Source organism: Plecotus auritus (assembly GCF_963455305.1).
Source record: "Plecotus auritus genome assembly, chromosome: 10".
Taxonomy (NCBI): domain Eukaryota; kingdom Metazoa; phylum Chordata; class Mammalia; order Chiroptera; family Vespertilionidae; genus Plecotus; species Plecotus auritus.
The window spans coordinates 31,560,998-31,621,945 of NC_137785.1; the positions used below are offsets into that span (position 1 = coordinate 31,560,998).

The 60,948-nt window shown below is 48.4% G+C and overlaps 4 protein-coding genes across 5 annotated transcripts; 1 reads left to right on the top strand and 3 right to left on the bottom strand.

The window, feature by feature from the left end:
* The first annotated feature begins 29,484 nt into the window (after positions 1 to 29,484).
* Positions 29,485 to 37,893, top strand: SDHAF1 (succinate dehydrogenase complex assembly factor 1). The gene has a single exon (XM_080643886.1). The coding sequence runs from the start codon at positions 30,788 to 30,790 to the stop codon at positions 31,190 to 31,192; it is 405 nt and encodes a 134-aa protein (XP_080500012.1). The 5' UTR covers positions 29,485 to 30,787; the 3' UTR covers positions 31,193 to 37,893.
* A 205-nt stretch (positions 37,894 to 38,098) lies between these two features.
* SYNE4 (spectrin repeat containing nuclear envelope family member 4) lies at positions 38,099 to 42,822 on the bottom strand. Of its 2 annotated transcripts, none has more exons than XM_080643884.1 (9): positions 42,716 to 42,822; positions 41,718 to 41,852; positions 41,377 to 41,527; positions 40,684 to 40,827; positions 40,292 to 40,486; positions 39,969 to 40,217; positions 39,130 to 39,207; positions 38,404 to 38,462; positions 38,099 to 38,311 (listed from the first exon to the last, which is right to left on the bottom strand). In XM_080643884.1, exons 1-9 carry the CDS (start codon positions 42,775 to 42,777, stop codon positions 38,137 to 38,139), a joined length of 1,248 nt encoding a protein of 415 aa, XP_080500010.1. In that variant the 5' UTR covers positions 42,778 to 42,822; the 3' UTR covers positions 38,099 to 38,136. The 2 variants fall into 2 exon arrangements, with proteins under 2 accessions (XP_080500010.1, XP_080500009.1); XM_080643883.1 differs by having other exon boundaries at positions 38,106 to 38,311; positions 38,415 to 38,462.
* Positions 42,491 to 47,631, bottom strand: ALKBH6 (alkB homolog 6; the record flags this gene model as incomplete). The annotated part of the gene is given in 8 exon segments (XM_080643885.1): positions 42,491 to 42,901; positions 43,999 to 44,077; positions 44,287 to 44,438; positions 44,806 to 44,866; positions 46,347 to 46,415; positions 46,716 to 46,791; positions 47,574 to 47,616; positions 47,619 to 47,631. Coding segments are annotated over 7 exon segments (477 nt in total). The 3' UTR covers positions 42,491 to 42,901; positions 43,999 to 44,014.
* Positions 47,632 to 48,036: 405 nt separating this feature from the next.
* CLIP3 (CAP-Gly domain containing linker protein 3) lies at positions 48,037 to 60,170 on the bottom strand. Its single transcript, XM_080645573.1, has 14 exons — positions 60,024 to 60,170; positions 59,508 to 59,714; positions 56,259 to 56,398; positions 56,078 to 56,171; positions 55,725 to 55,886; positions 55,214 to 55,332; positions 54,079 to 54,315; positions 51,771 to 51,906; positions 51,487 to 51,615; positions 50,742 to 50,885; positions 50,553 to 50,676; positions 50,298 to 50,362; positions 49,890 to 49,962; positions 48,037 to 49,574 (listed from the first exon to the last, which is right to left on the bottom strand). The coding sequence occupies exons 2-14, from the start codon at positions 59,671 to 59,673 to the stop codon at positions 49,520 to 49,522; spliced, it is 1,644 nt and encodes a 547-aa protein (XP_080501699.1). The 5' UTR covers positions 59,674 to 59,714; positions 60,024 to 60,170; the 3' UTR covers positions 48,037 to 49,519.
* Between the last annotated feature and the right edge of the window lie 778 nt (positions 60,171 to 60,948).

Below are 60,948 nucleotides of genomic sequence, written 5' to 3' on the forward strand. Positions count from 1 at the left end.
CTGCCACAACCGGGTGGAGGTGGGCCCCCGCCTCTGCCTCACCTCAGGCGGGCTCTATTATAGCACTTTCGGCGCCCTTCGATGGCACCACCTTCCACCTCCCGGGTACCTGCACCTATTCAATGGTGGGCAGGAGCATGTGGCCCCTGGAGATGGTGCTGGAGAAAAACCCATAGTTGCCGGAGCTCCACCATGAGCTGCTCTGCTCATGGACATTGCTTTGGCCTTGACTGGGAGAACTCTGGATATACAGGGCTGGGCAAAAGTAGGCTTATAATTGTGAGTCCGTGAAACAGTTTATTCTTCTATTATTATTTTTTAATTACTTATACTAGAGGCCTGATGCACGAAATTCATGCAAGGGACTTGGCCCTCACAGCCACGGCAGCTTGCCTTGGCCCTCACAGCCCTGGCTTCATCTAGAAGGTCGTCCAGAAGGTTGTTCAGCTGTCCGGTCTAATTAGCATATTATGCTTTTATTATTATAGATTGCAACTATAAACCTATTTTGCCCATCCCTGTATTCTAGTGAGCCCCCCGTTCCCCCTCCTCATTTCAGCTGTCTTTGAGTCTCTTCTAGATGGCGGGACCTCTGTGTATCGCCCCCATGCCTTCCCTCTCCAATACCTTCATTTCCACCCCTATCTTCCTCCTCCCTTCTCTTCTCTTCACCAAATCATCTGTCTCCTTCCTCTTCAACTCTCAATTCTTCTCCCAACAGCTGGGGCTGCATGTCCCTGCTCCATATTGCCCGGGCTCTCTGTCTCTCCTACTCTCTTCACCACCCAGCATGCCCACTCACCTGTCTCTCCCACCCCTCCCGCCCCCCCAATCTTCATCTCTGTGTCTTTTTCCCCTCCACCTGGAGAAGAAAAAGCTGCGCACCCTCCCATGCACCACAGCTATCATCCCAGGGGGGGTCGTGGGACTAGAGCCACTGCCAGGCTATAAGGACAGTAGGCGTGTCTGCGTGTCTGTGTGCTCACAGTGCATAGAGACTGAGGCTGCTTTTATTTTGTAATTTTTATTATTTTATTTATTAAATGTATTGGTGTGACACTAGTCAACATGAACATATAGATTTCAGGTGTGGGTTTCTATATTACAAGATCTGTATATTGCACTGTGTGCTCACCATCCCAAGTCAAATCTTCTGTCACCATATACTAGGATCCCTTTCTTCCCCCACCCCTTCCCTCTGACAACCACCACATTGCTGATTGTGTTCATGAGTTTCAGATCCCACATATGAGTGAAATCGTGTAGTTCTTAGCTTTTATCTGACTTATGCCACTTAGCATAATGTTCTCAAGGTCCATCCATGTTGTTGCAAATGGTGCTGTTTCATCCTTTCTTATGGCTGAGTAGTATTCCATTGTGTATACGTACCACATTTTCTTCATCCAGTCCTCTATCATGGGACACTTTGGTTGTTCCCATGTCTTGGCCACCATGCATAATGCTGCAATGAACTAGGGGTGCATATATCTTTGTGAATACAAGACTTGAGTTTTATGGGTATATACCGAGGAGAGGGATTGCTGGCTCATATAGTAGCTCTATTCTTAATTTTTTTTTGAGGAAGCGCCAGACTGCTTCCCATAGTGGCACCCATGCCTTCCCTCTCCAATACCTTCATTTCCACTCCAGCAGTGAATGAGGTTCCCCCTTTCCCACAGCCTCTTCAACACTTGTTATTGTTTGTCTTGTTGATAATGGCCACTCTAACAGGTGTAAGGTGATATCTCATTGTAGTTTTGATTTGCATTTTCCTAATTGCTAGTGATGTTGAACATCTTTTCATATACCTATTCATATGTCTTCTTGGGAGAGGTGTATTTTCAGGTCCTCTGTGAGGCTGCTTTTAAATCCCTTGTCCAAGGGCATCCGGAGCCCAAGCAGGGTGAGGCCAGGGGCTGGAAACCCTGTTCTAGTCTTGTTATTCCCATGGGTATTAGTTGAGGACCTACTATGTGCCAGGCTCACACTGGAGATACAGCACCGAACAGGGCAGAGACCTGCATACATTCTTGTTGGGAAAACATATTTAATTTTATCTCTTCCTTAAAAATTACAGAGTAGTCATTTTATATCAGACAGTGGTTCTAGAATTGTCCCTGAACCAGTGGCATCAGCACGACCCAGGACTTGTTTACAATGCAAACTCTTGCCCTGCCCCAGACTTACTGAATCATAAACTCTGGAGTGGAACCTAGCAACCTATGTTTTAAAAAGCTTTCCAGGAGATTCCGATGCAAGGCTAAGTCTGAGAACCTCTCTTTTACCTGCTTTAGGTCAGCTCACCCACCTTCAAACTGCTCTAGGAGATAAGGACAATTGTTGTCTGCCTTCTACAGTTGAGGAAACTGAGGCACAAAGAAGCTAAGGCCTTTCCACCTGGCTCCAGAATCCTTGCTCTGACCTCCTATGCTATAGTATCTCTCCAATAATGTAAAAATAGTTCCAGCAATAACATAAAAAGAGCAGCTGACCTATCTATACTAATAATCTATACTAATAAAAGGTAAACATGCTAATTAGGACGTCTTCCGGACGTCCATCCGGACAAAGACACAGCAGCTGCGAGGGCCTAGGACCGGCTGTGCGGGAGAGGTGCCACTGTGGGAGAGGCAGGCAGCGCCGTGGACGGGTCCAGCGCCACTGGTCCAGCGCTGCAACCCCTTTTGCAGAGGCGAGAAGGCGGCGCCCCGCGCGCGAGAAGGCAGCGCCACGCCCCCTTCCAGAGAGGCGGCACAGGACAGACTGAGGCGCAGCCGGTCCCAGTGCTGCCCCTTCTGCAAAGGCAGCCACAGAGGTAGCAGCGCAGGCCCGGTCCAGGCGCCACGCCTCCGCAGAGGCTGGACGGGGTGCAACCTGCTGTGCCTCAACCTCCCACAGCCCCTCCCCCAGCCGGCCTGGCCCCAGATCGACCTCCACGCACCAGTGGCAGCAGCAGCGGGGTGATGGGGCCAGTGCCTTCCCCTGATCAGCCCGGTTCCCTCCCTCAGAGGAGGACATCCCCTGAGGGTTTTTGGACACCCGCCCCCCCCCCAGTGAAGGAGTTTTTTGTGCACTGGGCCTCTAGTATTGAATACTTGCTCAGAATTAAGCCTTGCGCTACCTCAATTCTCCCGACAGCCCCATGATGCAGGTACATTTTATGGATGAGGGAAACCAAAGCATCGATGGTAAGGAATTTGCCCAATGTCACATATCTAGAAAATAATTTGGCATCTGAACATTTGTTCACTTATTTAACAAATTATCATAAATTCTGAATCTCAATGTCCGTATGTCTCCTCAATGCTCTTCATGGACCCTTGGCCCCACCCTGACATATCATTTTTGTCTTGGTGTCCATCTCTTTCTGATCTCTTTTGCCTCTGGATTTAAATGCCCGTGGCAGGAATCTATTTGACTTGCTCTTTACTTAAAGATTGATGACCTCTGCCTGCCATGGTCATTTATCCAGCCCTACAATCAGCTGTGGCAGAGGTGAGGTCATAGGGACACAATGCAGCCACTATACCAGGCAGGACTCTTAATGGCAGTGTCAGAATCCCAATCCCAAGTGGGGGGAGAAAGAAAAAGGGATTTGGAGTACATATCATTGCAAAGACTAAGGGTATTTCTATTTTGGGGCTTAGCTAGATTAAGAAATTTCAAATACAGTTATAGAAGAAATCTCTTTTCTTCTGTCTTGTTCTCTCTTCTCTGTCTTGGTCTTGCCTTCCTTCTTCTCTATGTGTTAACTTTATTGTCAAGAAGAGTCTCCCCTTGTAGAAGCAAGGCTTCAGCAACTTCAAGCTGACAATTCTACCAGCCCTCCTAAAAATGTAACACCCGTTCTCACTGGCCCCAGAAAAAGTCCCAGGTTCACCACCCATTTGCTTTAACTGACCAATTTTGGGGGCCCAGAGGAGAGAAGAAAAATCTGCTTAGCCAGCCAGGGATTCTATACCCATCCCTGAAGTCTAGATGTAGAATCATGTCAGTCCACATGTTGAAAGTAAGGATAATGGTTGCCAAAAAGGAGGTGGAGGTATTATTTTAGAACAGTAGTAAGGGCAAAAAAGACATCCATGCTGGAGTCCACTGACTCAAGCATGATAGGAGGTGGGATCACTTGGTTCAAGAGATAATCCCCCTTCAGCAAGTGCTGGGGAAGAGGGGGTAGGACCCCAAGAAAGACAAAGAACAGGGCAGTCATGTTAATAGTACCTAGGGCTTGTGAAAATAGGTAGTACATTGCATTGTGTGCAGATATCCTCAATCATTTCTGGGTATTATTGCTGTTACGATTAATCCAAGGGAGAGGTCTTTGGGAAAGATGCAATCTGGGGGTGTGCTTGCATGGATAGCCAGTCCCTAGCTTACCTGATGCTAACAAACTGCCTCTTCCAGCCATGCAGTGCCCTCCACACAGCCACTGTAGCCTGTGAACCCCTGCCCTGTGGCCTGTCAGGGTGTTCAAGAGGTGGTATAGCTCCCAACTCAGAAGCCACTGGTCTGTACTGTCACTGGAGATTTCCACTTACACACATTTGGAGGATCCCTCTATGAATTCTCTGTGTGATGATGGATTCTTCCTGGCTTGGGGTGACTTCGTTCCTGTGGACCATCATTCTTGCTTCTGCAATGGCCAGTACTTCCCTGTGTTTCCTTGTTAAGAGTTTCACTTGGATCCTTCCACTTTGCTTCTGATCTCCATGTACTTGTATGGGTCTTATCTCAAAACCTCTAGCTGCACCTTCCCTTCAATACCACCTCTCCTTTTACCCTCCCTCCCTTCTTCCACTGCCTGGCTAGAATATCTTCATCAAGAATTGCTCCTTCTCTTATAACTGGGTGAGGGTGTGACCTGTGTCCCTTTCAGCTGTCCTATGAAGGAAGACTGTGGCATCACAGATGAATCCTAGATTGGTGATTGCAAGATGACTAGGGCTGTGGTCGGAGGGGTCAGGGATTGGGGCATACCCTAACCCTAACCCTGACCCTCCCTGGGTTCTGGAATAAGGGGACTGATGACTTAGACTCCTGTGACTTATGGGTCTCTGACCATCTCTCTGCCCTCCAGGTACCTTGGCCCCTTCCCTGAGCCCTGTGGCCCCACTGCTAGTTTCCCTACCTTTGCTCCAGAGCCCCAGTCCCCAGCAAATTCCCACTTTGCCCCATGTGGCTCTGCATGCCCAGCCACATGTGCCAACCCCGCAGATTCAGAGCACTGTAGTAGTCACCCTTATGCTCCTACCTGCCAGTGCCTGCTGGGCTACCTGTTTGCTGCTTTTGGGCTGTGTATCCTGTGCCCACTGTTCCTGCTTCCTATTCTAAGACCATACTTTCTAGACAGACAAGTGAACTCAGCACAGCCACTACCTAACCCTTGGAGCCTTGGTGAGGAAAGTACCCAGGTGCTGGCCTGACAAGTGCTGTGGTTGCTGCCAGGCCTTCACAGGTGTCTGGCACCACTACCTGTTAGCCCAATCCTCAGCAACCCCTGTCCTGGAGAAGCCACTGGTCTGTACTGTCACTGGAGATTTCCACTTACACACATTTGGAGGAGCCCTCTATGAATTCTCTGGCTCCTGTCCATTGCCTGGCAAGTCTCTGTGGCACAGCCCATGCCAACTTTGAGCCCTTTAGTCTGGATTTTATCCCCTTCTGTGGCCAAATGGCTGTGCTGAGGCCCTGATCCTTTCAGCCTGTGATCTGTAGCTGGACATGAGTTCAAAAGATCTCAATCACTGCCAGATGAGGCTCCACAGGCTCCACCCACCACCCTTCACTGTCCTCACTACCCTCAGGTCACCCATAGTGATCCCTCTTTTTCTGCTGATACATCCTTTAACTCTCCCATTGGTTATCAAAGATGTCTACTCCAACTTCCAGTGGCCCTATTCATCTCCTACCAATGGCTACTGACCTCCCCCTCCTCATTGACTTGCTTCTTGACTCCTTCTCACTAGCTCTCCACTTGTCATCATTCACCACCCTTGAGACTTCTATTACCCTCTTATTAACCACCCAGAGTCTTCAATGACTCCTAATTGATTCCCTTTTAACTCACAGGCTCATCCCTGACTTTCCCACTGACCCTCCCTCTTACCCCCATTGAGCATCCCATTAACCCATTGCCCCTCCCTAAATGATCCTACTATATTAAATTGACTTTGCTATTACCCTCACTTACTATCCTGTTGACCTCACCCCACTCCCCTACCCCATTGATCTGCACTGAGCTGTCCATTGGCCTTCCCAGGGATCCAATGACTGGCCCATTAATGCCCACATTTACACCCCTGTGGATCTTACCATTGTGCAAGCTCCCACACCATCTGATTTGACCATTGAGCTTCCCATTGATAGTCACTCCTCTGTTAAATTCTCAGACCTTTTATTATCCCAACTGAGCCTCTCTTTGACTAATTTTCTCTCTCACCGAGTCTTCCAGTGTTCCATTATTCATTGACTCACCTCTGACCCCACCCCCATTTACTCTCTAACTGAGCCTCCCCATTACCACCCAAAACCACCTACTAAGCCTACTTTTGGTCCTCAATGACCCATAAATTTGTTCATCCACTTCCTCCATTTGCCCTCTTCTTGATCCTCCCATTAATCCTCATGTGACCCCTCTCCACTGACGCCCTAATTATTCTTTTTACCTTCATTGAGCTCCCACTGACCCCTCTTTAACTCTGATCATCCACTCTACTATTGATCCCCCATTAAATCTTTTACTGACCCTCCATTTAGCCTCCAACTGACCTATTGAACCCTCTTGTGACCCCTAATGACTACCCACATTAACCAACCATTAATATTCTCCTTGATCCCTCTCTGATGCTTCCAAGAATGTTTGCTAACCACTGCTACCACCTTCTTCCCCCGCTGTTCTCCCCACCCACATGCACTCCCTGTAGGTGGACAGAATTCTGGGATCACTCCCCTTCTTTCAGGACTACTGCCTCCATATTTACTGCCAGAACTTCCAACTCTATCTACACACACTTCAGTTTCTTGCTGTCTTAAAATTGGGACAGCCTGGCACATGTGATGCTGTGAAGGCTCTAACTGTGTGAACTCTGTGGCCCAGGAGACCCAAGAGACTGCCCTGTGCCCTTGCCGGACACCTGGAAGATGGCAGAGATGCCAGGCTGTGGCCAGTCTGTGGGCCCTCTATCCTGGTCCATGCCCAGTGGCAGCACACTCTTTCATTGCACAGAGGACATGTAGTTCCAGCTTCTGGAGGGAACTGAGGCTCCCCTGAGGCCATGTTGAACCCGCTTCTGTTCCTAAATGACTGGCTGGAGGATGTGTGCTGCCACTGTGGCACCTGCCACATGGCTGCCCAGCCCTGGCCACGTACACTGTCACCTGTCAGGCTCTGGGCATGTGCCTGTGGCCCTGGATGATACCTGACTTCTGTCACGAGTGTGTGGGAATTGGCAAAGACAGAACTCCAACTTGGGCCATTAGGGGACAGAGGCGAGAGTTCAGTCCTGGGTGGATGAGGACAAGCAAAGAAAGATGGGACTTGCAGAAGAGTTAGGACTAGGGTTGAAAAGCGGTCAGACCTGGAGGGGAAGCAGATGCATTTACTGTGCCTGTCTCTCTATCTTTTTAAGACTACTTTTATTAAAGCTGGGAACGGTGAAACAAGGAAGGGCCTAGGAGAGAAGAAGACTGCTTTGGCTCTCCAGAACACTTATGGGAAAGAAGTGAGCCTGAGCCGGGCTACTGGTAGCTCACTGGAAAGTCAGAGAAAAGGGGGAGACAGGTTCAGGGGGTTAGCCAAGATGAACTGCCACTGCCCATTGCTCCCCTGGTTGCAAGTCTCTGGGGACCCTTACAGTTTAGGAGATGCACCCTGTGGGGGAAGAAGAGGGGTAAGGAAAGGTGGGGTGTGCTCCTGGGAGGGAGAGCGCTCTGTGCCTGTCTTTTCCTCACTGTCTCTCTGTCTTGTGCCTCTCTCTTTGAGCCTCATTATTTCTTCCTGGAGGTCCTATTCTATCTGTTCCTCCTTCTCTCTTCCCTGATACCCCTGTGTTGCACTCAAAATGCTCCATCTCTGCTTTCGGGTCCGTTACCCCGTCTCTCCCGTCTTTCACTATCTTCCCCCGCCCCCAACTCCCCCTAGCACTGCAGTGCCAGGCACTCACACTACAAGCTGGTGCTGCCCAGTCACTTGCACGCGTGACAGCTGCTGCTGTGAGAGCCATGTGTGCCGCATGAGCTTCGTGCTGAGCAGCGCCTTCTGCGTGCCTGCAGTCATCTATGACTGCTTTGGCGCAGGCCACTAGACGTGGTCAGGTACCCAAGCCCAGCCAGGCTGCGCACGCTGTGGCCGCTCCAGCCTAGGTGACATGGGCACGGTGGTCCAGCGGGTGGGGTGCGTGTGAGGCCTCCACGGAGGCATGTGCCACTGCCTGCTCCACGGCGGCCTGCTCACGCTGCCCCTGCCTGTGCCCTTCAACCCTGTGCCCACGTGGCCTGCGCCTCACACCTGGTGACCTGGCAGGCTGCTCAGTCTGCACCTCAACCTCTCCCGGCAGCGTCTGCAGCAAGACCGTGCCTTAGGAAAAGGCTGCACCACACTGAGCCAAAGGCAGCAAAAGGCCTATGATGGCAGCAAAAATGGATTTAGGAAAGTAAACTAGGAAGGGCACAGAAGAAACAACAGGAGAGCCTCGGCTGGGCTTCTCTGGCTCACTGAGAAGTCAGAGAAAAGGGGGCCTTGGAGACAGGTTCAGGGGATTAGCCCAGGATGAGCTGCCACTGCCCATTGCTCCCGTGGTTGCAAGGCTCATGGGGTCCCTCAGAGATTAGGGGATACATGCCTGTGGGGGAAGGGACGATGGGAATGGCACAGGTGTGCTCCCTGGAGGGAGAGTGCACACTGGGTCCTTTGTCCCGCTAATGTAAAAAAAAAAACCACATTCAAACCTGTAAAGAATTTTTGTGAGTTTATTTGAGCCAAACTGTCAACAATTGCTGGGAAGCAGAATCTCAACATATTGGGATAATGCTCCAGAGAAGGGCAGTTTTTCACTTTGTTTTATACATTACAATCAATGGAGGAGATGTAAGTGGGTTACATGAAATCCATTGGTGATAGATTAGGGAAGTGGGAGAAAGCAAAGCAGAGAAACCTCTGGGATTGGGTAAAAAGTAAAATGATAGCAGCTGGTGTGGCTCAATGGTTGAGTGTAGAGCTTTGAACTAGGAGGTCACAGTTCGATTCCCGGTCAAGGCACATGCCCGGGTTGTGTCTTGAGGAGTCCAGAAGAAGGGAAGTTACACATTACCCTGACATTTCACAGGTATGTTATCTTAGATGCAAAAAGAAATAGGCTCAGTAAAGATCGAAATTAATCTTTATCAAGGAAGATACTGGCCTAGGACATGACTATCCACTATAAACTGCTTTTTAATTAAAGGTTTTTAATTTCAGACCATCCTTTGTGGTTATTTTAGGTCTCTTGAGTTTGCAAGGCCGCCACACAGGCCTTCCCTGACTTAGTCAGGTTAGCATGTGGCCCTTTTTAGGTCCACAGTCCTGAGCATATTTATCTCTTTCTTCCCGGTGGAAATCTTAGGGGAGGTCAGGGGAGGTTCTCAATAGAATATGTATCAGCTTTCCAGGTATGCTCTTTTAGGATCGTAGTCTCCACTGATTGGTTGGTGCCAGGGCAGGGTGTCAGTCAATGTAGCTGGTCCTGAGGTAGCCATGGCGCCACCTGTCTGGTTTTTCTGCTTTGCTTGGTCTGGAGCTGAAATACAACTGAGACCGAGATGTTATCCTTAAGGATGAAAAGGTCAGGGAGTCTACACTGCCTGACCAGCAATATGAAAGATCAGGGGTCCAAACCGCATGACCAGTGATATGCTAGGGGAGGCCAGGTTACCCTGAGGGCGAGGTTCTTGTTTTCCCAGTTTTGTCCCTTGCTAGGCATTCGGAGCTTTCTACCCTGGTGAGTTTCTGTACTGGGCCCATCGTCCTTGCTCTGCTCATGTCTAACAATAAGCCCTGGAGAACTGAATGGTGAGCAAGTCCTGGAGGAACTCACATTCTTCTGGGTAAAGAGATGGGTAAAACAGGTGGCTATGAGAACAATAAAGAAAAATGAATCAGGAAAGAGAGACAAAGAGTACAGAGAAGATTTAGAATTTTAAATAAGGTGATGAGGAAGACCCTACTGAGAAAGCAATTTTTTAAAAATTTCTTTATTGATTAAGGTGTTACATATGTATCCTTATTCCCCCATTACCCCTCCCCCCACTCATGCCATCACCCCCCTGTTGTCTGTGTCCATTGGTTAGGCTTACCTGCATGCATACAAGTCCTTTGGTTGATCGAGAAAGCAATATTTGACTCAAGATCTGAAGGAGGTAAACGAGGAAGGAGCAAGGCAGAAAGAACACCAAGTGCAAAGGTAGGGGACTGGGAAAGTGCCTAGTGTGTTGGAGGAACAGCAAGAGAGGCCAGTATAGCTTGTGCTGAGTAAGACGTTGAGAAGGAGGAGATGATGAAATCAGAGAAGAGACAGGGGCCAGACCACTAGAGACTTATAGAGTGAGCAGAAGTAAAGAACTGGCAGAGTATTAGCAGGAAAAGCAAAAGTGTGGTGAAATTCAGCATCCAGAAGTAGAGGGAGCTTCAAAAAGGTGTGTGGTCCATGCTCATGAGGAAGATAATGCCAGAGAAGGGGGCCTATGATTTATTTAGTGCTTATTCTGTGCTGCGTACTGTTCTGAGTATTTTGCATCATTTTGTTACAGGGCAGTGAAAAGCTAGGAAAATTCCAGGGCAAGAGGAATAGGAAAACTGAGACACGAAAATTAAAACAAGGCCAAGCAGTGCAGGCAATCTGCAGCCAGCTTGTGAATAGCAAGCCATTATTTACCCAAACCAAGGACACTTGAGAGCAAACGGTTAAAAACCTCCCAAATGAAAGAATGCAGGAAAGGAGGGGGAAAGAGGAAAGGAAAAAGGACACTTTTACTCCCTAAGCAGAAAAGCCAGCAGTCTCAAGGTTTGGCAAGATAAAATCGCCAGGTGCTTCTCATGAATTGTGGGAAGGCCACAACAAAGTAAAAAGGGACTTTGAGAATTAACCTGTACCAAAATAGTCAGCAGAGGAATTCTGAAACCTAGACAGGAGGGTATATAATGCCTCAGACCCCCACCAACTCACTCTTCAGATTGGCTGAGAGCCCTTCTGCACTTCAAAAGCCAGATGTATAGATTTGCTTGTCTTGTTTCTTTAATAAATTTGCATGTTTTACTTTCTTAATAAATTATTTTCTTAATAAATCAGCTTTATCACAATGCAATCAGGGTCTCTCATTTAAATTCATTTATATGAGAAGACAAGGACTGGAATGGGGACATCCCTCTCCCTCTGACTCAGGGGGCTGTCTGGTAACACCTCTCTGGTGTCTGTGAGAGGTGCCTGTTACAATTTCATTTAATCCTTACAGCAGTTGTATCAGTCAGCTAATGCTGCATGACAAACAACCTCAAAAATCTCTGTGACTTGCCCAAGCAACTTTTTCATTCACATGTCTGTGAGTTGACTGACATTTGGCTGATCTCTGCTTGGGTCATAAAGCATTTACCATATACTCAGCATTGCTCTAAGCTCTTTTTGTTAATTCATTTAACTCTCCCAACAACCATGTGAAGTAGATAATCTTATATTCCCACTTTACAAATTGAGAAACTGAAGTTTAGAGAGACTAAGTCCCTCACCCAAGTTTCAGATCTTGTTTGTGGCACAACTGGGAGGGATATCCAGGTTGCTGGGAGGCATGGGAGCAGGCTCAGCCTTCTCAGCACTTTCCTCCTCCACAGGTGGATGGTGAGTGCTGCCAGCTGCTCTGGGCACTACTAGGCCTGGACCTAGATTACATTAGCGACCATCATGTGGTGGAGCTCACAGCCTATGGGTTGCACCTCATATATGATTGGGGCAGCCAGGTACACCTAATTGTGCCTTCCATCTCCCACAGTTGGCTAGTGGAGCTGTATGGGGCCTTTGGTGGTGATGTTGACTCCTTTGACCTGCATCTGGACACCAGATCCTAGCCCAAGGGCTCAGGCATTACCCCCTGCTACTGTCCTAGCCAGGCCTTGGCTTTAGGATCAGCTGCCCCATGCAGCTTGCCCAGATCTTCAAGACTCCCAAACTGTGTGGACTCTTACAGACAACAGATGGGCCCTTTGGCAGTTGCCTGGGCCATAGCAGCCCCAAACTTTTTCTTAGGATTTGCCTACAGGATATATGTCGTACCCATGGCCAGCACTTTTGCCTCTGTGATTCCCTCACAGCCTATACTAGTATTGTAGCCTGCCAGGAGGCTGGGATTCCCCATGATGCCTCAGAGTGGCCCAAGCTTTGCCATGAATGCTATGGCTGGGTCTGAGATGCATTCAAGCAGGTTGTGGGCTGACAAGAAGAGCCTCATCTCCTGATGGAGGTCAGAAAAGTCCTAACATGAATGGAATTGGCTGAGGAGAGTGTATGGGAAGAGAACCCAAGGGAAAGAAAACTATAATTGCAAAGATGTGGAGGTTGGAAAATATCAATGGGAAGCTACCCTGACTGGGGCAGGAGGCAAAAGGATTATGTGAACCCTGAGAAGAAGAAGAAAATAAAGGACATCTACTGAGAAGAGTTCCTGGTGGCTAACTGGGAAAAATAAATAAATAAATAAATAAATAAATAAATAAATAAAAAATAAAAAGCAGAGCCTAGCAGCCATTTCTGCACAAGAGCTTCTCACACAATGTGCACTTCACAGAGAAGCTTCTGCACATTAAACCTCCCACCTGCCTGCCTACACTGTGTTTCTGCTGGCTGAGACAGCCCTTATAAAGGCTTCCTGGAGTCCTATTCCAACCAATAGGGATGAAGCTTTCTCTAGCCAATCAGAGCTACAGCTCTGACCTATCAGAGTGGCTCTATTCTGACCAATTAGGGGCACCAATCACACTGTAAGGATTTCAGTGTCCTCATTTGCATGATAACAGACCAATCTGGAGGCCAGGGGCGGGAACTTCTGTCTATATAAGCCAGCTCCCCCTTGGCTCATAGAGTGCATTTTCCACAGCATACCCTGTTCTCAGTCTGGAGCAGAAACACCTAAGAGAGCTCTGGAGTGGACAGTCTCAGCTCCCAGGCAGCCTCACCATCCAGCTGTTACACAGCAGTGCTGTTTTCACAGCAGTACTGTATTATGGTTGAGCCGTTTGCACTGAACAAAGTTTACTTCTTCACTGCACCCCAAATTGAAGATTCCTATTGGCATTGAATTGGTGCCAACGACCATTGGTTGAGAATTAGAAAGGGAAGTTTAAGTCCTAAGTGCTCATCATTGCTATCTGCCTGCCACTTGACTTGTCCACCCCAAAAGCCACTACAGCATCTGTGCACAGACCTGTGATGGGGACTGTGTCCTGCCTGCCAGCCCTGCTCACTGTTCCACTGTAACCAGACAATCAAGGTGTCTGGGCTGCCTGTCACTACTTGAGCCAATTAAGCAGAGACAGGGTTGAATTATATATGAGCATTTATTCCAATAATGCTGGCAGTATGGGAGAGCAGCAGGTCATCAACAAAAATCTGCTCTGCCTCTCCCTATAAGCCAGCTGCTTATATTGGGTAGAAGGACAAAGATTACATGGAAAAGTAGGAATTACAGGCATGGGAAAGTAAGTACGGGACAATCATTACAGGTTACAAGCAGGTTGTGGGCTGACAAGAAGAGCCTTGTCATGTGGGCTGGGGGGATGGTCGCAGACAGAGGGTGCCTCTGGGCACCCTGGGACCAGATTACAGGCAAATGGGGGCTGAGAGGTGTAAAGAGCAGGTGCCTCCAACACTATATTGTTTCAGCAATGAAATTGTAAATCTTTCCATAATGATAGGCAGTTCTTGGGACAGGAGGATGGACTGCATTCCATTGTTAGCTCTCTGGCATACAACTCCCAGCCAGGTTAGAATGTACTTTCTCTAATCAGAACAGAACCAACATGGTTAACAGAGCATGATTAATATTTCTTATAATTGTATCTGGCCCCCAATATTCTATTTCTGCCCCTAACATTCGCCACTGCTATTTCTATCATCTCATGTCTATGAGATTAGTTTTAGATGAAAAGTCTCATCTTGCTGGACTGCATTTGCTTCTGTCTTGAAAGCAGTTCCCAGGGATGGAACACAGTGAATGCAAGATCTTGGGAGATGGTTTCCCTAATTTGTTGAATGTTGTTTTCTATCAATAGAGAATTGTCAGAAAGATTAAAACAGCACCTTCCTTTAAATTCCTCACAACCGTGGTTATGCCACAACAACAAATAATCTATTGCTGCCTGATTGATTCTCTAGAACTGCCTCCCTGACCTGGCTCAGCTCTTGATTTATCTCCTGTGTAGCCCTGGAAGTGGCATTCAGGGCTTTTACCATGCCACAAGCCAGCCAGGTCACTTCTACATTAAGGGAGCCTCCCATTACCAGCATAACAAAAATGGTTAAAGCAATATAGTCAGCAGGGCTCCATAGGTGGAGATCATCATTGTAGTCCAGTGCCAGGGCCGTGAGAAGGTCTCCTTTGGTTTGGACCCTGTGATGTTTCTGGGGTATAAAGATGGTCAGTCATCCTAAGGAACAAGGCCCCCTGGTACTGCTGGCAGGGATATATGAATAAACAGCTACCCCACATATCAGAAACCACCCAGCCAGCAGCTTAGTATGTCCATTATGATAAGGGAGGGTGAATTTATCAGAACAGTTTATATTGTAGCTATTAGATACTTAAAGACAATAACTAGAACACCTGGTACAAGTCAGACATTCACCACAGGAAGCTACTGCAGCAACCTTTAGAAAAAGCATTCCTGCATCCTTTTCCCAAATAGTGGGTCTCAACATATAAAGGTCCCTATATATGACATTCTTTCCAAAATGAATGGAATAATTCTATATATTAGCAATAGGTGACCCAACTCCTACTAGGCATGGGTTTCTCCAATGCCAGCTTCAAAGCAGTTGGAGTGGTGAGAATCATGTCTCAGGGTCCCATCCATTTCTCTTCTGATTGGCCCATCATTCTTGCTCTGCTCATATCTGTCTAATTGCCTATCACACCCCCACCCCCCACCTCAAGGATCTTGGCTCTGAATTCTTTCAGAGAAAACTGTACTTCATGCTGAGGAGGGATGAAGTATTTTTTTTTCAGAGCTAAGAGATCCTTGCTCTCTATCAGATGAATGAAGAGGCCTAGGCACAAAAGGAGGTGGCAATGGTGTCTAGAGGTGGTATTCTTTGAGTATGAGTAGGGCTTGTAACCTAGAGGAGACAAACTGTGTTATAAATTTTTGTATTATTGGGGTAAAAGCTAGAGATAAATTCAGGATCCAATTTATTTCATAGGCAAAAAAATAAAGCTTTGAGTCTAATATTTAAAGCTGTGTTATAGAGCTACTGAAACACAATTTCCCCCCCTAAAATCACCCTCATTTTTATTAAGGAGTCAAATTAAGACCAATGTATTTACTGTATTATATCTAGTTTCAATTCGGCCTGATCACTTGCATGAAGAATAGTAATTGAGGAGAGAAAACCAAGATGGCGGCATAGGTAAACACCTAAACTGCTGCCTTGCACAACCATTTCAAAACTACAACTAAAAGACAGAACGGACACCATCCAGAACCACAGGAAAGCTGGCTGAGTGGAAATTCTACAACTAGAAGGAAATAGAAAAGCTCACATAGAATTGGAGGTACGGCAAAGGGTCTTTGTGCGCGCAGAGAGGAAGGGCGGCTGAGAGCCTGGCTGACTTTCTCTGGCGGAAGGGGGAAAGAAGCCCCCGACCGCACTGAACCCCAGTTCCGGGCGAGCCCCTGGGGACCCACACTCTTACGGGGGGAGTCTGGACTCTCGGGTGGTGACTCGGGAGCCGGGGAAGGCGGAGGACTGAAAGCGCGCGCGCGCCAGTGCGCACAAAGGCTGCGGAGGTTGCCACAGGCTTTCCCTAGTGGAAGGGAGTCAGAGGCTCCTGAATGCACTGAGCCCCAGTTCTGACTGCAGTGAACCCCAGCTCCAGGCGAGCCCCTGGGGACCCACGCTCTTGTGGGGGGAGTCTGGACTCTCGGGCGGTGACTCGGGAGCTGGGGAAGGCGGAGGACTGAAAGCGCACACGCGCCAGTGCGCACAAAGGCTGTGGAGGTTGCCACAGGCTTTCCCTAGTGGAAGGGAGTCAGAGGCTCCTGAATGCACTGAGCCCCAGTTCTGACTGCAGTGAACCCCAGTTCCAGGCGAGCCCCTGGGGACCCACGCTCTTGTGGGGGGAGTCTGGACTCTCGGGCGGAGACTCGGGAGCCGGGGAAGGCAGAGGTCTGAAGTGCGCAAGGGCCAGGCTGACGGGAAGCCAAGACTGAGACTCCACCCCATCCAAGCTGAGCACAGAGGCTATTGCAATTTGGCAAGTCTAATCCTATAAGGCTGTCTCCAGCACCGAACTTCTCCCAGCGTAGACACAGCTGATCCTTACAGCCAACTGGCCTGGAGGTCAATTCTTCCCAGTGATACCAACAACAATCAAGACTTAATTACAACAAGGCTGTACACACAGTCCACAAAGGGGTGCACCAAGAGTGTCCACCTCAGGTTAACTGGGGAGGCAGACCCACTGGGCCATATTGGAAACCTAGCACACAAATCTACCTTACCAACTCAGGGAAGCAGTGAAAATGCGGCCTCAAAGAATCAGATCACAAACGAAAGAAATGGAGGAAAACAAACGACTGGATATAGAATTCAAAACCACGGTTATAAGGCTTTTTAAGAATATCCTAGAAAAGGCCGATAAATATAACGAGACCCTCGAAGATATGAAAAAGGACCAACTAGAAATTAAACATACACTGACTGAAATAAAAAATATTATACAGAGACCCAAAAACAGACAAGAGGAACACAAAAATCAAGTCAAAGAATTGAATTACAAAGAAGCAAAAAACACTCAACCGGAAAAGCAAAAAGCAAAAAAAAAAAAATAAAAAAAGTTGAAGATAATGTAAGAAGACTCTGGGACAACTTCAAGCGTACCAACATCAGAATTATGGGGGTGCCAGAAGAAGAGAGAGAGCAAGATACTGAAAACCTATTTGAAGAAATAATGACCGAAAACTTCCCCCACCTGGTGAAAGAAATAGACTTACAAGTCCAGGAAGCCCACAGAACCCCAAACAAAAGGAATCCAAAGAGGACCACACCAAGACACATCATAATTAAAATGCCAAGAGCAAAAGACAAAGAGAGAATATTAAAAGCAGCAAGAGAAAAACAGTTAGTTACCTACAAGGGAGCACCCATACGACTGTCAGCTGACTTTTCAACAGAAACTATGCAGGCCAGATGGGAGTGGCAAGAAATTTTCAATGTGATGAATAGCAAGAACCTACAACCAAGATTACTCTACCCAGCAAAGCTATCATTCAGAATTGAAGGGCAGATAAAGAGTTTCACAGACAAGAAAAAGCTAAAGGAGTTCATCACCACCAAACCAGTATTATATGAAATGCTGAAAGGTATTCTTAAAGAAGAGGAAGAAGAAAAAAGTAAAGATAAAAATTATGAACAACAAATACATATCTATCAACAAGTGAACCTAAAAATCAAGTGAATTAAAAACCTGAGGGACAGAATAATCTGGTGAATATAATAGAATCAGGGGCATAGAAAGGGAGTGGACTGATAATTCTCAGGGGGAAAGGGGTATGGGGGGTTCATGAAGAGAATGGACAAAAATCATACACCTATGGATGAGGACAGTGGGGGGGAGGTAAGTGCAGAAGGTGGGGTGGGAAATGGGTGGAGGGGAGCTATGGGGGGGAAAAGGAGAAATAATTGTAATAATCTGAATAAAGATTTATTTTAAAAAAAATAAATCAAAAAAAAAAGAATAGTAATTGATCATATAGGCCTTTTATTTTATTTTTTTTCCAATCTGCTTTGCTGGAATTTCACGATTGAGATATATATATATATATATATATATATATATATATATATATATATATATAAAATTGATTTTTTACAGAGAGGAAGGGAGAGGGATAGAGAGCCAGAAACATCCATGAGAGAGAAACATCAATCAGCTGCCTCCTGCACACCCCCAACTGGGGATGTGCCCGCAACCAAGGCACATGCCCCTGACCGGAACCGAACCTGGGACCCTTCAGTCCGCAGGCCAACGCTCTATCCACTGAGCCAAACCAGTTAGGGCACGATTGAGTTTTAATTGCCCTCAAGACAAAGAAGCTGAGCCACCTAGCTGCCCTCAGATTTGCCTGCAATACCTGTAGACTTGGGTGAATTCCTCACAATCTTGAGGTTTCCAAAATGTCCTGAGGTTCCTTCCTTTCCATCTCTCAGGAAAGCAACCTTCAATCCTTACCTGGAAAGACTGCCATGAACCACTGACCAAACAAGGTACCTGGCTATTTCTCCAAGGCACTCTTATTGGCTTCAAAGTCGGTCTTCATTCCTTAAAGCTTTCTGGTGACATCCAGAGTCCAAGCATGTCTCTTTCAGACATGACATTCCAGTCAAAGTCTTGGTTAATAAAGCTACAATTGGAAACTGGTCTTATTGAATTCATGCAAAGAAATGTGTTGCCATGACTCACTTATTAAGAATTGCCAAATTCTCAAAGGATAAGATAGGGAGAAAAATAGATACTTTACCAAAGTGCTTTAAGAAAAGAAACAAGTTTCCTTATGTCTGAAAAACAAAAAGATTAAAAATCAGTAATACTTTAAAAAAAAGTTACAAAAACTCTATGATTATTTTCGTCCAGTTTGAAGGGGATAATCTGAAAATGTCAGAGTCCTTTCTATGGATCCCTCAGAAGGTGTAACATTTTTCCAAATGTATTATCGTAAAATAGTGACTGTTTCTACATGACAAGAAGAAATTTAAAATGACACAGTTATGAATTTGACTATAATGCAAATGACATGGAATCTTGTCCTTTCTGCAAAACACAATGTTCCAGAATAACAATTAGAGTTATAAATGAAAATATATCAGAATCTATTTTAATAAATACATATATAAATAGAATATAGTTATTATTTCTTTACTTGACAAAGCTTCCCATATACCTTAGTATAAAATTTTCCTTCATAAGGAGAAAAAACAAATCCTTGAGGCATTCTGTGCTTATGACCTAAAGCAAATTCTAGGTCAAGAAAAAGTTTCTTAAAATTCAAACCCTTGGAAGGCTGTCAAACTTATTTTACTAAAAGATCATATATCATTATTATTATGATGCATTCAAAGTGACAAAGGGGTATTAAACACAAACATAGGATAGCAAAACTTCAGTTCCCATGATTAAGAAGATGGCCTTTTTAAGTAATCAAGTACCTGGTTAATATAACACTAGAGGCCTAGTGCACGAATTCGTGCACAGGTGGGGTTTGGCAGGCCCACCCCAATCAGGGCCGATTGGGGCTGGGATGGCCGGGGGAGGGGCCGAGGGAGGTTGGCTGGCTGGCCCCACCCCCAATCGGGCCAGTTGGCTGGCTGCAGTGCGCATCATAGCTGAAAGGTATGGAGTGGGCCAGGGTTGCACACCTATGACATGATGCCATAATGTATCAAAAAAGATTTTATTCCAGGCACCTGGGTGCAGGTGGGCTGAGATCAAGAAAGGCATCAGCAAAGAGAGCAGGGAGAAATAGGTTTTTATTAATTTTTGCTGGCTGCAAGCCGCTCTGCTGACGTAAGGGTCTGGTCTGTCCTTGGTTCCTCCCATGCCAGGTGTCTTCTGGTTATCTGAGCTGTGCTGTGCTCAAGGCTACAAGCTTTTTGCAAGATATCTGCTGAGCACAATAAGTTTTCCTCTGCCCCATTTTATTCTCTTTAACCCTTTCAATAGCGATCGGTCATTCTGGTTGTTCTGGTCATTCCGGTCACTTGGCTTTTATATATATAGATAATATATACACATTTCAATAATTTATAGAACTTTTGCTTCCTGGACAAAAACAGAAAAGACTTTTTTCACTTTTTTAACAGACTAGAAAAGACTAAACAAAGTCTGCATTAGCTTACTTAAGGTTCATTTATCTAACTGAATTTATTATTCACATTACCTATAATTTCCTTTTAAAATTTCTTTTCACAACCCTTATAAAACTTTCACAAACCTTCTTTCCCATTCAGAAATAACCAGCTTTAGAAGTCACTTTCTTTTTCCTTCAAAATGCATATCCATGCCTCATGCCTTCTATTACCTAAACTATACAATTTCTTTCCAATTGGTTAGAATTCTTAACTCTTAGAAATCTTAATTTTTAGGTGATCACTAAAAAGCAAGCAGTTAGCATTCCTTAGATTGGCAAATACATTCACACTTTTAAGAGACATATTTCTAAAAGTATAAAACATTCACTAACAGTTTCAAGTGTATTTTCTAGCTTTTTGTAATAAAAAATCAAAAGTAGGCAAACTCAGATTAATTATTTCAGTATCCATTTATTTCAAAATACCAGTTATTTAATAATTTCTACTATTTAAACCAGCAGGACTCCAAAGTTTGAAGTTACCAAAGATTTTACTTTTTTTCTTTTTTCTTAACAAAGTGGGAGTGGCCCCTGTCCAAGGGCACTTGTGCAGCTCAGACCCTTTTAGGAGAAAAATTTGGGGGGGGTTATAAGGTTTACTTACCATAATTTTCTTTCTGAGTAGACTATAACAACATAAAATCTTGCATATAAGGAGAGATTTCATCATATTTCAAACAGAAACAAAAACAACCCCTAAAGTAAATAATGATTACTCCCAAAAGGTAAGAAAGCAAGCAAAACACATCCTTAACCACAGTTACATTACAGACAGACAGAACTCTTACTAACTAAGCACTGCAAGTGGCTAATGGCTTGAAAAGAAGAGCAGGTAGGGTCCCTAAGACTAAGAACTCTGGGAAGTTGCTGGGAAGTTCCTGCAAGCCATGCCACGATTTCAGCCTGCTACAAGCAGCTGTCTCCCCCCATTCCGCCCCCGCAAAGTGCGATATGCCCCATCTTTAAACAATTAAACCAAACAACAATCAACAAAGACACTTATATACGATATTTACAGGCGCGCACAACCCTCAGACAAGAGCTCCACACCGTACATTCCCAAACACTAATCTCCTCTTGTTCCCAGTTAAGAGGATATTTAAGAGTGAGGCCAAGCAGTATGGCAGCAAAACACCCTTTTCCTTTTTTTTTCCCATTGGCGGATAAGCGTAAGTAGTCCAATACCCCAAGATCCGTCCCAATGGAGTATTTTTTGGAGATCCAGCCACCAGCATCCATCCTTGAACAATTTAGGCAAAATTACAGGCAAAGTTACACCAGGCGAAAAACACCCTAATATGTATTTACAAGTTCGAACGACAGACAGACAACCGTTTGTGGCTTACCGTGCATAGCCAGGGCTTACCGTGCGCAGCCAGACGGAATAACCAGGCAAGGACCCTGAGAGGCTGCTTGCAACCAGGAGCTAATCAGGCTCACCCCAGACAGGGGACAACAGACAACTGACTCCCCCCATGAGAGAACACCAGAACGCTCGATTCAACTTAGGTTGTTGGTGAGACAACGGGGTGGCTAGGATTCAAAACAGGAAAATTTCTGGCAGCACTGCAAATAAGAGTCCAGGTGTCAGGCCCGGGAACCTCAGTCCAGGCAGCAAGGAGAATCCCCCAGTACTCACCCAAGAAGAAACCCCACCAAATTATGTAACTAGACAACCAAGGGGTCTGGGCTGCCTGTCACTACTTGAGCCAATTAAGCAGAGACAGGGTTGAATCATACAAGAGTGTTTATTTCAATAATGTTGGGAGAGCAGCAGGTCATCCACGAAAATCTGTTCTGCCTCTCCCCATATGCCAACTGCTTATATTGGATAGAAGGACCAAGATTACGTGGGATAGTAGGAATTACAGGAATTGGAAAGTAGGAATTACCCAGATGTTTATATTGGGTAGAAGGACAAAGATTACATGGGGAAAGTAGGCACAGGACAGTCATTATGGGTTACAAGCCATGCAGACTGGGGGGACGGTCGCAGAGGGTGGGTGCCTCCAGGCGCCCCTCAACCAGATTACAGGCAATGGGGGCTGAGGGTTGTAAAGAACAGTGCCTCCAAGACTAGATTGTTTCAGCCATGAGGTTGTAAATCTTTCCATAAGATAGGCAGTTCTCAAGACAAGAGGATGGACTGCATTCCGATGTTAGCTCCCGAGTCCCAGAGCGTATAACTCCCAGCTAAGTTAAAATGTGCTTTCTCTAATCAGAATGTAACTGGACAATCAATGGGTCCATGCTTCCTGTTGTGAGAAATGCTCACCTGTCCGAATTCAAATAATGGACTCAGAGACAGAAGTATGACAAAAACAAGACTTTTAATATGCTCTCGAGAGCAGATGTAGACCAGGTTGTACAGGCATACCTGGGGCAGCAAACACAGCCCATTTATTCAGTCCCTCCTCTGGTTCCTCATTGGCTGAGCACCATGGGTCACCTGTTTCCTCATACGTTGCCTAGTCTTGCTGTCTCCCATTGGGTCATTTAAAAAAAAAATGGGCTGAGGCCTTCTCTAGTTGCCGCCACCTCCCCCTGTCTAGCCAAGGCAGGCACCTTGGGGGTTTCCACCATGATGCTGGCCCACATGCACAGTTCTTTGTTCCTATATCCTCTTTCCTCCTCCCTACATTCTGTTTGCTCTGGGGAAATTCAGCAAATTCCATCAAAAGTTGACCATGCTGCCCTAACCGGTTTAGCTCAGTGGATAGAGCATCGGCCTGCAGACTCAAGGGTCCCAGGTTCGATTCCGGTCAAGGGCATATTCCTTGGTGGGGAGTGTGCAGAAGGCAGCTGATCAACGTTTCTCTCTCATCGATGTTTTTAACTCTCTATCCCTCTCCCTTCCTCGCTGTAAAAAATCAACTAAAAAAAAAAAAAAAAAAGTTGACCATGCTGGAGATGGATCACAGAAGTCCATTTCCTACACTGTTACTACTTCAGCCAATTAAGCAGACAGAGGGTTGAATCATACCTATAAGAGCGTTTATTCCAATACTGCCGGCAGCATGGGAGAGCAGGTCATCCACAAAAATCTGCTCTGCACCCCACCATAAACCAGCTGCTTATATTGGGTAGAAGGACAAAGATTACATGGGGAAGTAGCCAAAGGGTGCCACATGGGCAGTTAACAGGTAAGCAGAGGTCTGGGGATCTTCAAAGGGCTAGTGATATGCAAGGCTGGGGGTCTCCAAAGGGCTGGGGCTCTGGTTTCTGGCTCTGGTTTCTGCAACAGGTTGTTAATCTTTCCATGATAACAGACAGCTCCCTAATGGGGAGAATGGGCTGCATGTCCAGGTGAGCTCCCAGGTCCTGAGTGCAGCTGCCAGCCAGGTTAGAATGTGACTTCTTTAATCAGAACAGAACTATCATGGTTAACAGAGCATGATTAATATTTCTTATAATTGTAGCTGGTCCTCAATATTCTATTTCTGCCCTTACCACCACCACATGCTATGAAGGCTATGAGTGTGACCCTGGTCTCAGTTTTGATGGCACAGGTTGTGTCCCAGGACCACTGTGGCTGCTTCCACAAATAGACACTACATCCCTGTATAGAGGTCTCCAGGCCTGAGTGGGAGGGCACAGTTCCCAAATCCCATTCATTATAAGGTGTTCCCTGAATCACACCATATCAATCAGAATTTTCAGTTGTAACTGACAGAAAATGATGCCAACCATCTTAAATACAACAGGGAATAATATCTACTTTTATTTGCATAAAGTTGAGGTATTCAGGCTTGGCTGGATTCAAGGACTCAAATGTCACTTGGACTTAAGTTTCTTTCATCCCTGCCTCTTCCTTTTTCTGTGTTATCTTCTACTAGATGACTGGTGCATGAAATTCGTGCACTCGGGGGGTGGGGGAAGTGAGGGGTTCCTCAGCCCAGCCTGCGCTCTCTCACAGTCCAGGAGTCCTCAGGGGATATCTGACTGATGGCTTAGGCGTGCTCCCCGCCACTGCCACTGGGCTCACCCACCATGAGCCTGGCTTCTGGCTGAGCAGCGCTCCCCCTGTGGGAGCACACTGACCACCAGGGGGCAGCTCCTGTGCTGAGCACCTGCCCCCTGGTAGTCAGTGCGCATCATAACAACTGGTCATTCCACAGTTTGACTTGCATATTAGCCTTTTATTATATAGGATATTTAGTAGGCTCTAAATCGAAATTATATAACAGAGGCTCAGAATTACAGTAGTTTAAACTTGATAGAAGCTCATTTCCCTCTAATGAATAGCCCAGGTGTAACCAGTTTGGTTCCTCCAAGTCAGGGACACAGGCTCCTTCTATCATGTGGCTCTGCCTCCCCTGTGGTATTGCCTTCTTCTGCCCCCCATTACTCTACATTGGAGCAAATTGGGGGGAAAAAGGAGGACAAGGTCAGCCTTCCTCCCTTTCAGGGCACAACCCAGAAATGGCACATATCTGGAATATCGGAGGGAAGGTGGGGGAGGGTGGGTGGGTGGGAAGAAATCAACCAAAGACCTTGTATGCATATATGCATAACCCATGGGCACAGACAATAAGGTGGTGAAGGCCTGGGCCAGGGGGTGGGGGCGGGCTGGAGGAGGTCAAGGGGGAGGAAAAGAGAACATATGTAATACTTGCAACAATAAAGGTTAAAAAAAGAAAAAAAAGAAATGACACGTCACTTCTATATAATTCTCATTGGCCAGAACTTCATGGGAAGATTCCATTTGGCTGCAAAGGAGACTGAAAGATGTATCTTTAGCTGGGTGGCCAAGTGCAGCTAAAAACTTTAATTCTAGAGAATAAATGGAGAATGGATATTTGAAGACAACCATAACCTTATTCTCAAACCACTTCTGTGTTTGTGGGGCAGTGGTGGTCTCCTACTGCTCCAGATTTATGACATATAGTTTAGCAATCTCAGTAGCACTTCTCCCTCAATGTTCCAGCAGAAGTCCTAGCACTGGCTATCATTGTCCCAGTGTAGACCATTTGCCTATTCTTAAACTGTCCACAGAGGCCAGGGGATGTGGTACTCTGATTTGTATCTAATTGGCCGGGCCTGGGACATGTGCCCAGAAGCCAGCGGGTAGGTATATTACCTAGGAAACCCCATAAACTGAAAGTGGGGCTAGTTCCCTAAAGAAACTGAGGGCTGTTACCAGAAAACTATGGATGGATCCTGGGCAGGCAAGTGTTCCCATCAAAGTTTTGCAGCTCCTTGAGTCCACTGGAAAATAAAGAAAGCCCCCCAGGATAGTTTGTCTTGAAGATTAGGGGCCCTTGGATAGGAAAACATGGATGTTTAAACCCCAGGGCAACCTGGGAATGAAGAGATGCCCACACTGGGAGGAACAAGGCATAAAAGCAGATATATATATCTGCCATTGCAAATCCACTCCATGCCAGTTCTTACAATGCTAGCCACACATCAGAATCTTTAGAGAGCTCTTAGGACTTTTCATACACAGATAAAAAGCAGAAGGATGTCCTAGATTAAGAGTGACTAAAAAATCACAACAATCAAATGCAGTGCAAAAGCTTGATTACATCCTGGTTCAAATAGAACAGTTACAGATATTGGAGAAACTTATCAAATTTTTTTTATTTTTCCACAATCTCATAGGGAAAAATATCTCAATGGATTTTTACTTTGTCTTATTAGAAGGTTGAGCATCTTTTAAAATGCCTAAGAAACATTTGTATTTCCTTTTCTATTAACTTTCTGAACAGACTTTGTCCATTTTTTTATATTGGGTTATTGATCTTTTTCTTTTTAATTTCTAGGAATTCGTTATATATTAGGGAAATTGGTCCTCTGTGATGTGTTACACATATGCTTCATTGTTTGTTGTATTCATAATGGTTTTTTGGATCTGATTTTGAGTCTGTCTGTCTCTGAAAGTTGGGGAGGCGCTGTTTCTACCTGGCTGCCAGGAACACTGCATTTGTTTGAGTGACCAAGGCCTCCAGTACTGGCCCTTTTCCTGCCCACAGGGTACAGGCTGAATCCTGAGGATGCCACATGTCACCTAGTGCCTGTGGGCCTCTTCACCACCTTTGATGGCTTCAGTGGGCTTGTACCAATGCCTATTATGCCTTGTGCCTATGAGCTAGCTACATTGGTGGGTTCCAGGCCTCAAGATCTTCACTGGTTCCATGTCATTGTTGAATTCCCACCCTGTCCTGGCTGCACTTCCCTCCAACCATGGGTAATCCTTGGCTTTAGGGATGGCTGTGCAGCTGTGGGAACCAATCAGGTAATATCAGTAAGGAACTTCCCCAATTCCACCAAAACCTTATGTGACCTGACACTGATCCCTGACATAGAACTGTTCTCCTATGATCCTCCATTGGCTCAAACCTTGCTGTGGTTTCCCATGACCCTCTAAGACCCCAAATAAACCATCCTGGACTTGTCAGGACCCACTGACCTCACCTTTTCCCAAGACCTGCTGAATTCCTAGGAACTACTGAATAATCAAAGCTGTAATATGGGAAGCACAGGTAGGATGGATGTGGGAGCCCAGATGAGGTGCCCCCTTTAGGGGATCAATGAAAGCTTTCTGAAAGAGGTGACAAATGAGCTGAGACCTCAAGTTAGGCTGGGAAAGAGAGCAGGTAGGAGCATTGCAGAACAAGGCTAGGAAAAAGGAGGGACTATATTTTGGGACTGTAGTGAAATTCAACTAATGAGTATTAAATAGCCCATTAAATGTCCATGGACCTAAGGCCAAGGAGGTTGTTGATGACTTAAGAAATCACAAGATCCATGGAGCAGGGGAGCAGCACCTGGATTACAAAGTTGAGGAGTGAGACTTAAGAGGAGACAGCAGGCATAGACACCGCCATTGATAAGTCATCTATGCAGAAAGGTTGGGGGGAATAGAAATCAGCCAGGAAGAGGCTAGGGTATCTTACAACTGATTTATTATGATGACTAGAGGCCCGGTGCATGAAATTCATGCACGGGGGGGGGGAGGGGTGTTCCTCAGCCCAGCCTGCACCCTCTCCAATCTGGGACCCCTCGAGGGATGTCCAACTGCCCGTTTAACAGGCAGTCGGACATCCCTCTCACAACCCAGGACTGCTGGCTCCCAACTGCTCGCCTGCCTGCCTTCCTGATTGCCCCTAACCACTCCCCTGCCAGCCTGATTGATGCCTAACTGCTCCCCTGCCAGCCTTTTTTACCCTAACTGCCCTCCCCTGCAGGCCTGGTCACCCCTAACTGCCCTCCCCTGCAGGCCTGGTCCCTCCCAACTGCCCTCCCTTGCTGGCCATCTTGTGGTGGCCATCTTGTGTCCACATGGGGGCAGGATCTTTGACCACATGGGGGCAGCCATCTTGTGTGTTGGAGTGATGGTCAATCTGCATATTACTCTTTTATTAGATAGGATAGAGGCCTGGTGCACGGGTGGGGGCCAGCTGGTTTGCCCTGAAGGGTGTCCCAGATCAGGGTGGGGGTTCCCTCGGGGCATGGGGCGGCCTGGGCGAGGGGCTTGTGGTGGTTTGCAGGCCGGCCACGCCCCCCGGTGACCCAAGCGGAGGCCCTGGTATCTGGGGTTTATTTATCTTCTACAATTGAAACTTTGTAGCCTAGAGTGGAGCCAAGCCTTCTTACTCTGTGGTGGCAGCCATTTCTGTTGGGGTTTATGTATCTTCTATAATTGAAACTTTGTAGCCTTAAGCGGAGGCCTGGGCCAGCCAGGGTGTGCAGAAAGCTTGGCTTCCTCCATCGCCGGGGGCAACCCTAGCCTCCTGCTCTTTCCAGCTTCATGGCTGCCACCATTTCTGTTTGGATTTATGTATCTTCTATCATTGAAACTTTGTAGCCTTGAGTGGAGGCCTAGGCCGGCAAGGGCAGGTGGAAAGCTTGGCTTCCTCCATTGCCGGGGAAACCCAATCCTCCCTTCCTGCTCTCTGTTGGCGGTAGCCATCTTGGTTTGGTTTATTTGTATATTCGCTCCTGATTGGCTTGTGGGCGTGGCTTATGGGTGTGACAGTGATGGTTAATTTGCATAGTACTCTTTTATTAGATAGGATGATTTTGAGATGGGAGAAACTCAGAGATGTTTAAGTGCTCATGGGAAGAAACCAGACAAGGAGAGGGTTGGAAATCCAGCAGAAAGATGCCAGGGTGGAGGACACCTGGCTCTCCAAGGAACATGGGAGCCAGCAAGCAGCAGAAGAATTGGAATCTGGGCAGACAAAATGGGTAGTATTTATAAGAGAAAAACAAACCTGAAGTCCCATAAGAGAGGTAGAACCAGCTGTGAGTTCAAGGCTAATTGTAGGAGTAGGAGGATGGGCCAGCAAGAGAACAGCTAGGGTATCTGCCACAAACCGGCAGGTAAGCTAAACCAAAGCCTTTGGTTAAAGGGTCAAGAGACCCCTTACTATGTCTTTTAAATTTCTAGTGTAACCTTGCTCAAGTGACTCAACTTCTCTCTGTGCCTATTTGCTCATCCACAAAAAAATAGTAATAATAGTACCCACCACCCAGCCGGCGTGGCTCAGTAGTTGAGCATTGACCTATGAACCAGGAGGTCATGGTTTGATTCTGGGTCAGGACATATGCCCCGGTTGTGGGCTCAGTCCCCATGGTGGGGCATAGCCGATTAATGATTCTCTCTCATCATTGGTGTTTCTATCTCTTTCTCCTTCTTCCTTCCTCTCTGAAATCAATAAAAATATATTTTTAAAAATAGTGCCCACCATATAGGGTAGCTGTGAGGATACATGCTTGGCATATAATAAGTGCCCAGTAAGTCTAAGCTCTTGCTCCCACTTTTATATTATTACTAGAGGCCTGATGCATGAAATTCATGCAAAAGTAGGCCTTCCTTCCCCTGGCTGCTGGCACTGGCTTCCCTCTGCCACCCGGGACCCGGGCTTCCCCCGCAGCCCCGGCTTTGTCCGGAAGGTCGTCCGGTGTAAATAGCATATTACACTTTTATTATTATAGAAGATATTGAAGAGGCAGTATATATAGCAGAGTGGTTAAAAACACAGGTCAAGAAATCAGAACCCCTGTGGTCAAATCCTGGCTCTGCCACTTACCAGCCATGTGAACCCGGGCAAGCTATGTTATTTCTCTGGGCTTCAGTTTCTTTATCAGTAAGAGATGTTTAACTGCTCATGGAGAGAAACCAGACAAGGACAGGGTTGGAAATCCAGCAGAGGCATGTAGTATAGTACGCATATAGTACTGCAGATCTATCTTGTCAGAGTATTGGTGAGGACTTAATATCATTTAAAATAAATGCTTAAAAAATAAAATAAAATAAATGCTTAAACTATTTTAAATATTTTTAGAAAATGCATTACATAAATAACATAAATTAGGTGAGACTATGTTAAAATATCAATTGCATATTTTATTGCATATTATATTAATATCGAGTTTTTTCTTTTCTTTTCCTCTACAGTTCCCTTTTAGGAAAATGTTTATTACGGAAATTTTCAAGCATCACAAAAGAGAGAATAGTGTTATGAAACCCCGTTATAGTTACAAAAATTTTACCATTCTTGCTTCCATCTTTCCTCTTTCTTTTTGTTTTAGTCGTGCTGGAGAATTTTAAAGCAAATCGCAGACCTTATTCCGCTTGCAAAGACTTGAGATAGGTATTTCTGATAGAGACACCAGCAGGATTCACAGTGGTTTTCTGAGCGCCCCTTGACTCCCGAGCTCCCGGCCTATTTCCCGCCCCTAACTCGCCTCCTCTCTCTGCAGGTGAACTGCCCAGGGGTGTGGGGTGGTGGTTGCACGCTGGGCGGAGGCCTCCTGGCTTACCATGGAGGGGACCCCACGCTCTGGGTGGTGTTGGAGCCCCAGGGGGCTATGGGCCTACGGGTCACCCCCGCGCTACCAGGGCGCCTCCTGGCAGCCTGCGTGACTACAACGAAATTGCAGCGGACGATCTGATACTCCCAGGACTTTGGGGTGCCAGCCTAGTCGAAGTGCTCCAGGCGTGACGGGGCTTCAACAGCGGGTGAGGACCCTCCTCGTGCCTGGAGACCCGTCGACTCCGTCCTTCCGGGCGGGGGATGGCGTCATCCCAACTCTGTGCGCCACAGGCTGCCTTTGGCGGCTTGGAGCCACCACCTCCCTGCTTGTCTTCCCACATCCCCGGGAAGCTGGCCTTGCCCCCCGTGACCCACATTAACTGCGTGACCACGTTTCTCTGCACGTCCCAGGGCTGGGACCAGCGACGCACGGAGCTTCCCGAGATTGTTATAATAACGATGACCAAAAAGTGGTAGTGCCTGTCTTCTCTCTCCCAGTGCCCCTGCGCCCGGAAGAGGGGACGGACAAGTGTCCGAACCTCTAGCTCCCTCCTCTGCCAGGACATAGGGATTCAGGTCAGAACCCCCAGTCGCCTATGCCCTCCTCTTCCGGGTTCTCAGAACTGCGGTCTCCTCAAGGACACTTACTCCCTAAGGGCCAGGCCAGCAAACCAGAAGCCCCGCCCCTTCGCGCAACATTGTGACGCAACCGCAGCGACAGCCAATGAGGCGCGACAGCACGGGATAGCGGGAGGCTAGAGGCGGAGGTTTTAGAGAGCGGAGCGGAAGTGCCTATTGCCTTGCACCCGGGTGTCTGCCAACTGGGTTGCTGCTCCACTGTTTGGGCCATCGCCTGCGCGCGCCCCGGCCCAGCTCTGCCATGAGCCGGCCCAGCCGACTGCAGAGGCAAGTTCTTAGCCTGTACCGCGAACTGCTGCGCGCCGGGCGCGGGAAGCCGGGGGCCGAGGCGCGGGTGCGAGCCGAGTTTCGGCAGCACGCCTGCCTGCCACGCTCCGACGTACTACGCATCGAATACCTGTACCGCCGCGGGAGGCGCCAGCTCCAGTTGCTACGCTCCGGCCACGCCAAGACCTTGGACGCCTTCGAGCGCCTGCAGGGCGCGAACGAGGGGCGCGGCGAAGCTGGGGCCCCTACGACTCCGCCTGAGGAGAGTGACGATTCGAGGAACCCTCTCGAATGGAGTCACCGGAAATCCCGCCGGATGGACGGTGACAGGCTGAAGAGCTCAGATGGAGCAGGGGAACGGTGGGGCGGGATCGCTTGACTGCGTGTGTGGTGGGATCAGGGAATCCCCATGATGGAAGGTGAGAGGTCTTGAGAGACAAGCTCGATGGATTGGGGGAATCGGAGAGCCGTCCTGGCGATGTAGGGTCTAAAGACCACCATGACGGAATGCAAGATATGCTTGCCCTTGTACGATTCACAGTCACTTGTCCTACACCTTCATGAGAGCTTGGGGCGGGCTGGGTCGCCAGCTGGCTGGACTGTGTCAAGCTGAGAGCTACTGCTAGAAGGCATGGGGAGCCAGGATGCCCCCCGCCCCGTTGGACCGAAAGAGACTGAAACACCCTTCTCTTCACCTCTGGCTCCTGAACTCCCCTTTGTATTTAATTCTGATAACAGCAGATTTTTTTTTCTTTTTCTTTTTCTTTTTTTTTTTTTGCTGAGGAATTTGAGAAGATGCCCTGATGGACGACGGTGAGAAGCCCCGAATCCCTTTGGAAAACTTTCCCCCCACTAATTACAGCAAACTTCGACGGGTGAGGAAGGGAGTAGGAGTCTCATCCCAGCTGATCATTTGTAGACCCCTCAAGACCTCTACACTTACTATTTCTGAGGGCGAGCCCTGACTCCTCTACCCTTCCACCCTCAGGACTGGAATAAAGTTGGGGATGTGCTTACTTCCTGTTGGTGGTCTTAAAGATTTTATGTGTTTGGGGATATTTGAAGAGGCACACACACCAAGAAGTGACTGACCCTCTAGGCAGTGGTTCTCAACCTTTCTGATGCCACGACCCTTGAATACAGTTCCTCATGTTGTGGTGACCCCCAACCATAAAATTATTTTTGTTGCTACTTCATAACTGTAATTTTGCTACTGTTAATGAATCGTAATGTAAATATCTGTGTTTTCCGATGCGACCCTGCTAGCGGTTCTCAACCTGTGGGTAGCGGCATTAGAAAGGTTGAGAACCAGTGCTCTAGGAGGAATGGGTGTTGAGACCTGTCTTCCCCTCTGGAGCCCTGTAGACTGGCAGATCGGTTGAAACAGCATTGATCTCCCTCCTGGGCAGATCCATAGGAGACCCCAAAGAAATCCCAGTTGACTCTTTAATGGAGAATAGTGAGGCAAGAGAAGAGATGGTAGAGCTGAGGTCTGGCTGGTAACCCCTGAGGCAATAGTGAGGGGTCTTAAGCCTGATTGAGGAGTCCAGCCTCAGGACTCCTTGGATTTTTGTCAGCAAGACCCAGGGGTTGGGGAGGAGAGATGGAACCATAGGCCACAGGCAGAATCTCTCCCATGTCCCCGTATGGGCTTGCTTTAGACATTCTTTGGAGTACTGCATTTTGCAATCCTGAGATGTATTTGCACCCAGGTCAGTTAAATAAGTGGAAAGCAGATGAACTCTTGGTAGATACAGTTGAAAGGAGGGGGAGGACCTTAGGAAAGGAACCCAGACCTCAAACCAAAGGGAAGATGGAGAAAAGAGAAACAGTCTCTTCCCTAATCCCAGTGGGTACCCAATAGTTATAAAGTGGGGTTGAAATTTGAAGAATTATAAGGACTTTACCAGAAGGTAAGGATAGGCTTCTAAGCTGGAGGACCAGTGTGGGCAAAGTCCTAGAGGAGATAAAAGGGTCCCAGGTGGGACCTGGGGTGCCCCAGGGCACAGGCTGACTTCTAGTTCTGCCTTGTCTCTGGTTAATATTCACCTAACCTCTGTCAGGCCCTTTGTCACCTTGTTTATCTATCTTAGCCTCAGTGTTTCTCATCAGGGCCCTGTTAGTCCTGCCCTGCTCCATCTCAGAGTAAAAGCAAAAGTCAAAGCGGCTCACTCCTGGCTCCAGATCTTGTGACCTAACAAGCTTCAGGATGGGAGCTTCTGGAGCTGCAGGCAATGGGCGAGTTTCCAGAGGGGCTGGGCTCCCAGATCATGAGAGGAGACATTCACTGGGGCATTACAGATGAACAGAGTTTGCTTGGTAGAGAGAATGAGGAAGGGGAGTGCCTGGTTTGAGGTTGTAGGTGAGTGGTGATTAAGAGCTTGCACTCCTACCTGGCCAGCAGGGCTCTGGTTGAGCATCAGCTTATGAACTGGAGGTCACGGCACATGCCTGGGTTGTGGGCTCAATCCCTAGTGTGGGGCTTGCAGAAGGCAGCCAATCAATGATTCTCATCATTGATGTTTCCCTCTCTGAAATCAATTTAAAAAAAAAATTTTTTTTTTAAAGCTTGCACTCTGGAACTGGAATGCCTAGATTTGAACCCCAGTTCCAACACGGATTACATGATTGTGGGCAAGTGATTTAACCTCTGTGCCTCAACATCCTTATCTGTGAAATGGACATCATAATAGTGCCTCTCATGTGACTTTTGTGATGATACAGTGAATTAAGTGTGGCAGATGATATTATCCAACCCCAGGACCCTCCAACCCCAGGACCCTATTGCCTACTTCAGTTCACTTACAGCTGCAAAAGGAGGCTTTCAGTTTCCGGCCCTGAGCCCTGGCATCTCTGCTCCTCTGCTGAGAGCTTTCTGGGAATTATGGAAGGTGAGCTAATGTTCTCAGCCTAAAGTGGGTATCAGTCACTGATGAGTGCCCCAGACTTCCTGTTGTCTGGTCCCAAGATTGCAACAGCGTTCTATAGGATCCTCATAAGAACCATCCCCTCCTCCACCCATTTCCCACAGAGGCTACCACTCCATAAGCACCTTTTCTGGCTTACACCCTACCTGCCTCACTCCCCATTCCCTGCCTCCTGCCTCCTGGAATCAAATCCTAAATAAAGCACCTCACCCAAGTCCTTGGATCCCTGTGCTGTATGTAAAACCCACAGTTGATACTCTGTGTCTGCTATGTTTTTTGTTGTTTTGTTAATCCTCACCTGAGGATAATTTTTCCCTTGAGCCCTAGCCGGTTTGGCTCAGTGGATAGAGTGTCGGCCTGCGAACTGAAGGGTCCCAGGTTCGATTCCGGTCAGGGGCACATGTCCAGGTTGTGGGCTTGATCCCCAGTGGGTGACCTGCAGGAGGCAGCCGATCCATGATTCTCATCATGGATGTTTCTATCTCTCTCTCTCCCTCTTCCTTCCTCTCTGAAATCAATAAAAATATATTTTTTTAAAAAAATTTTTTCCCCTTGATATTTAGAGAATGGAAGGGACGGGGAGAGACAGAGAGAAACATCAATGTGAGAGAGAAACATTGATTACCTCCTGCATGGGCCCCAACCGTGGATGGGGATAGAGCCTGCAAGTAAGGTTCATGACCTTCAGTCTGCAAGCCAATGCTCTAACCACTGAGCAACTGGTTAGGGCTGCTGCTGTTTTTTACTCTGCTAAGGCACAGGGTCGGTTGCTTCTCAACCCCTTGACCCTATCTGTTAAATAAGAATCTTACAGCAATATTAAAAAAATATTAAAATTAATTTCACCTGTTTCTACTGTTTGTGACTACTAGAAAATTTGGAATAATTTGGAATATGGATTGTGGGTTAATAATAGAACTGAATCACCCTGGCTGGTTTGGCTCAGTGGATAGAGTGTCAGCCCATGGACTTAAGGGTCCCAAGTTCGATTCCAGTCAAAGGCACGTATCTCAGTTGCAGGCTCAGTCCCTGTGCAACCAATGATGTGTCTCTCACGTCAGTGTGTGGTTTTTTTTTTCTCTCCCATTTCCTTCCACTCTCTTAAAAAAAAAAAAAAATCAGTGGGAAAATATCCTCGGGTGAGGATTTAAAAAAACAAAACTGAATTGAGTTGTTAAATTTTCCTATTTTGATGACTGTACTCTAGTGGTGTATGAGAATGCCTTTATTCTTAAGAACTGCACACTGGAGTATTCAGGAGCAAACAGTATCATGTCTACAACTTACTCTCAAATGGTTCCAAAATACAGGGTGTCCTCAAAAAAATGTATATACATTTTAACAGCTGATAGCTCAATTTTGAAAATGAAGTGTATTTTAATAAACACTGCCTTTATTCAAAGTGTGTGTATACATTTTTGGGGAAACCCTATATATGCACATATATAAACATATTAGTGAGAGTGTGAATAGTGAAGTACATGGGGCAAAATGTTAACAGTTGGTTAATCTGGGTAAAGGATATGTGGGAGTTTGTTGTACTAGTTTAAATAGTCCTGGCTGGTGTTTCTCAATGGTTAGAGCATCAACCTGGGCACTGAAGGGTCATGGTTTGATTCCCAGTCAAGGGCATGTACCTGGGTTGCAGGTTTATCCCTTGTGCCCTGTTGTTGGGGCAGGTGTGGAAGGCAAGCAATCGATGTGTCTCTCTCACATTGATGTTCTCTCCCCCTCTCCTCCCTCCTTCCACTCTCTCTAAAAATAAATGGAAAAATATCCTTGGGTGAGGATTAACAATAAATAATAAAATAAATAGTTATGTATTTTTTACCTTTGAAAACATAATGTCTGATTTCCCTGGCAGATTCTGATCTTCATCCTATTAGGAATGATAGGTTACTAGAATATGTTCTTGTCTTAGGTCACAAACTCTGCTGTCCCAAGTGTCCAAGCCAGATGCATGAGGTGATCCAGTGGGGCCTTTGGGAATTCTGGGAAACTCACAGTCCCTAAAGAAGAAAGTTCCTACCACTCCTGCTCAATACCCTCTCAAACAGTAACATCCACGGTGCTAATGATGTGAAGGAATGACTAGAATTTTCTTTAGGGTAATAAAAGAATTGTGACTAAATTTTAAAACAGAATCCTGACCTGGAGACGCTTCCTGAATTGTTGGTAAAAGGATATGCTGTCTAGACTTCAGAAGAATTAGGAGAGTGGGCACCTGGGAGGATTAAAGGGATTGGCCCTGAGTTGGTAATTACAGCTAGTGAAGAGTCCAGAAGGACCTGTAATGCTGTTCCTTATTTTTTTGTACAAGTTCAAAAAGTACCAGAATGGAACTTGAAAAAATGAAACAAACTCCTATGACGCCCATCTCAGACTGGAAGTCCTCACTGTGGTCCACAAGGCTTCAGCTGATCTGGCCCCATAACCTCTCTCTCACCTCACCTTCTCCCACTCTCCCGCTCCAGCACTCACACTCCAGCCACACTAGCGTTCCCATGTGCCAAGCACACTCCTATCTCTGGGCCTTTGCACTTACTGTTTCCTTTACCTGGAATGCTCTTCCTCTAGGTCTGCACTGTCAGGATGGTAGCTGAGAGATACTGTGAGGAATTTTTCAAAATTTTTAATAAATTTTAAGTAATTTAAAATTTAAAAGAGAAGCAATGTAAAAGATTCCATTAAATACAACCTCTTTGGGTAGGACTACATTTTATTTAATGTTGGAAATTAAGTGTCTGAATTGAGATGTGTTATAGAGAGTGAAATACATACCAGATTTCAAAGACAGTAAGAAAAAAGGATTATAAATCCTCATGTATTTTTATATTCATTACACATTGATGTTTTGTATATATTGGGTTAAATAAAGTATAAATTATTAAAATTAATTTTCACCTGTTTCTATTGTTTAACAGAGACTACTAGAAAATTTTAAATGATATTTATGCCTCACATTATATTTCTACTAGAGACCCAGTGCACGAAATTCGTGCACTCGGGGGGGGGGGGGGGCGCCCTCAGCCCAGCCTGCGCCCTTTCACAGTCCCTAACAAAAATAAATTCCCATTTCTGTTTAAATCAGTGGTGATTGGGCTTCAGTCACTTGCTCCCTGTGTGTCCTCAGTGACTTCCCCACTAGAGCCTGTTTCCCATTCTGTTAAGTGGGGACATATCATTGGGTGGCTGTAAAAATTAAAGAAGAGATCTTTCTTAAATGCACATCCAGGAGCCTAGCACAAGGCTCTGTTCTTGAGTCTGATTCTGTTCCACCTCTTGTCCCAACACTTTAAGCTCTGGGAAGTGGATGATCTTAGACACCTGGCACTGGGTACTGGACTCCAGGACTGAGCCCTGGAAACTCCACTTGGTTGTCATCATGACCCATGGAAGAATTTCACACCCTGCACCAGTGATGGCCCAGCCTGGGAGCCCACCATGTAGATTGTTTGAACACATGTATAGATGAGGTCAGAGGCTATAGCAGGTGTAGCCCACTTATACCACCTGTGCCGTTTCTGTACACACCTCTAACTTCCTGTGGAAAGCACCTGTGCTTCTCTGCCTGAGGGATCTTTAAAGACAGGAGAAGCTGGAAGTTCTGGGGAGTTGACAACTTCAGGAACCAATGAGAGCTGTTTACATAAATGCCAATTTCTTTGACTCTTGTGTAGAATAACTTTGAATGTGTTCCACAAAGTCTCCTAGAGGTTGCTAGAGGGATGGCACCCAGGTTCCCAAAGCAGCAACCAGCTCAGCACTCCCTTCCCTGGCTCACTTCCTCAGACCCCTAACAATCTGCCTAGGATTACCTCCTAAAAAAACTACCTGTGCTTGCATCTTTGTCTCAGAGTCTAATGGACTGATTCAGTTCTGCATTTTGTACTCAAGACAAAGGAATCTGTGGAGAGGGCTGTCCAGATATATCAAAGCTGTATCCTAGATTCTGAGTACTCAAGCACCCAATATCTACACATTCTGCAATAGACTGATGTTTGTATCCCTTTAAAATATGTATGTTGAAATCCTAACCCACTATGTGATGGTTAGGAGGTGAGGCCTTTGGGGGGTGATTAGGTCTGAGGATACAGCCCTCATGGAAATGATTACTGCCCTTAATCTCTTGAAATCCCAGAGAGCTCCCTGCTCCTTCTGCCATGTGAGGACACAGCAAGAAGACAGCCATCTATAAACCAGGAAGTAGGTCCTCACCAGATACTGAATCTGTCAATGCCTTGATCTTGGACTTTTCAGCCTGCAGAACTGTGAGAAATAAATTTCTATTGTTTATAAGCCATGCAGTCTATGTTATTTTGTTACAGCAGCCCAAATGGACTAAAACACATCCTTTGACCAGTGACCATTTATTACATATGTCTGGGCTGTGTACTCAGACTGGGGGGGGACCATTGACATAGTTGAGCACCAAGTAAGGTGTCCTGGCCAGTGGGGCAGGAGAACAGCAGGGGCCCCCTGACTGGGACAGGAGCAATGTGAAACCCACCAAGAGAAGGAAGAGAAGGAAGAAGAAGGTCAGGGGCCGCCTGGATGCAGGAGTGGGGACTCTGTAAAGGAAAATGCAGCGTTAAATATACAGTGGGCTGCCATCATAAGCTCTGTCTCCCTACACCCCAGACCCATCTCCCAGGCATCTCACCCAGAATCTACCTCCAGCATCACATCCTGGAGACTGGAAGATGCTTGAGTCTTCTTGTCCTAAGGGTAGATAGTAACCAGAAGCAGAATACATGGAAGGGACACTTATTGTGGACTTTCCCTTACTACCATAGACCTACAGGGCTGAGCTTATTTCTCCTCCTTTCCTGGTATCCCCTTCCTCCCCAGGCCCCCTGATGGGCTTGGAATATCTCTAAGTATAATGGATGTCTATCTGTGGCTATCCTCCAACCAATTCCCCTTTTCCTGGTAACAGGGGCTCAATTTGGTGTGCGGGGGGGCGGAGGGGGGTGTCACATTTCCCCACTTTCCTAACAGTACACCTCCACTTACATGACTGGACATATGACCCAGATATGGCCTATCAGAGCCTTCCATCAGGTTGGCCTCTATGATTGGTTCAGGACCCACGGGGAGTGAAATCAGCCCTAGGACTTGGCTGCTAGTAGGTCAGTGGCATTCTTCTCTTGGGTGGGTAACCAGTAGAAAGTATGTAGCTATTGGGGCAGCCATTTTGCTGAGAATGAATCCACCTTGGGGAAGTAGAGTCTCAAAAGCAAGGGTCTGAGCTCTGATAGCATTAGAGGTCCTGAATTCAACAGTACCTGGACTTTTTGGTTATATGAAAAAATAGCATCCCCTCTTTTGTGTAATTCAATTTGGGTCACTTGCCCAAATTGATATACCTAACTGAGGACCAGCTGACCTGAGACTTCTGGAGCAGGGAGCGTCTTTGGTGACCTACTAAGTGTTTCCGGTGGCTGAGACCCAACATGAATATGTCCTGTGGAGAGAGAGTTGTGGGGTCCTGGGACAACCAGTGACAAAGAGACACAAGATGGGGAAGGGCCAAGATAGAGGGTGTCAGAGAGATGTGACGCTGGGGGAAGAGAAGGATCTTGGGAAGACACAAAGAGAGGGGCAGAGCCAAAGAACCTGAGAGGAGAAACATTATTCATTCATTCACTCAACTAATATTTAATGAGTGTCTCTTACATGCCAGGCAGTGTTCAAGGAGCTGGAGACACAGTGGCAATGGAAACAGGCAAAGTCTATATAATGTCAAGATGTGGTAAGTGCCATTAGAAAATAAAGAGGATAAGGATAATGTTTGGAGGCCAGAGCAGGCCTCTCTGAAGAGGTGACACTTTACAGGAGACTGGAATGAAGGTAGGAGGCAAGCTGGGCATGCATCTTGGGGCTTTGAAATGGGAGTGAATTTGGAATGTTTAAAGAAGAGCCAAGAAGCTAGTGTGGCTGTAGCGGATTGAGCAAGGGGGGAGAGAGGGGAGTGAGAGGAAACAAGGAAATGTACATATAGATGGATGAGAAAGAAAAACAGAAATAAGATAGAGGAAGATACAGAAACCAAGAGACAGAGGGAGTGAGAAAAGCACTGACACACCAAGAGTGAAAGATACACTGAGAGAGGCAGAGGGAGAGACAGAACCACCAAGATCGCCTTGGAAGGGAAAGACCCTGCTAAGAGGTGCACAGAGGTGTCCTGTGGGTGCCCAGGTGGGGATGTCCCCCACCTGCTCTCACCTCAAGGCCTTGTCCCCTGCTCTGGAGGCCCCTGTGGCCACACAGCTCACAGGGAGCCCCTGGTGTCCAGGCTGTCTTTTGCCCCAAGGGCCCGAAGCCCCCAATGTCCCCTGCTGGGTCCCACTCTAACTCTGCAGGAGTGGAGAGGCTACTGGGTTCCCAGGGCCCCCAGATCCCACCAGGTCCTGGACAGTCTGAATCCGCCTCAGTCTCCAAATCCTGGTCCAGTGTGTTGGCCTCCTTGAATACCTGGTCAGAGGACAGAGGTCATGGGGAGTTGTGAAATTGGCACCAGGGCTGGGGATCACCAGTTTGGGCCATACCAGGCTGTAGCTGACCAGCTGGGCCTGCAGCCGCCACAACCGCCAGAAGATGCTGTCTCGGTGGGCTCCAAGGGCCCTCAGGACCTGCTGCAGGGATGCCCCGGCCTGAGGCTCACTCCGCTGTGCCAGCCCCTCACTGAACGCCAGTAGTGCATCTACACGCTCAGCTGTCCCACGTAGGTCTGCCTGTAGGGTCTGGGAACACATGGTTGGACACCACCACTATCCCCACACACACCAGGGGAACCAGAAACCTAGGACCTGGAATTACATGGCCCCCTTTCCTACCCAGATACCTAGAACATGGAGTAAACCCATTTTTCACCCAAGGGAGCTGGTATCCCTCCTGAGGCCCTGCCCACCTTCCCACACCTTGACCTCCCATTGCCCACCTGCAGCTGGACCATCCCATTCTGGGCCAATGTCCAGGGCCCCAGGCCTCGCTCTAGGTCCTGCAGCCGGAGACCCAGGCCCAATAGGCAAAGGTGCAGGCGGTCCTGCTCAGCCTCCAATACCTCCCAGCCAGAAATGGGGCTCTGGGAAACACAAAGGGCTGCGTCAGTGCCAATGGCCAACCAAGACCTTGTCCCCACTCTCATTGCCACCCCTCTTTTGCGGACTCCTGCTTTCTGGATGCTTCTCTGAAGCAGAGTCCATCTCTGGCTCTGCACCAGGGCTGCTCCCACCTCAGGTCCTTCCCAGTGGAAGGCCTGGGGACCTCTAATTCAAAGTCTCAAGGTTTTCAAAGCTCCTAGAAACTTGGGACATGCAGGACCTGGAGGTCTGAGGATCACTCTGCTATGCCAGCCCCTCACTGAACACCAGCAGTGCATCTACTGGGAGGGGGTGATGGAGCTGGATACCCCTACAAGGAATGAGGCTGCACCACGGCCAATCAAGAAATAATTCTCTCTCAGTCTGAAATACTTCTATAATGATTGACAAAGAATCATTTATAGAGTGTCCCTCCCTCCACAGGTGCCCAACACTTTTCCAGAATCATCAATTCATCCACAGTGTGGAAGCCAGATTCTAGGGGAAAGAGAGGAGGTGGGGCACAAGGGGCCTCGGTTACCTCAGCTCACCTCACGGTGTTTGCCCCCAGTGGAGTCCTCATGGGAATAAGGCGTTGGCAATCTGGGGTGACCAGATGTAGGCTCAGTGTTCTTCAGCCCACCCTGTAAGTGCTCAGAAGGGTCCAAAGAGTCCTGCCCCAGTGCCTGGGCTTGCTCTGGCCTGAGAGGTAGGAGGCATTGGCAGACCCTTGGGTGAACCTAGGTGCCCATTATCCACTCTAGCCTACCCATCCCAGCTTCCTCTCCCACATCCCCAGGTGATCATAGCCACAGTACCTCTTACCCTCAAAGTGCCCCTGCTACTGCCGTCACCCCTTTAGGACCCAAGTTTCAAAAGCCCCAGCTCCTACCTGATTCTTTCCTCTTCAGAAGGGCAGCTGGTGCATTCAGCAATGTCCAGTTCCCTAGGGGCTCCAGGGGGATGATTGAGGGGCTCTGAGCGGGGTCCAGGGTCCAGAGATGGGGGCAGGGCCATAGCTGGGGGCCTGGGGATAGAGTCAGTGAGAATACTTTGGTCCCAGCCCCAGTCCCTTGGAGATCCCAGCTGCAGCCTAGTTCCTCCCTCTCTGGAGGGACTGCTGACCCCACCCTTACCCCATTCCCCATAGCCCTGGCTCTAGGACCCACTGATTTTCACTCCAAAGTGAGCACATTTGCCCCTCAGTCTTTGTATCTAGGGACACACTGACCCTCGCTCCCTGACTCCCAAAATCAGCTAATTTCAAGGTATCCAGCCTTTTCCTAGACAGTGGTGTCCCCTCCGACATCCACAGGACTCACCCAGGCCCCAGGCAGATGGAGGCCCAGGAGCAGGCTCAGCTTTACCTCCTTTCAAGTGAAACCTGGACCCAGGTAACTTGATGCCAGCTCAGGTGACAGTGGCACTACTTTAACTCCCTAGCAAACAAGTAACTGAACTTCCTAAGCTCACCCCAACCCACCCAATGGGGTATAATCCTGCCCCCTTAAGAGCCCTGAATTCCGCCCGGATCATCTGAACCATTTTTCTGACCCCCAGAACCCACACCATTTAGAATCTCAGACTCAGCACCCCTCAAGAACACAAGCATCTGTCCCCCCACCCCCAACCCAAAACCAAAGAAAGATTTTTGTTGGTTTATTTGAAATGAAGCCTTTTTCGGTGGTTCCCACGAAGTTTTTGGGAAAATGACTCAGGGGAGCCGCTTTTGCCCAGGGCTTCAAGGCTGCAGGGTTGCAGCTGTCCAGGACTTGATAGTCCGGGAAGCCCAGCAGGTCCTGGGGCCAGGCATCACTTGCTAAGGAGCAGTCCAGCCCGCAGCACACGGGGCACCCGGCGGATGGTCAGCGAGACACGGGTGCCACGGACCAGGTGGGCTCCAGGTCTTGCCGATGGACAGGCAGCAGCGTTGAGCGGTAGGGAGGCGGCATCGAGTGGATCTACACAGGCTGCTGCGATGCCATGGAGGAGGCGCGTGTAGGCGGTACCACGAAGTACCAGGAGGCTGCGGGGTTCCAGCAACAGCGAGGTGACCGGCTGGGGCGGGGGCCGGGGCTGTAAGGAATATAAGTGGTCAGTGGGTCCCCAAAAATAGGAGGGTGGGAGAAGTTAGCAGACTTTGAGAGTCAGGGAGCGAGGGTCAGTGTGTCCCCAGAGACAAAGACTGAGAGGCAAGTGTGCCCCTCACTTTGGAGTGAAAATCAGCGGGTCCCAGAGCCAGGGCTACAGGGAACGGGGTGAGGGTAGGGTCAGCAGTCGCTCCAGAAAGGGAGGAACTAGGCTGCAGCTGGGATCTCCAAGAGGCTGAGGCTGGGACCAAGGTATCAGTGGTCACAGGGAACTGGGGAGAACTCGGTTGAGGGCTTGACAGAAGTCAGGGGTTGGGGTGGGCAGGGACGAGGCAGCAGAATGAGGCAGAGATGATCTGGTGTAGTCTAGGTGTATTTACAGACATCAGGATTTTTGAGGAAACTGGCACAATAGGCAGGATATGGGGGTAACCAGCACTACAAAGGGATCTAAGAAGCAGCTTGGGTCAGGATGTCCAGGGGGGTTTCTGTGAGCATTGTAGTGTCAGAAATGCATCACTCAGAGAAAGAGGTCAGGGAAGCTGTTGTCATGAGCAGCCCTAGGAGGACAGTCAGGCTATCCTAGGAATCTTTGAGCAAGCCAGGTGCCAAGGTGTGCCCTATGACAGACCACATATTGTAGTGGCAGGCAGGAGGTCAGTGTTGGGGTGCTCTGTACAGTAGGCAGAGAAATAGGATATCTGGAAGGATGTCAAGGACACTCACAAATGAATGCTGTTGGAGTATCTGAGGATATCAGTGTCTGCTGGAGTATTGGGGAACCCTGCTCCAATGGGGTATTGGAGCACTCGGAACGTGTGGGCTAAGGGATCTTTAGGGTGTCAGGACATTCCAATCAGCAGGTAGGGGTACTGGAGGATCTGTGGATACCAAGCTTTCTAGGGCACCCTGCAAGCAGATGGGTTCGGTGTCTGGGAAGACATGGTTGCATTCTATGAGGAGCAGGGGAAGGTATCTGGGAGGTTATCAAAGGTATCTTGCATGCAGGCGGGATTGGGGCTTCTTAGAGGATGTGGATGTGAGAGTGCCCACAAGTGACTGGGGCAGTGTCCCAGGGCCCACCTGCTCTGTAGGGTCATCATCCTTTGGCTGCCGCGGCTCGTAGAGATCCAGCATGGTGTGGGAGCCCAGGCTGATGGTGCTGACGGTCGGGTAGTACAGTGGCCCGTCCTTGTGGGGCTGGGGAGTGGGCACCAGGGCTGGGCAGGAGTCCACACACCCCCACCCTCTAGGGTCCAAGTGGGCCTCCCAGCTGGGGACAGGGAGATGAATGCCTGGTGGGGTGTGTGGCAATGGCCTGCCCCATGATGGATCAGAGGTCTGGGGTTTGGGGTAAGGATGTGTAGTTACCATGATGCCCTCCCCAGGCAGATACTGGTTCACAAGGACATGGTTGGCTGGGAGACCCCCAAAAAGATTGAGGTCAGATACTTTGTCCACGTAGCGCTGAAGCCACAGAGGAAGCCGCTCAGGAACCATCCCTCGGGGATGTGGGAGCCCACCTGGAGAAGGGCAATGGGGTCCTGAGAGCACCTAACCAAGGAGCCCTCACACCTCAAGCCCTCATTAATGATATCACCAGGTTTGGTAGCACGCTGACCTCAGGGATGCCTGATTCTTTGGAGATCACCACCCAACCCTTCAAAGGTTTCCTGATTTCTCAAAGGTTTCCTGGAACCTTTGAGATCCCCCAACTTATAAGGAAATTCCTAATCCCATAGAACCTCTACTGACACTTCTGAATCCTCCTGGCCCTTGGGACCCCTTGAACCCTCAAGGGCTCCCCAATATCTTAAGACTAACCAACCTGAAGCACCTGCCCTAACCCACATCCTTAAGTCACCCATGCCCCCAGGCAGGAACACTTACCCCAATTCTGTAACTTCCTCCCCAAGAGCTGAGTCCACTTTGGCTTTGGGGCATTGAAGACCTAGGAGGTGGGGAGGGGGGTCACTCATTTTTCAAGACTGCTCTCTCTGATTCTCCCTCCCAGGCCAACATAGAGGTCTTTACCCGGGGTGGAAATGGGTTCTCTCAGTATCTGTGGGAATCGTTTTCTGAGATAGAGTGTTCCCAAGATTTTGATGTTTGCTCTTTCCCCTGTGGCAGCTGCTGCTAGCCCCAAAGCCCACCTATGTCTATTGGGATGGAGAAAAGGAACCAGGGCTACACAACTGCGGTCTGAATCTACTTAGAACTCTGGCCTGCATTGGACTCTTTTAGCCCAGTAAATAGTCTGCACCCTGTAATTTCCTGGGCTATCTCAGAATAGTCTAACTTCTGGGACCTCCTTGTTTCTATCACCTGAGGTTTGGGGGGGGGAGGGGTGTGTGGGAATGTGCTACACTAGGCTATCTCAGCAGAGCAAAGAGAGTACTTTGAAAAGTCTCCACTGCCAAGATCCCAAAGTTCTAGAATGGGCCATCTTCAAGAAGTCTATACTCAATAATCTCCTTGTTCCCTTTATGGTTATGAGGCTGGAATGGGCTATCTCATCACAAGAGTCTGTGTTCTGTGGCTAACTTTTTCCTGGGACTCAACCTAGACAAGACTAGTTGGAATAGCACAGGAAGAACTGTGTTCTATTATTGTGTGTGTGTGTGTGTGGGGGGGTGCTCTATTATTAAGGCTCTGGGGCTGCAAAGGATTATCCCAGTGCAAGGACTGACCTTTGTAGTCTTCTTTCCCCAAACCTTAAATAGAATACAGACTGGATTATCTCAGCACAGTGGTCTGTGTTTAGAAATCTTGTTCCCAAGACTCTGGGTCTATGCTGAGCTATTTAAGCAGAGGAAAGAGTATACTCTGTAATATTCTGAGACCTGGGCTACCTCAGCACTGGAAATTCTTCATTCCCCAAACATCAAAGGCCTGAACTGGGCTATCTCAGCCTATGTTTATAATCTCCTTTTCTCTAAAATAGCAGGATTGGGCTATGTCAGCACAGAGAATATGGGCTCTGTAACGTCCTTATTTCCGAGGCTCTGGGCTTGTACCGGCCTATTCCAGCACAAGGAATCTGATCTCAATAACATCTTTGTTTTGGAAGCTGGACTGGCCTGTCTCAGCACAGGAAATCTGAGCTCCATAATGGACAGGAGCAATGTGAAACCCACCAAGAGAAGGAAGAGAAGAATTAATTGCTCCAAAATGATCACTTCATTTCTAAGAATCAGTTTGGGACCAGCGACTGGGGGTTCTGACCTATCAGTTTGGTTTCCCCTAAGCTTCCTGGGAAAAGCTCTTTCTGACAGGCCCAATGGGTCCTGAGAGTGAGGGATGGGTGCTGTGTGGCACTCTTCTTCCTGCCAGAATCTCCATTATAGCCTCAGGGCTCTCAAGCAGGAACCAGGGTTTGAGGAAGGATCTGGAAAGATGGGAAAAACAGACCAGAAGGGCATTGAGATCACCTGTCGAAGCAAATACTCTTCCTCTTCCTTGGAGATGAAGTCAGGGACATAGTAGATTATAGGTGGTGCCTAGGATGGAGAGATCCCCCTTGAAACTGGTGCCCTTTGACCTACACGGGGACCCTAGCAATGATAAGCAGACCCCTCCCCCTGTAGTGAGGCTCAGGATGTCCCCAGACAAGCCAGAGCCTGAAGTTGAGGGACCAATGTCCATCTGGGGGATAGAAAGTGGGAGTGAGATAGGGGAAGAATGAACCTGGAGGGGGCAGTCCCAGCCCACAAACCCAGGAGTCAGCCTGCTTTATCACCACTCTATCTTCCACCCTCAGTCCTCCCACCTTCACCCTCTGCACCCCCAGTCCTGACAACCTGCTCCACCCTGAATGGTTCCAGGGCTGGGACCCTGGAGTCCTGATCCTCCGACACCAACTCCATGCACCCGATCCTGTGAGAAGGGGAGAATATGCTAAAGTCACCAAGCCTCCTACCCTCAAGCTCTATCATGGGTCAGGGCCTCAGCTCAGCCCTCTAACCAAGCTCACTGGGTTTCTAAAACCTGAGTCCTCAGCCTCTCAAAAGTCACCCAGTGAGCTCCCAGGCTCTTTGCCTGGACACAGTAAACACCCAGAACATCCAAACTCCATTTACCAAGAGCCTATCAAACTACACATATTTGTTCTCTCAAGAGAGAGCATCCTCTCGCAGAGAACATCCTGACCCCACTGGGAGCCTTTCTCAAGAGCTTCACAGCCTCTAGGGCTGCACCCCAGAACCCCTTTAAACATCTTAACTTGAGACCCCTTTCTAACAACCAGATTTGCAACCCTGAGCCTCGCTCTCTAACAACATTCAGGGTCCCTATGGACTCCTCCTGCCTCAAGCCCTTTTAGATGCCACATTCTGAACGCCCTGTACCCCCAAACTGAATCTCCTCTGACGCATCCATTCTGTCTCCTTGGATTCCCCCACTCTGGACCCTCAGATTTCCCTTCCCGCGCACCCCTTCACTGCAGCGCTCTTGAACCTAAAGCCCTGAGCCTGACTCCTCGCAAACCTTCTTTCTTCCCTGAATCCCCGAGCCGCCCGCCACCGCCCGCCCCTTCACACACACACACACACACACACTCCGCACTCTGCGCTCCTCGGACTCCTATGTGAGCTTCCCCGGACCCCACCCTCAGCTCCCTCGGACCCCTATTCACGCCCTCCGCCACCCACAAAACTGACCGTCCACCAACGTCCCCACCAATATCCAAATTCAACACGCTTTTCCTTTCCCAGCCATTTCCGCCCCCATTTCCGACGCAGGAGTCCTGAGACCAATGGGAACTCTCACAGGCCTTCAGGGTCCGCCTTCCACCCAATTGCGCTCTCACCCAATGTTGTCCCGCCCCCTCACACTCGTCCAGTGATAGGCTGCGCCTCGGCGCTTCGGTTACCTATCTTCGTCTGGCACCGACCAATCAGCTCCAGAACCGAACCGGTCCACACTGCGGAGTGGGCCCAGATGGGAGGGCCAGCCATGGCGACCACTGGAAGAAGATAGGGCTGTCAGGACTCCCCGCAGGCTAGATCGTCCTGTGCCCAGGCTGCGGGAGGCGAGATTGAAGACAGGACTTCCTCTATCGTCCTCCCCCAGCAGCGGTGCAGGGGTAGGGCTGTAATCCCCAAACTCAGGTCCGACACAGAGTAGCCATAGAAAAGTCTTTATTGAAGCGGGCAGAGGGGTCATGCTGAGTTCTGGGACATGCAGTTAGGGGTAGTCTGAGCTGTCCTTGGTAGTGAGGCCCCCAGGTCTGTCGTGGACTCTCTGGGCTTTCAGGGTCTCCCTCACGCTGTTAGTCTGGCCTTGGGTGCTGTGAGGTCATTTGGGGTCAGTGACTCAGATTTGGTGTTTTGGACCTATGACCAGAACGTGGATTGAAATGGGGGCTCCAGGATTTGGGATCCCCTCAAGGCCTTGGGGTGCCCTTCATGTATGAGATGGAGGCTTTAGGATTTGGGTCTCTTTGGGGCTGGGACTCTTGGAATTTGGGTGTCTTGAGATCTATGACTCAGGGCATTGAAGTCCCCTAGTTTTCAGGGATGAGCGTTCCTGTTTGGGGTCTCTTGATGCCTATGAATAGGGCTTAAGGTGCCATGGTAGCCTGGGATACATGTCCTGACTGCAGTCTCCTCCATTCCAGGCACAAGGACTTCCATGATTAGGGTTTCCTGGGGGCTTGGGGTTGGATTTTTACATTTAGGACTCCCTGGAAATTTGGGGATCCCATGGTTTGGGGGTCCTGGACATTAGGGCTTAGGGATATTCTAGAGGCTGTAGGACTTGGGGGTACAGGGGAGTTTAGGATCCCCAGTCTCAAAATAGGGGCTCCAAATTTTTGGGTCCCCCAAAAGGGAAAGTCATTACTTTAAAAATAGAGAATTTTCTGGGAATCTGGCCAGCACAGGGGCTGTGGGCCATGTTGGGTGGGCTTCATACAAGGCACTGGGGGATTCTTGGGGGTGCAGAGGATAGGAACACTTGCGGGTCCTGTAATTAGTACTTCCAGGACTATTGTGGTATCTGTAAATTGGAGGTGTCAGTGGCCTGATTAATGTGTCTCTTCTTCAGGGGTAAGAGCAGGGGTCTTTGTAAATGGAGGGGGGTCTCTGATTGTAGTATAAGGGTTTTGGGGTAACTATGGGGAATCACATCTTGAGGGGACTGATGTTAAATGTAGCATAGTGACATAAAGGTCTGTAACTGCAGCTCTGGAGGCGTGACCTGTGTTTATTTCAAGGGGATTTGATGGGATCTTTTTAAATGGGGGAGGGTTCTGGGATGAGTGACTGAGGAATGTTCTGCTGTGGAGCATTATGTGGAGAAGGTCACCATTTGGGGTCATGTGGAAATCTGTTATTGGGAGTCCTGCTCTGAATGGTTGAGGATAGGGACTAGCCTGAAGGAGCTATACTCAGGAAATCTCTTTCTGGGTAACATGGGATCTGTATTTGGGCATTTATCATGGGGGAATCTGTTAATGATGGGGCCTCAGTGGTTAATAAGGGCTGGCTAATGGGGATCTCTATTCTGGATGTGTTACTGGGAATATCTATCTCAGGGTGACTTGGGGGCTCCTTGTGTCAGGAGATGCTAGAGGGGCTGTCTCTTTGTCAGGTGTCCAGGGCCTCTAAGACTGCATCTCCGCCCTCAGCATCCAAGGAAACCAGCAGCAGAAGAGCAATCTGGAAAGGAGAACCATGTCACTACTTAATGCGGGGATGGGAACATCTGGATCTATCTCCCTCAGCTCTTCCCCAAATGTTTGGCCTTGCTGGATTCTGCCTCTACCTGTTTAGCTGTGCCTTCCCAGGTTCCTGTGGAGGGTGTTCTGCCTCCCCTAAGTGCCCCTTAAAAGTTGAAGTCTCCAGAATTTAGTGCAGGGCCTCACTCCCTAAAGACTTTTCTCAGTAAGCTGACTAGTCACAAGTTTTCCTAACCTCTATTTCTGGCCCCAACCAGAGCCCCAGACCCCTGTGTCCAATGGCCTGGCTACGCACCTGGAGATTGAGTTCTCTGATGCGATGTCCTTTGGGGTCCGGACTGTTGTAAAGGTGCGTTTGGGCTGCGTCACTGAAGGGGAGGGCAAGGTCTCAGGTGAGGGGATGATATACCCACTTGTGCCCTCAATACCCACCCAGACTCCTGGACCCCGCATTCCCAATATCCATCTGAACCTCTTTTGTCAATAATATTCTGTGTCCTCCAATACCTGCCCATGTCTCGGGTGCCTGCCCAGAGCTTGTTGTCAACATCCCCATATTCCATAGCACCTATCTTCTTGGGGTTCCTGTTTCATCATTTTCCTGGACTCTGTGTTCCCAGTTTAATACTGGAGATTCTGTCACTAGCATAACCCTTTCTCCTGTCCCCAAACCCTCCTCCCCACACTCCAGTCCCCAACTCACTTGTCACTTGATGTACTTTTTTGGCTCCGACATTGTCCCCAGGGGGGTCAGTGGATCCACCAATCCTGGGAGACATGAAGAGTGGGAGGAGTCAGAGCCTCAGAAGCCAGGGTCTGACCTGGAGATGGGGGTGGGGGCCCATGCGAAAAGAGCTTGGGTGTGGGCATGGATATCCACACTGTCCTGCTAGTCCAAGAGGAGGAGACACCTGAAGAGGGAATCAGGGTCCTGGGTGATACCTTGAATTGGGCTCACCTCTGAATTCGGGATGCTGGTGCAAAGACTCCATGCTTTGGGGGGCAGGTGAAGTACCGGACACCAAAGACAGAGCCATCATGCTTGCCCGTGGGCTGGTCTAGCTCAATTCCATACCAGTAACCTGAAACAGAAGAGTGTCAGACCTTGAGGCCCTGCATGCCTCGCAGCCCAGATCCCTGTCCTCACCTGGGGCAAAGTCTGTCTTCCCGTAGAAGCGCACAACCCCTTGCTTCTGGCCTGCTACAAGGACTTGGTCTCCAACAGCAGCCTTGGCTCCCTCTCGCTGCTGCAGGTTGCCCAGAGATGGGGATGATGGGGGCTTCTTCTTGCCTGGGGGTAGAGGGTACAGGGGTGAGGGTAGGATGGGGCTCCAGGCACCAGCCCTAGGGACCCCACGGCACCAGAAAGCCCCAAGGCAGAAATTGTCCTGGCTCTAATCAGGAACTTGAACCTTCCCTAGAACTGCAGGGCTTTGGTGTGGAGGGAAACAGTCCCAGCCAAGTTAAGAACTAGAAGGACCCCAAAATCCTTTCTCAAAGCTGAGGATATTTGGGCCAATAGAAAAAACTAGTCACAGAAGTCAGGAACCCAGCCTGACCGGCGTGACTCAGTGGTTGAGCATCGAACTATGAACCAGGAGGTCATGGTTCAGTTCCCCATCAGGGTACATGCCCAGGTTGCATGCTAGATCCCCAGTGGAGGGTGTACAGGAGGCAGCTGAGCAATGATCTTTCTCATCATTGATGTTTCTATCTTTCCCTCTCTTTTTCTCTCTGAAATCAATAGAAAATTTAAAAAATTAAAAGAACTAAATGTCATCCTCTAAAATTAGGGAGTTTGGACCTGAGGAGAAACTGAGTCACAGAAGCTAGGCTACCCACAGATTATCTCCAAGACTGGCTGTCCTCACTCCTCAGGCTCCCCCTCTGACCTTTGTGTTCCCTTCGGCCTTTGCCAGTGACACGGGAGAAGTCCATCCGGGGAGTGCGAGGTGTGGAGGTGACAGATGAAGGGGGTGCGTCCACTGCTTTGGAGATCTTGGACACAGAGGCAAAGAGACCTGGAGGGATAGAGCATGGGCTGGGAGCTATCCAAGTCTCTGCCCTATGCCTCTGCCCCAATATCACCCTCCAACCCCCGTTACCCAGTCAGCCATGTAAGAACCACTGAGTGGACCCCACCCACCACTCCTTTTGGGCCCCTAGTGGGACTGACCCTGCTTGGGAGGGCAGATGAAGTACCGGACACCACCAACACTGCCATCATTCTTGCCCTCAGGTTCGTCCAGCTCCACGCCCACCCACTGGCCGCTGGCGAACTCCGTGGTCCCGCAGAACCGCAGTGTGCCCGTCTGGAAAAACAAGGGAGGATGTGGCTTGGGGAGGCCTTGGGAGGCTACAACAGATCACTGGCTCACAGGCAGCGTGGTGGGGGAAATGAGGGAGCCCCAGACTCAAACCTCAGCTCAGACATCACCATTTACTGGCTATATGACATAACCTCACTGTGCCTTAATGTGCTCATCTGCAAAATAGGAACAGAAACTGTGCCCACCTTATAGGATTGTTATAGAGCTGCCCTGTTCAATGCAATAAATAGCCACTAGCCAATATATGACAATTTAAAATTAAATTAAAATTTCATTTCCCGCCAAAACCGGTTTGGCTCAGTGGATAGAGCGTAGGCCTGCGGACTGAAGGGTCCCAGGTTCGATTCCGGTCAAGGGCACGTAACTTGGTTGTGGGCACATCCCCAGTGGGAGGTGTGCAGGAGGCAGCTGATCGATGTTTCTCTCTCATCGATGTTTCTAACCCTCTTCCTTCCTCTCTGTAAAAAATCAATAAAATATATTTTTAAAAAATTTCATTTCCCCAATTACACCAGCCACATTTCAAGTGCTTAATAGCCTCGTGTGCCTTGTGGTTACTTCATTGGACAGCATAGTTACGGCAACATTTAAAGCTCGCAGATCGGCCAGGTGCTGAGTAAGGGATTAGTGAGTGTTGACTACTATTATCATGTAACTTTGGTTCTGGGACCTCCTGGGTCAATTTCATCTGGAAAATTGGGATAACAATCCACCTCCTAGGCTTTGTCTGGTTGAAACACTTTTAATATGTCAAGTTGCTTAGCTGCAGGGAGTGTGGTTATTATAACAGCATGAGGCTCCTTTACCTAAGCCTCAGTTCTTATCTATAGGATGGGCTAGTAACAAGTGCCGCTTTGGAGGGTTAGTGTGGGGATCTGAGCAGTACCTGGCACAGAGAGCACTCAGATGCACCAAGCCCTGTTCTAAGGAATTTATACATTTAACTAATTTAAACCTCATACTCCCTGACATGGGTAGTTATTAGCTCTATTGTACAGATGGAGCAACTGATGCCCAGCGAGGCAGAATCGCTGACCCCAAGCCTCAGAGTTGGTAAGATTTGCCTGAGTAAATCCCTGAGCCTAAGTTCATAACTACTGTGTTAAGCTGATTTTCTAAGGGGCAGGGATGATTATTGCATATCCTCAGACAAAGGGTTTCACCTCCCTGAGCTCCCTAGAGTCTTCTGGATTGCAAGATGGGAAGAGTGAACTCATCCTGCTTTCAGAATTGTCACATGAATTTAACTAGATCACACACAGAAAGCTTTCCAGATGGGGCTGATGCATACAAAAAGATAGGGAACAAAATGTAGCCCTTATGGTTTCTCAAGAAATAAAATCCAGATTCCTTCCAATGGCATGCAGGTCTGGTATGATCAGCCCCTGATCTCAGCTCATACATCACCTCCTTAGAGAAGCCCTCTTAGAACACCCAGCTAAAACCACCTCTACCCTCACGCAGGGATAATTTACTAAATCCAAGCATTTACTGGTTCCCAAAGCCCTTGTTGCCACCAGAAATTATCTTAACTATTGTTTAGTTTATTGACTCTCTCTCATTAGAAATGAAGCTCCATGAGAGCAGGGCTGGGTCTGACATAGCCCTTTATCCCCAAGAATGGGCTTGGTCCAGCATGGAGCCTGTGGGACACCAGTAAACGAGTCAAAGTTGGAATGCCTGGATGAAGATTCTCTCTGTTCTCTGGACCTTTTTACCTGCTCCCCCCTACCTGAGACCCTCTTCTCCTAGCTCACTCCTCATCCTCAAGTAGGTACATCTCGTGTCACACCCCTGACTGTTCTTCCAAAGCACTGACTCCTCTGGGAGCAGGGCCCTGATTGGAGACCACAACGCTCAGGGGACCCAGATGGAGCAGAGCTCCACCGACCACTCTGCTTGTGCTTCCCTGTGATGCCACCACTGCTCTGGACTGTCACTGGCAGTTGATGCATCTGTTTCCCACGGGACTGAGACCTCAGCCCAGATTGGGGCACAAAAGAGGCACTCACAGAACAACTGTTAGGTGAAAAAAATAACTGCAGATCATTAGAGGGTGGACCAACAAAGGGAAAGTCTGCACACTGCCCAATGACCCAGTCCTAAGGGATGAGGGATGAGTGCTGCCCTTCCCTACCCAGTCTAGTCCCTGACCTTCTGGCCATCCAGCAGCACGCGGTCTCCTAGGCGCAGGCCCAATGTGCTGAGCATGAGATTGCCTGGGACGTTGTCATAGTTGGGTAACGTGACCTTGGGGAGGGCACAGGAGAGTGGCACGGCCTCCTCCAGCAGTGTCCGTAGCTCCTTGGCCACCAGTGCTGCCTCTGCCTTGTCCAGGGACATGTCCATGGGGTCTGGGACCACCTCCGCTGGCACCTGTCCCTTTCGGTTCTGAGGACCAATGGAAAGATAGGGACGAGGACTCAGTGGCACAGGCTGCACCCCCACTGAACCCATGCCCCAAGACCCTGGGTCTAGGTGAAGCAGAGGTGGGACTAGGTCACACTTTGGGTCAACATGGGACTAAGAAGGGGTGAGACATTAAGGTACAGACCATGTTCCAGGGAATCCACCCATGAGATCTCAGGCTAGGGATGTCAAGTAATTGGGAGTGGGACTAGGGGTGGAGCTGCTAGGGACTGAAGGTTATGGTCAAGTGTTGTAGGGTCAAGCCTTTAGGGAGGCCATGCCCCCAGAGACCCCAGGAATGGGGCCATGTGAGGAATGAACACTAAAAATAGGCTCCTATAATATTGAGTCAGTGGTCCAATTGAGCCAATGGGGAAGGAGGTGAGGCAAAACCTCAGGGGCGCAGGTGTCAACCCAAGATATCTGTTCCTGGGATGCTGCAGAATAACTCGTATTAAAGATAGGACCTAGAAATGGATGGGTTGGGGTCAAAGATCATATTGAGGGCTTATTCTGGGCCTAACCCTCTCATTCACCAAGAGTTTCATTCAACTTTCTTCATGATCTCTAAATACTGTCTACACAAGGCCACAACATCAGCCAGGACTGAAAGAAGTCCTTGCTGGGTGACCCTGCCTCAGTTTCCCCATTGTAAAACAGTGCTCCTAATATAGTTCACCTGACATATCATGAACACTAACTAAATGTCAGCTATTATGTCGTTTGTTGAATGTACAGATGATCTTTATAATGTTTTGAGAGCTTCCAGAGATGCAGGTGGTCAGGGCCCCCCTCATCTTCTGCAGAGGCCTGCTGGCCTGGAAAGGAATGGGGGAGGAAAAAGAAGGAAGATAAAAGTGCTGAGCCAAGGTGGCAGTACCCGCAGCGCTGGGTTGGCACCGTGCTCCAGCAAACATTTGGCTGCACCCAGGCACAGGTTAGAGGCAGCGATGTGTAGGGCTGAGCCATGGTTGAAGTCACTGCATGTGGAGTTCACCACTGGGAGGTGGGGGAGAGGAGAGATCTCGGTAAGTGTTTTCGACACTCTAGGTATCCCCCTACCTTCCAGCCTCCATCTCTTAACAGGCTCTTAACCTCCCAGCCCCAGTGCCTTCCATAAAACCGGCCCCTCCCTGCGAGGTCCAGCCCTGTCCTGGGGTAGTGAACCACTGAACCCCATCTCCAACGCCTCTAGTCTCCAGCCTCCTACTATCTCCTCAGTTTAGTTCCCTCTTCCTGCCAAGCCAGGACTCAGTTTGGCCCCATCATTTGGCATCCCTCCTTCACATCACATCGCATCCCCAAAACCCTGGGCACCCTCCCTCTGCTTCCAGGGCCTCTTCCCTCACTGGGTCCTGGCCTCCCACCCCAGCCTGGACTTCGCCCCTCACCTCGAGGCCGAGCACCCTTCAGCAGCACACGCACGAGGTCGGGCACATCAAAATAGGCTGCATAGTGCAGCGCGTTCATGTTGGTCCAGCGGCTGCGCAGGGTCACGTCTGCGCCCAGCGCCAGCAGCTGCTGTGAGAGGCGCACTGCTGCAGCGGGGTCTCCTGCATGACAGCCCGGGTTAGTCATGGGTGCAGGGCATGAGGAATTTCCTGGGCCTCAGGGATGGCAATTTGGGATCTTAGGCTGCAGATTTAGGATGGGGATCTGAGGACCAGAGTTCTGGGTGGTTTTGAAGGTGTCGGGTCTGGGGGCCTGGGTTTTGGGGCATGTGGTTTGGGGTTTGGACCCTCACCGACTCCATGGGCCCCAGCCTTGCAGGCATAATGAAGCAGTGTCATGTCGGTCAGCCCATCACGATCATTCACATGACAGCCTCGACGCAGAATCTGGGAGTACCAGAGGACCAGGGAAGGTTACCCAAACATGCAAGGGACCCCAATCCTCTTCCTCCTTGGCTTCCCCAGTGTTCTTACCTCATTGCCAATGACATCAATCTTGTGCTGTACTTGGGGCACCCACTGGCGCACAATGGCAAACAGCTCAGGGATGGTAGTCTGCGGGTCAAACAGAATCTCCTGGCACGCAGGGTCATTGGGGTCGAAGAAGGTGAAAGCTGAGGTGGTGAGAGGTCTAAAGTCATCCAAGGCAAGCTGACCCCTCCTTCCAGAGGAGCTTTAGGGTTTTGCCTTTCAGACCCTCCCGAAGCAGGGTCTCAAAGTAGTGGTGCATAGGCTACAGGCATATTCCATGTGGCCAGCATGAGGTTTCAAAGTCAGGAGGTTTCACATAAAAATCTGGATGCCCACTATGTCTTAAAAAAATGGAAGACTGAGCAATTCCCATGGAGCAGCAAACACCACCTCTTGAAACAAGAGTGTGGTAAGGAGTGTAGCACCCTCATGTCTGCGTGCCCAAGGAGGCTGTTAGAGCACTGTTGCCTGACAGAGCATGGGGACAGTTTGGACAAATTTCCAGAGTAAAAATAATAATAATAATAATAATAATAATAATAATAATAATAATAATAATAATAATTTAAATCAGAAATGCTGGTTTTTAAGAAAAATCTCCCCAAGTTTTCAAATGCTGTGCAATCCACATAAAATGTATGCATGGTTAGGATCCAATCTGTGGCCAGCCAGGGCGGTGCCCAGAGGAACTTCCATCTCCCCTATTAGACTGATGAGTATTACTCTCTGTAGTAACATCAGCACCCAGCTTAGGACCTAGCACAGGAAGAAACTCAGTACATGTTGGGTGAGTAAATGAAACATCAGATATAGAGCCCGGAGAAGTGCAGCACAGAAAGTGTCTCCTGTGTGCACCCTTTAAAACCCCAGTCATAAAACAGCACTCTTTGGCTCCGAATCCTGACCTGGCTCCCATTACATTCAGAATATAGACCACAGTCCTTCCCTCAGCCTACAGGACCTGCACAAATTGGCCTGTCTGTTCTCTATTCTCAACTTCCCCTGCATCCACACTGGCCTCCTGGCCTTCCAACACACCAGGCAAATTCCTGTCTTAAGGGCTTTGCACTTGCTGTTTTTCTCACCTGGAGCAGTCTTCTCTCAGATCTTCTCAAGGCTTTGCAGGTATTTGCTCAAATGTCACCTCTTCAGAGAGGCCTCCCCATCCACCCCATTGAAATCAGCACTTCTGCACTTCTCCCATCTCCTACCCGTTTTTATTTCTTTAATCATAGCACATATCACTACTTAACTTGTTTCCACCTCCCTCCCTCTTTTCCTATTCTTCTCTTTTTCCTTCTTCCTTACTTTCTCACTAGTCTCCCTCATTAGGATATAAGTGCTATGTTCCAATCTGCCTTGGTCCCCCTTCATCCCCCACACACCCTTTATCCCCAAAGCCCAGCACAAAACCTGGCACAGAGTAGGTGTTCAGTCAATCTCTGCTGAAGTAATGTACAAATTTAATAAACAAATACATGAATTCCTCTTGGAATCCACCTTAGCCCTCTCTCTGTCCTAGACCACATTTTCAGATTCCTTCACCTTCTGTGACCAGTCCTGCTTGTTTTCAGTCCAGACCCTCTCACTTCCCACCAGGCCAAAGACCCTGGCCATATCCAGGTGCATTTCCAAAGGAGATTTTCCAGTTTCCTGGGGTGGAACCCCTGCCCCAGACACCCAGATAACTTCCTTATTTTTCTGCCAAACTGAGGTTAACTTGTTGCCTCTCTGATCCACCTCTAGTGGGTGACATGTCCCTCTAGTTTCTGACCCTCATACCCCATGTCTTCTAAAAGCTCCTTATATCCAACTCCAGCTGAGCCCCACACTCTCTACCTTTTAAACATATAAATGAGACCCATCACTTCTCTGCTTTTAAACAATCCCTCAAATGTTCTCTCCCAATCACACTTAGAATATATCTGAAGTCTTCACTGTGGCCTTTAAGCCCCATTGCCAACCTCTCACCTCAACTCTGATTACTCCCCAACTGCAGCTCCATGAGCTGCTTTCTGTTCCGAACTCAGTCCTGTTCCAGACCCAGGGCTCTGCACTTGCTGCTTTCTGCCTGGAACTCTCTTTCTCCATTGATTCTCCTCATGCTCTGGGTCTCAGCCTAAATGCTACCTCAACAGCAAGACCCACCCTGACCTCTGTCTCAAGTTGCTTCCCTCTAGCCATTCTCTATTTTCTTCCTTTCTTTCTTCCCCTTTTTCTTTCTTTCTTTTTCTTTGTTGTTGTTTTTTGTTTGTTTGTTTTTTGTTAATACTTGCCCAAGGATATTTTCCCATTGATTTTTAGAGAGAGTGGAAGGCGGGAGAGAGACACAGAGAGAAACATTGATGTGAGGGAGACACGGACCAGGGATTGAGCCTGCAACCGTGGTACATGCACTTGATGGGAATCTAACCTGGGACCCTTCAGTCCACGGGCTGACACTATGCACTGAGCCAAACCTGCTAGGGCTCTATGTATCTCTATCTTTTATTTCTTTCATAGCACTTACTCTAATCTGAACTTACCTGATTTATTGATCTGTTCATTATTCAGTCCCTCTTTCTCTACTGAAAGAAGGGATCATGCCTGGATTGCTCACCATTAAATCTCTATCACCCAACATAATGCTTGTCACAGAGTAGTAGCAATAGATAAATATTGCTTGGTGATTAGATACTTTCAGTTTCTCCAAGAAGAACCCTCTCAGCTCCACACCCTCCTTCCTCAGAACCTTCACTCCTGCAGTTCCTCCTATAGTTACCTCTCCTGGGATTCCCTCTCCCCCAACCCTTTCTTGATTAACCCCCAACTCATCCTTAGGTCTCCCTCAAATGTTACTTCCTCAGAGAAACCATGTCTTAAACTCTTGCAGTATTCTGTTCTTGGCAAGCACAATTTCTCATCATGTCATGCAATTACATATTTATATTATATTATTATACTTATTTGTGTGGTCATTAAAGAGGCCTGTGAGTTCTCTCAGGGCAAAGACTGGATCTATCTTGCTCCATGCTGTGCTACCAACTCCTAGAACAGAGCCAGGTCCACAGCAGACTTTCAGCAAATGTTTGTTGAATGACTAAATGATGTATCATGAATAGGTCTGGAATTATTCCAATTCCATTCTCCAATGAATGAATGAATGAGTGAATGAGTGAGTGGGGCGTTTGGAATACAAGGACTCAGCAGCTAAGACTCCTTCCCTGGCCATCTAAGGCTCCGGGCCAGATTCTAGGGTGGAAGGATGGTTACCGTAGTCCTTGGGGAGGGGGGCAGGTGCTGAGGGGTGCACAACAGGCTTCTGTCGGCGCTCCTGGGTGGGGCTGGGGGCCTCGGGAACCTCCTCATCCTCCGCATCCTCTTCTTCCTCCTTGTCCAGGAGCGGAGGGGCCATAGGGGTAGGATCTGTCTTAGTCATGATCCTCGGTGGCCCTCAGCGGGACAGCCTTCAGGCAAATCCTGGAAGCAGAGGTCAGCTAGAGAGGGCACCCCACAGGCTCCGGCATCCCAGCCCACAGAAGCTCCCAGGGCCTCACATTCCCAGCTCTGGATTTGGAGCAATCGTAAGGATACCCGTTACCCATCAGAGGACCCTAATATGTGGGCCCAGTGTCTACCACTTCCTGCAGGCCCAGCCCCTCATTCTTCTATCGCGTCAGGGCCCTCAGTCTAGGCTGCCCCCTCCCCAGGTTTGTTTATCTCTGGATGCTGGATGCTGGGTGCTTCGCCCCTCCCCTTCTCCGCGGGCCTCCCCTCTACCCATCTTACCTTGGGCAGACGGGACTGGAGACCAAAGCTGAGACTGGGGTGACTGGAGTAATGGGTGTCAGTTTCAGGGGAAGTGATGGGTGAGAAGGAGAAACAAGCCGGTGGTAGATGGGGGGTAGAGAGGGAGGGGCGCTGAAGGCGCATGCGCGCTGTTACCTACGACTCGGCGAGAGGGAGGAGATACTGGGAGGCTCCTCACGCTGATGGAAAGGCTGGACGCAGCGATGGGAAGGGGACTGACACGGAGGATGGGGAGAGAAAGGAAAGAAGAGGTGAAGACGAAGAAGGAAGCGAGACACGGAGACGGAGAGATATGAAGCAGAGACAAGGGTAATGGGAAAGCGGACTCAGTGCTTTTTGACCCCACCCTCATGATGGAGCTTTCCTGTAAGCCTGCAAACCAGGCCACTTAAGGCAGTGTTGGTGGTGATGGGTGTTTTCTCTGTGAGATCTGAGACCTGACCTCTATACCGGGTGTCTCAGATATATGATTTCTATCATCATCATCATCATTATCATCATCATCATTCTCATCACAGAGTTCACACAGCACTTAGCAGGCCCAGAGAGGTTAAGTCACTTGCCCAAGGGCACACAGCAAGTAGGTTTTGGAGCGAAGACTTGAAAACAGACAGCCTGGGCTTTTAATTACCTTGCTACAGATCTGCCAACCCTCTCAGAACCTGTATCTTTTTAAATTTATTTAGTTAGTTAGTTTTTAGAAGCATTTTATTTAGACAACTAAAAATAATTAGATATTCAGAAGCAGTGTACAATGAATGAGAAATCAAGCCAGTTACTGGCCTGTCACACAGAGACATGGAGAGACAGATATGGGGGGTAGGAGAAATGTAGGAGCAGAGAGACAGGGACATAGATATGGAGGACACAGAAAGATGCAGATAAAGAGAGATACGGGGAAATG

What these genes read in the sequence shown, in the direction of transcription:
- SYNE4 (XM_080643883.1), bottom strand. Translation starts at nt 42,777, where the DNA reads ATGCCGCCTCCCTACCGCTCAACGCTGCTGCCTGTCCATCGGCAAGAC. An exon ending in TCTGAAGAGGAAAGAATCAG is followed by an intron (nt 41,528 to 41,717) that starts GTAGGAGCTGGG and finishes CCTACCTCTCAG; the next exon opens with GCCAGAGCAAGCCCAGGCAC. An exon ending in TCCAGGATGTGATGCTGGAG is followed by an intron (nt 38,312 to 38,414) that starts GTAGATTCTGGG and finishes TTTCCTTTACAG; the next exon opens with AGTCCCCACTCCTGCATCCA.
- CLIP3 (XM_080645573.1), bottom strand. Translation starts at nt 59,673, where the DNA reads ATGACTAAGACAGATCCTACCCCTATGGCCCCTCCGCTCCTGGACAAG. An exon ending in TGCTGCTGGATGGCCAGAAG is followed by an intron (nt 51,907 to 54,078) that starts GTCAGGGACTAG and finishes TTGTTTTTCCAG; the next exon opens with ACGGGCACACTGCGGTTCTG. An exon ending in TCAGAGAACTCAATCTCCAG is followed by an intron (nt 49,575 to 49,889) that starts GTGCGTAGCCAG and finishes TCTCCTTTCCAG; the next exon opens with ATTGCTCTTCTGCTGCTGGT.
- SDHAF1 (XM_080643886.1), top strand. Translation starts at nt 30,788, where the DNA reads ATGAGCCGGCCCAGCCGACTGCAGAGGCAAGTTCTTAGCCTGTACCGC.